General features: G+C 36.2%; 1 protein-coding gene across 1 annotated transcript; it reads left to right on the forward strand.

Moving 5' to 3' along the window:
• The first annotated feature begins 10,315 nt into the window (after positions 1 to 10,315).
• On the forward strand, positions 10,316 to 38,548 carry LOC133528734 (5-hydroxytryptamine receptor 1A-alpha). Its single transcript, XM_061866188.1, has 2 exons — positions 10,316 to 10,708; positions 37,030 to 38,548. Exons 1-2 carry the CDS (start codon positions 10,548 to 10,550, stop codon positions 38,315 to 38,317), a joined length of 1,449 nt encoding a protein of 482 aa, XP_061722172.1. The 5' UTR covers positions 10,316 to 10,547; the 3' UTR covers positions 38,318 to 38,548.
• Positions 38,549 to 72,089: the final 33,541 nt, after the last annotated feature.

Raw genomic sequence — 72,089 nt, forward strand, 5'->3', positions numbered from 1 at the left:
ACTTTGACTTAGATGCCAATTCAAACGTACACTGACATCAGAATAAACTGAATCAGATATTGATCTGAATTAAGTATATCATTAGTTTTCATTTTGATGTCAGAGTACGTTCAAATTGGCCTGTTAGTGATTGGTGAATATTAAGTTAATAAAGTAAAGTTTATGATACTAGCAGTTGATACTAGAAGACTATTACAATAAAGACTACAATAATACAATAAGGAAAAAAAAAAGAGGAGGCCGTGGAAGGCCGAGACTTGCGTTTATGGATCAGGTCGAAGAGAAGGTTAATGTAGTGTCGAATCAAGAACTCGACAATAGCAGAATGAATGAATGAAGCGGGATGAATGGGGCGGGTACTCCACCGACAAGCTGGGATGGAACTCCTGTAGGTATTGTATAAGCCTCATTGAATGTAAATTCATTTATTTTATGCTGGAAAATTAACAAGTAGCAATATTAATGCCTTGTATGCGTCATAGTCAGGCAATAATTTAATATAATATAATAATAAAACCTTGAACAAAGACGTGCACATCAATAATAATGATAATCATGTGTACGACGGATTTATATAAGGGTTAGGATAATTCCAAAGTGATATTGCGACGCCCTCTGTTTTCTAATAATTATTAAATATGTAGGTAAATAATCTAAATTTAAAAACCAATATCAATTGTTTTCACTGAAACTATCTCCTTCCTAGGATTCCGAATTTTACAATGTCTACTTTAGTCAATTATTTCCTGACATAATTCAACTGTTAACATTGAAGTACCTACAGTAAAGCATTTTGCCACACACATTTGCAAATTATCATCTTCATTCACAAGTATTAGTATTTATCATTGCAGTTAGCTGCAATCACACTAAAACGTCTATAAAGTCTCCCGACAAAGTAACTAATAGTCTAATGATCTTAGCTTTATATGACGACTGACGTAGATTACGTAGCACTAACAACATGCAACGTTGCTTGGACCTGCGTGGTAATGGCGTCAGCTTGATGACGGTTGTACAGAATAACCCCTAAAGGTAGATCAAAGATCTACAATGACGCTTAAGCTTAAAGATAATTGAAGTGTGCAAAAGGGAAGGCATCACGCTTATGACATTTCATGGGTGCGAAAGAGGCAGACTACAAATCAAAAAACTTGACCAGTTATAGATTTCATAACGGCCGCTTGCGGCGCTTCAATGTATCGAAACGTAAGGCTAGCAGACTGAAAAATACGAAAAACTGTAGGTACCTAATCAGGGTGCTTAACCAACGTGCCAATCGCTAACGCTCCATAGCGTAGCGTAGTCATCTCTCTATCACTCTTCCATATGCCACCCCACACTAGCGTCTTTTGAGCGTCGGCGTCTAGTCAGCGCTATGAAAAATGGCGTCGCTGTGCAGTCGCGCTAACATTGCGTCGAGCAGCAGCTGTAGAGTTGACTAGATGCCGACGCTCGCTCAGGAGAGCTACTGTGGGATGGCCCTTAGTGCCACAGTGACAGTTGCGTTTCGTTTGCTATGGAGCCTTAACGGTTGGCACGTTGGCTACGCACCCAGGAATCAGGACATGCGGTGCGTGTTTATATCTTGGAAGATACTGTTACAAAATCAAATAATTTACGTCATCACATATTTCTGAATTCAATACTTCTAATGACACTTGATATCATTCCGATTTTCGTCGCACTTTTAATCTTGTTCATTGTAAATCTACCGAAGTAGAATAAAAAAAATTGTGGGGTAGATTCATAAGAGCTGGCGCAAGATTTCTTTTTTAAGTATAGAAAATCCGCGCCTGCTTTCGATCTGTGGGTAACTGTCTCTACATAACACACGCTAGTTTTTTTTTTAACCAATTCTATGTGCGTATCAGTAGGCATACGAATACTAGAACTGCTTAAAAACATATAACTGTTATAATGTCAAAAAATATGTATAAAATATGAACCCACCCACTTTCTTTGACTGAAAGATATGAACTTGTAACAACGTTACCCACGCAGTAGACTCGTGGAACTATTACGAATCTGATTTTACCGTATTGTATACTCTAGGGTGTTAATAATTAAGTTCAATATACTTTTCAGCTTCTCTTCGTCGCAATCATGTTGCATAGGTCTTTATTTATTTACTTACGTTTACGAAGTGTGAACACTATTATTTAATGTTTGCTGAATTTTCAGGGCAGCATGTAATTATTGTAATTTCCACGTTAAGTAAGTGATACCATGGTGATACAGCGTTTGTAGTTTATTTTTGTGTATTTTATTAATAAAGCATTGTTTTAACGTTATTGTTATTTTAGTAAATACAACATGTGCAGTAACTATGACTAGGTACGGTTATGGCTGAAAATATCGGTACGGAAAAAGTGCCGAAAATATGTATACACTACCCTAATATATGGGCTATAACGTCATGTATACATATTTTTGGCACTTCGATCATGTCGATGTTTTCAGACGTGACAGTACTTGGAGTGTGTGACATTTGACCCGTAAATACGTTTTACACCGGTGACGACCGGTTTGGCCTAGTAGGTAATGACCGTGCCTACGAAGCTGATGGGCCCGGGTTCAAATCCTGGTAAGGGCATTTATTCGTGTGATGAGCATGGATATTTGTTCCTGAGTCATGGGTGTTTTCTATGTATTTAAGTATTTATATATTATATATATCGTTGTCTAAGTACCCTCAATACAAGCCAATTATTTATTTATTTTTATTTATACATAGTGGTGCTACTTTACCGCCCTAGTGCGTTAACTAGCACTATTACGTACGTAGGTCGAAAAATTAAAGGTACTGTAAAACGTACAATACACCGGTGACGACCGGTTTGGCCTAGTAGGTAATGACCGTGCCTACGAAGCTGATGGTCCCGGGTTCAAATCCTGGTAAGGGCATTTATTCGTGTGATGAGCATGGATATTTGTTCCTGAGTCATGGGTGTTTTCTATGTATTTAAGTATTTATATATTATATATATCGTTGTCTAAGTACCCTCAATACAAGCCAATTATTTATTTATTTTTATTTATACATAATGGTGCTACTTTACCGCCCTAGTGCGTTAACTAGCACTATTACGTACGTAGGTCGAAAAATTAAAGGTACTGTAAAACGTACAATACACGTGCGAAAAGGTAATTCCCAATGAGTAGCGATAAATTAAAACACGACCGAAGGGAGTAAGCACACTTGTATCATAATCCAGAATTAACATACATACATATAATCACGCCTATTTCCCGGAGGGGTAGGCAGAGACCACGGATTTCCACTTGCTACGATCCTGACATATGTACAGTCAGCATCAAAAGTAGCGGATGAAACAACGCGCCAAAAGTATCTGATACAGATAAATTGTTAAAATTCGCGCTCAAAAGTATATCTTTTACAGTTTTAGTTGTTCTATATTAAATACATCACTTTTTGTTAAGCTGTTACAGAATGGTAGATACTTATGAAACGTTATTTGATCCGCTACTTTTGATGCTGACTGTACCTCTTTCGCTTCCTTCACTTTCATTAGCCAGAATTAACACGGTTGAAGAAATGACTTTATGAACAATAAGTTAAATTACAAATTCAAATGTTATTAAATTCAAGCAATCCCGAACTAGAATATATTTTGGATGTTAAATTATTAAGTACTGCATGATTACTGCAAGGCGTAAGCTAATTTCGGAATATGCGAAATTAGACACTGAAATGCACATTTATCTTCTTTCCACAAAAATAAACAGTTTTTGTTTAATATAATAAGTATAAGTTGTAATTTTTTTTATAACATTTCCAAAGTCTGTTAATATATGCGCCTTGCTCTATCATTAATATCATTATACATAAATACTTAAATAAATAAATATTACAGGACATTATTATTACTGAAATTGAAGTCCCACACTCAATAAGGCTTGTGTTGTGGGTACTTAGACAACGATATATATATTTTTTAATTTAATTAATCTCTCCCCATTTTCAAAAATCAGCTGATACTATACTTTCTTTGTAAGTATAAATATATATATTTATATTTATTTGTATATTAGGTATTGTTTTAATACTTATATGTGACGTTATCTATAAAAGGGACCTTATTGTCGGTGGCGCCTATGCTACCTTATTATAAACAACGCCGCGCTACGCAGTGCGGCGTAAGCGCCATCGACAATAAGGTCCCTTTTCATAGATTATGTCACATATAAGTAGTATGTAGTATGTGTGTTTATGCCTAACAGTTTCCATATTTAGCTCCTTGCACTACCTGTTGACTTTTGTATGCATGAGTTCTACATTTTCTGCTATGCTACCTAAAGGTTGTCTGGAAGAGATCGCTTTTTAGCGATAAGGCCGCCTGTTGTTACCTGGTTCTATTTTTCTTTAAAATGTATTTGTAGTTGTACATGTATGTGAAATGTATAATAAAATTGTTGGTGACATAGAAAACACCCATGACTCAGGAACAAATATCCGTGCTCATCACATAACTAAATGCCTTTACCGAGATTCAAACCCGGAATCATCGGCTTCATAGGCAGAGTCACTATTACCCACTAGGCCAGACTGGTCGTCAAAACAAGCAATTTTGTATTATGTTCTTAATCTCTTCTTGTATTATGTGTTATCCCATTATCTGGAGTCGGCTCTTCTTGTATTATGTGTTATCCCATTATCTGGAGTCGGCTCTTCTTGTATTATGTGTTATCCCATTATCTGGAGTCGGCTCTTCTTGTATTATGTGTTATCCCATTATGTGGAGTCGGCTCTTCTTGTATTATGTGTTATCCCATTATCTGGAGTCGGCTCTTCTTGTATTATGTGTTATCCCATTATCTGGAGTCGGCTCTTCTTGTCTGCATTTTCCACTATTCCCGCTTTTGTTTTGTTTGTATTATGTTCTTAATGCCTCATTAAAAATATTAATAGTCCAATTAGACATACTACAGGAATTTAATCTTAAATATACGAGTAAATGCAATAAAAAAAAAGCTAACTAAATAACTACTCCGTTCGACCACGCCCGGTTCTTTTGACTCTCCTTGTTTGCTTAGTTTGGGGCTAGGTCGTCTGTGCTAAATTGTCCCCCAAAATATTTATTTACTCGTATTTGTACCGTTTCCAAATGTAAGCATTTGATCAATACTGCCTATTTAGGCGGCCCATCTGTTATCTAGAACATTTTAAGTAAAAAACAATAATAAATAGAATATTGACGGAGAGCGCAGACAATTAAAAAACAATTTGATTATAGATAAAATTTAAACCTCTAATTATTAGGTAGAGGAAAGAATAAAACTTTGAATAAATTCTTACATTTTCGTGTTTTCATTGCCTATTTAATTTTGTTTTAGAATTCTAACTACTTATTTTAAGATATTCAATACGTTAATCAACAATTCTAAAATATTTTTCAAGGAATTATTCTATAGGTAAGTATATAGCCTACTAAGACAGTGGCAAACAAGGGCTGGAAGAGGCAACATCTGTCTGATGTATTTTTTTTAGGGTTCCGTACTCAAAGGATAAAACGGGACCCTATTACTAAGACTCCGCTGTCCGTCCGTCCGTCCGTCTGTCACCAGGCTGTATCTCATGAACCGTGATAGCTAGACAGTTGAAATTTTCACAGATGATGTATTTCTGTTGCCGCTATAACAACAAATACTAAAAAGTACGGAACCCTCGGTAGGCGAGTCCGACTGCACTTGTCCGGTTTTTTTCTATATACCTACCAAGTCGTGCGTGCAAATACATAAAGAGCTTGGCTCTGTTCCTGTTCCCTTTATTTAGTTACATAGGTAAACAAACAGGTTACCAGGCATATACGGTGCCAGTCCCGTATATACGGGACGTATGGCAACCCTACCTATGGACACTTGTGCAACTCGAGGGGTGTTACATGCGCGCTGCTGACCATATAAAAACCTGTACACCCCTTTTTAGGGTTCCGTAGCCAAATGGCAAAAAACGGAACCCTTATAGATTCGTCATGTCCGTCTGTCTGTCCGATTATGTCACAGCCACTTTTTTCCGAAACTATAAGAGCTATACTGTTCAAACTTAGTAAGTGGACGTATTCTATGAACCGCATTAAGATGTTCACACAAAAATAGAAAAAAAACAATAAATTTTGGGGGTTCTCCATACTTAGAACTGAAACTCAAAAAATCTTTTTTTATCAAACCCATACGTGTGGGGTATCTATGGATAGGTCTTCAAAAATGATATTGAGGTTTCTAATATCATTTTTTCTAAAATGAATAGTTTGCGCGAGAGACACTTCCAAAGTGGTAAAATGTGTCCCCCCCCCCCCCCCCCGTAACTTCTAAAATAACAGAATGAAAAAACTAAAAAAAAATATATGATATACATTGTCATGCAAACTTCCACCGAAAATTGGTTTGAACGAGATCTAGTAAGTAGTTTTTTTTAATACGTCATAAAATTAAAAAAAAAAAAAAAAAAATCATCAAGCCCATACGTGTGGGGTATCTATGGATAGGTCATCAAAAATGATATGTAGGTTTCTAATATCATTTTTTTCTAAACTGAATAGTTTGCGCGAGAGACACTTCCAAAGTGAAAAAATGTGTGTCCCCCCCCGTAACTTCTAAAATAACAAAATGAAAAATCTAAAAAAAATATATGATATACATTACCATGCAAACTTCCACCGAAAATTGGTTTGAACGAGATCTAGTGAGTAGTTTTTTTTTTAATACGTCATAAAATTAAAAAAAAATTTTTTTCATCAAACCTATACGTGTGGGGTGTCTATGGATAGGTCTTCAAAAATGATATTTAGGTTCCTAATATCATTTTTTTCTAAACTGAATAGTTTGCGCGAGAGACACTTCCAAAGTGGTAAAATGTGTGTCCAAAGTGGTAAAATGTTGAACAAGATCTAGCAAGTAGATTTTTTTTAATACGTCTTAAATGGTACGGAACCCTTCATGCGCGAGTCCGACTCGCACTTGGCCGCTTTTTTTTAAAAACCCAATAGCCCCAAGAAAAACCCAGACACCTGATATTATACTCGTAAAGGAGTCACAGTATAGGCGTTATCGACCTATGCCTAAGTATTACTTAATTTTATTAGTACGAAAGTTACTCTGTCTTTTTCCCTGTTGGAATGTCATTCCAGATTTAGAGTACAGCCGAACCTTATAGAAAACTGCAGCCAAATAACACTAGACCCTAAGGTTGCCAGAGCTCATCGAGGGTGCGGAGTGTTAGGGACGGCAACGTGCATGTAACACCTGGAGTTGCAGGCGTCCATAGGCTACGGAGACTGCTTACTATCAATCGGGCCGTATTCTTGTTTGCCATCGACGTAGTTTAAAAAAAAACTAACTTGGAACTTTATAGTCAATTCGATTAAAATTGTTTATAGATATTTATCAACCCTTCACAATCAAGCAACGTCGCTAAACCAAGATGCGACTATTGACATATAACTATCTAAGGACGGGCCTTACAGGCAATAAAAATGGGGCCAGTACAGTGGTGTCACGCACAATCGTGCAGTCTAACGCCACAACGCGATTGGTTGATGAGTTCGCATCCCGCGCGTGATTGGTCCTCCCAACCTCAACTAGTTGCGTTAGACTGCACGATTGGCTCGAATTTGTGAGTGACACCGCTGAACTAGGACCATTCTTAGTGCCCGTAAGGCTCGTCCTTAGATATGTGTCAGTGGATGCAACACAGAATGATAGGCGACTAACACTTGAAACGCTCACTCAAACCACTCAAACTCATGGATGCTAGCAATGGAATTTTGATTACCTACCTTATAGTATATTGATTATCACCTACTGTTACTGTTACTGTGGGCTTGCACAGTTTCACTTTGATTATTACTTTGTTTAACTAATTATATTTGTATATTATTTTGCACCCAACGGATAACTGTTATTGGCCTAATACTATGTAAAAATACCTATGTAAATTGTATATCTACGGCTGTTGTTGTCCTGAATACCAATAAAAAAAAAAAAAAAAAAAATAGATAATGAACATATAATATAACATTTCGTCGCCTGTGATACGTTTGTGCCTTATCTATTTTCGAGCAAAATCGATTTTTAATGATTCCAAAAATAACAAAAAAATATGCTATATGTATCAATAACACTAATCAGTTTTTAAAAATCTTTATTTTTCAAAAATGTTGTTCTTTATCCGCATTTTATAGGATAATTTACTAACAGAAATATATCACAAAAATTGTGACAATCCCAAAACTTTGTGTCATACATTGTACGTTAACATTTATTCATCAAAAACGGATATGGAAGTAATATAAATGCTTTTATTTCATGATTACCACTATATTCAAAATATTTGTATGGTACCTACTATAAATAGTAAACATGTGTGGCTAAATAATAAATAAGTTGAATATTTCCTAAATGTAAAACTTTTCGACAAAAAAAAATTAAACTTTTTTACGCTCTCCTGTAATCCAATGTAAGTGGCGTATGGTGAAAACGTATTTTCACCCGGCGATTTGAAATTTTCGCTTTTGTATCGAATCAATACCGAATTTATTTTATTTTGAGTACGTTTATTTCCGACGTTTCGAAACAGGGCTATAGCCGCGAAAATCGAAGTTCGTCAATTGCGGGCATTTGTCTCCGGCATTCTAATTACGTCTCAGTGAGAGTAAAAGAGAATGATCCCCGCAATTTGCGAATTTCGTTTTTCGCGGTAGGCTCCCAGGTTACACTGGAGCTCGATTCTAATTTGACAACTCGTTACGGATTTGATCTTGTTTTGATACGACCTTCATAATCGTTCACGCTGATTGGTGTATGCGAAATAGGATGAAAGTCGTGCGTGAGATACACGCCAATCATCAGACGATCGTCAAGATCGTATCATAACCAAAGACAAATTACATTAGAATCGACCAAGTTCGCGGATAACTAATGTCACAGAAAAATGTCCAAACAGAAGTTAGGTAACGACCCGACTGACGAACAGTTTATGAAAAACAGGCCCAGAGCGTATCGGGCCAGGCATAATAGAGGGTTCAGTAACTTCACACGAAAGGATACACAAGTACTGGGCAGTTACGTCCTTTTAATAAAAGGGTAAGTTTTTTGGGGAAAAAACTCATAAAATGGCTCAGCCGATCATGTTCTAAACAATTTTCGGAAAATTAATCTAGTAGACTGTGGACATACGGACGGACAGACGAACATGACGAAAGTATAGGGTTCCTGGAGGCAATTTTTCATATGACTTTATTGAAGAAATCATGCAATGCGTTATAAAATATGTATATAAAATATACAGAAAATGCGACAACAACAATTTAGGATTTGAAAAATGTTGTAATTTTGCCCTCTGCAAATGTGATAGGCCGTTTAATTTTTTGTGTCAATAAATGAATATCTGGTATAATTAAATTAAAATTACCATAAAATCGTATTTTTTTACATATACTTCCAGACTAAGAACATTATACCTATACTCTGCATTTACAAGAAACGTAAGGTTTTCAGACAGAGGCAGTATTACTCTACTTTAGGCGGCCGGCTAGACTCTTTTGTGGATTACAATTACCTACTCGTACTGTTATTTTCACCACAGATCAGTACCCCTAGTGTAACTTTGATCGACATCATAACGTGACGAACGCGTTTGCGTTAAGTCTCATTTTGTATAGGATTTTGAGGTTCCAAAACGTCCCGCTTGGCGCGCTCTTTCGAAATCCAATACAAAATGAGACTAAACGCAAACGCGTACGTCACGTTTGGAAATCGAATTTAGTTACACTAGGGGTACTGATATATATTTACTTTATGTTTTCACTATCTCAGGCAATTGTAGTTAAAAGGCAGCTCTATGATACAAAGCCAGACAACCTGTCCCAAAGTCCATTTCAATTTTTTCCAGTAACCTAAATAAAGCGGAAGCCTGATAAGTTATTCTTTGGCCGAAATTCAGAGGCCAGTTTACTGACCTTTTCCCGTTTTCGTCAACATTAAGGTAACGTACGTATACTTTTTTACGTCTTAATTCTGCCTGTAATATGGTAAGTGGTATCCTAAATCGTTTATGTGGTTAATCAGAAGGTAAATTTAAATACTAGCCACTTTACACCTTAAATACTTTGAGACATGATACATGTAAAGTGTCTTCTGGCTACCAGGCATACTGGTAATAAATTTACGCCTTAGTAACTGTCTTTCGATAAATCTTGCTAAGAATCAACTTATACTATTAGCTTAACTTACTTAAAACGAGTCTCCCAGCCGTGGAAGCAGTCTGAAAAGTAGATATAGTAGATATAGACGGAGGTGGGGATAGCTTGCCACGCGCGACCGGCTGAGCGGCGCACAGTTCACACAGTTGTCAACCGACAGCGCTGAGAGAAAGACGCGGTCGGCCCGACCGTTGTGTTCTCAAAACTTTACGCGACTACCACTGCAGCGACTTGCTTCAACTCTGGATTGTATTTCGTACTGAAAGTGTCTAGTTACGTGCAGTGTTTTGTTATAGTGATGACTATTGACTGGAAACTGCTTTCATGTCTCCTGGACAAACGTTAATGTCAGAGGAGATGGAAGCTAAGGACCGGCTGGTTGAGGAGATCGTGCTCCTGGTCCTGTACCTGGTGTCGGCGGCTGCCAACTCGCTTGCGCTACTGGTGTTCTGCCGACGACCTGGGCTCAGAACAGTATCTAACCGGTAAGTTTTAGCCAAACTTTGCAACTCTTATGTACTTCTAGTACCTACTTTTAAGTATCAGCGGTTTTATGTGCCTTCCAAAACTGACCAACTTGAGAATGCTCCACGATTCTCGTAAAGATCGTTACAATGAATTATAATGATGCAAAAAGAGAGAGCCGTTTGGCGATAAATCTACCTTATCCTTGAAACCAGTACTAAAGCAAATTAATGAGCGACATGATGACCGACTCGTGTGAAAGCAATAAATAGCGAATTTCCTCCAAACCACTTAAACGTGAAAGAAACACAGCGTGACGAGAAATTTAGGGTTGTTGCTAACGGGCAACGGACCGAGCAACGCCAAAACATTGACGCAAGCACAAAGACATCGACATCCTAAACTCAATAAGTAGGTACATATTCAGTTTGGCATTATAATACGGAATATTTTCAAACAAAACTGACCTCCAATGCAGAATGTTTTATGTTAGAAAATGACACGGCTTTTAAAATTCCCTTTTTTTGTTAGGAGCATCCCTAGCGCGGGCTGGGAGCCAAAACCCACAGTATTATTAGACTATTAGTGTCGGTCCGTACGTCTACCTGAGCTCCCTTGTTTATTTTATTTTCTAGCGGTTGCAGTTCTTGATTTATGAGCGTTAAAGAGAACAAGTAAATCTTTCGCCGGTGACTTGATAATGAAGACTAGATTCCCACAGTTGCTGGACGGGTTTCGTCAGTCACAAGGTCACGCTCGCGCCCCATCAGCTCCCAGAGATAAAGAACCGATGGATGTAACGGTTAACTTAATGCCGTGCAAGAGCTGCACGATTAATTTTGCAAACCTCTATGCGGACTCCGACTCCACTCATGTCTTTTATTTGTTAAGCTCGCTGTCAATGACGTAAATCATTATTTGATTTCGAACGACATACGTATTTAAATATCAACATAATTTATCATCGATTAAAACACTTGAATATAATTATTATGAAAAATACCTCCAGATATTCCTGCAAACAATTAGGCATAATGTAATTTGAGTTGTTCCTCGGAAGAATGCAATAAGATTTTCAAGTGTTCCGCGTAAATTATTAACCTCGTTAGCATTTCCGGATATTCGAACTAGATGAGTAGTCAAACGGCTTGTTTATCAATATTAGTACTCATTAAAAACCGCTTCCACATAAATATTGAGTGGAAGAAATACCACCGTATCTGTATCTTTAGACTCATTAAGACGCCCTTCGTTGTATGTGGTCCACAGATCATGTCGGTATCTCGTGTCAGACACTAATCACTGTAATCCAAGTAGTCCCAGCTTTTCAAACACGCTCTGCTCGGATTGGCTGACGGGTGCGTGTCAGATTCATTTGAATACTTAATACCGGTGCAAATCTTCTCTTGATCCTAAAATTCCCTTACAATGTTTCCAATCCACGTGTATCAAGTAAATACTATTTGTTATTATCATTATCAACAGTTTCATGTAATCCGTTCGTTTATGAGGTCTCTGAACCACTTCAGTATTGTCTCTGTACACTTTAGATACAAGCTGAGACCCAGTATCGCTCACATAGTCTATGACTCATTCCTGACCCAAAATAATCGCAGGCGACCAATTGAAAATGCCGTAATAGCCGTAAGCTGTTCTCACGAGAGCTCAATTTTGCAACCGGCTGGTTTATTAGCTTTAAATATTGGGATAGTCCCTGAATGCCCTTTGACATGGACATTATGACATGTCGTTGAACCGTGTTGCAAGGTGACGTTTTTGCATACAGTGGGGAGGCAAGCGAAGGTGAACTTGGTAAAGTTAAAGACGTGCAGACGAACTAAATGTTTAAGAGAGGTGGGAAATATGTTAACGCCTCCAAATGGATATGAAGACGCCCAGTAACAATATAATTTTATTGAAACATTAGATGGTTTCAATATTGCTGGTAGATTAATGAGATGGGTAATTATTATGTTTTAAAACGTGGTATTTCACTTATTATGAGGTTTATTGAATACTGCCTTACATCTGGTGATCTTCTAAAACTTGACCATTTAACGTGTTTTGGTAGAGATCCTGTTAAGTGAGGAATGTCGCCATATGCTTATTGCAAGATCACGACCACTCAATGAAACTCCGAAGGTCCCTTTTTCTAAATTGACATAAACTGTTAGTACACTGTTAGGTTACTATCTTCATATCATAAAATGTTGTGTAATATGCGGCATTGAGGTTTCTAACCTTCAAGATTGAGAGAATGTTATGAATTAAAAATTTGCAAACTTTTTACAAGTCAATCTGGTGTTTGAAACCCAGCCAAATGATAGCGTTGACAAGTTAGTGGTAATAGAACTTGTGGACTAGTGAAGTATATCAATATTTCCTAATGTCTGGCTACACACTTCACGTAGAGTTCACGTGAGTATGTAATTCTTGCTAACTGTTGCGCCAATGGTTGCAAAACATGTTATCTTCTGTTATTCGACTGGTTGGGTATTATATTTCAAACTAAAACCTAAGAGTAGGAATCACTATTGCTTAAATAAAAATGTGTCATTTATAATTTATCGAAAAATATTTTGTTTAAAGCGCCATTAGAAATCATTAAAATGTCTAATTGCATTTTAATAGACTAATAGTTAATGTAGACAAATATTTAGTATAACCGTACCTGGAGTAATTAATTTAAGTCAATTACGTTATCTCTTTGTCTGTCGCAGTGCGTAAGGATGATTTGACAAGAACCTATTTGGACTTCGTTCTATTGATAGTCGCGTAGAACAAACTGAAGGCACGGATGTCCTGGTTAACTAAATACATACACACAATTCGGACATTGGACATTACATAGTTAAGTAAAATGATGTAGTAACTAAACATTTGAACAACTAACCCATCATACTGAAATTATAGCTAAAATATATTTTTTAATTTGCTTAGCAATTCTTTAAAAATGACTGCATCAACCGAAAAATGCTCTAACTCAATTGCTTTATTTAATGTTCACACTAACATAATATTTTTATTGATTTCCGATGGGAAATTGTTACGTAAATTGCCATTGACTCTGGCTTTATGAGTACTAACCACTATAGAATTCTTATTTTCATTAAAAACGTTTGTTATATTCAAATATTAGTTTAGCATTTTAACGGTTGGCCTTTGCGGATCAAAATTTGAATACTTTTTCTTTTTTTCAAGGGAAGTTTGAACATGGAACTAATTTTGTAAAAGACAGTTGACAGCACCATAAACAAAATTAGTGATGAACCTGTAATAACGATTCCTGAACTATTGTTTTAACCTCTGTGCGTTAAAACAATAGTTCAGGTATCGTTATTACAGATTTTAATGTTACGATTTATTGTATTTGTCCTAAGTAAAGTTACAACTTAACGAAAACTTAATTCTTCTTAATAATTTGCTTGCCAATTGCTTTTCTTAACAATCGAGTTTAGGAAACGAACAACTTCAAATATTGTTTCGGAAACTCAAGTCAAAGTAAACGATGATGCCGGTAGTAAAAAGGTCAAACCGAATTGGGTTGAAAGATAACAAAGCAAGATAAGTTTGTATACTCGTAAATTCCTTGACAAAGACATTGTGCAGGCCTCGGCAATCAATTGGTATTGGCAGGAAACTATGTCAAGTGGCGCGCTGAGGGTTGCACTTGACGGGTGAATTAAAAAAAATCATAGACTACGTGCTTGTAGTTTCATATAGATAAATGGTGTGCATTTCTATAGTTAATAGGAAGTGAATAAAACTAAGTGGTACTGTTATATTGCTATTTGTTTTTTAAGGCTAAATACTCATGTGGTATTATTTGGTTGAAATTAGAAAACTTCTGCGTCGCGCCATATTTTTTACTATTCCAAGTACTTTCTGTAAAGGTTTCAACACTATTATACTATTATTTTTTATCTATTGATGTTAAATGCAAATGGCAGTCCAAAAACCGTGAAATGTCTAATGTAAGCTATTTACAAAGTCGTTAGTTGAGCAACCATCGGCCATATCTTGGAGACAGAGTGCTTGAAAGCATTTCACCTTTTACTGTATCTAAATGAGTTGTCAAATATTTATGAACACATTTCGTGATAACAAACCTAGAAACTTCTTAGCTATTTTCAACGGAACACATTCGAAATTCAAAAGAGAATCGACACTTTTCAGTACACAAAGGATTCGATATTCAAAATCCAGCTTCGTTCTTAAAGCACTTTCGTTTCTGAATATTCTAAATTTAAACGCGAAGACTCGTATGGGCATGATTATAAATAGAGTCACTCGTTTCGTGACGGCCTGGCCGAATAAGTAGATCATACAAATCAGGCGTGGGTCGCTACAAGCAAAAACCTCGATTAGGATTAAACGATTTTTTTTTAATAGCAGCATACTGAACCATAACTTTGTAGCTACTATTATTAGACAAACCAGCCATAGATCCGGTATAGCCGGTTGTCAGTTTTGACAAATGAGTGATGTCATAGCTTTCTTCAGAACAAAAACAACTGTCACTTTCAAACGCGCCCGTTTAAGATAAAAATAAACTCAGAATCACGATTTACAAAACAGATATTATAGTATAACTGACAAATCGTCACGTAAATGAATTCCAATCTATTAGTATTACGAAATAAAACGGATATTGAGTAAAATTTATATAATAATGTCTTAACACACATAGTTCGTATATCTCTGTTAGTGTCAGTAAAATTTAAAAATACAAACACGAAAATAAACGTTCGAAATTTCAAATTAGGGCTCCGTAGGGTTTTCTAAAGCAATTTCGAAATCATGCATGTAGATCGATTCAAATCAATCAGGATGCGAAGTCACGTCTCACACGAGTCACACGTCCCTACTGGCCGTACAGTGAATTCCTGACTCCATCAAATCATTACAACTTAAACTATATCACTCTAGAGATTAGGTTTATTTTGAATTGGTATCTTTACCATCTGATTCCTCAGTCATTTAATTATTAACCGTTTATAGTTACAATAAAGCAGTTTTTCAATTGTTTTGAAAAACAGGTCACCTATAATAAGGTTTCCTCGTGCATCGGTTCAACCACCGCAATTACATACATTTAAAATTGTAATTTCTCTGACATTTGACACATTGCGTACGCGTTCCCGCTGGTAATACATGACCGTTGCTATATTGAACGATCAGGGACATTACTGAATGAAAGTTTGACGCTTTGGTAGTAGATTTGAGCTTCTGCTAAAGCAAAATTGAACGCGTGCGAATGAAACGCAGTTACAATCAGATTGAATTGGAATTAGATTCACATTGATAAATATAATGCAGGCCCAGTTTGGTGGATACTTTCGTAACTTAACTATTGACGTAACTGGGCCATAAGGAACAAACGATTGAATTGTATACGAACGAAATGTAAATCATGGTAGGTAAATCAGTAAGTGCTTGGTACTTCGAGCATTTTGTTTATTGTGAAAGGTGTTATGAAACCCAACAAACGTCTTATTCACTTTATTAAATCAAGTTATTATTTTGATTTCTAATCAAATTAACGAGGGAATGCTCCTGGTAGTTCTGGTACTGACTTTGTATGGCGAGAATCTGGAATTCCCGATACCAGTACTCTATTTGTATTAAAAAATCAGTACCGGAACTCCATAAAATTAATACATTATAGTAACTAAACTGGTTAACTTATTTAATATAAATATCGTTTATAAAAATAGAAATTCCATATAAGCAGTTTTAGCTTTTTTTTAAGTTATAGTTATTTCGTGAGGTATATTTTTAAACAGGATGCCTTACATGAGCATGCGAACGGATGTTAGATAATTTATGTTTAGAGTTGTTCTAATATAGGATTGACTGTCTGTAGGATGTTTATGCTACTACATCGCAAAATCAATCGTGTGAACAATAACATAAGAGCGGATATTGTACGTACTTAGGATTCCGTTGTGCGCTCTAGAATTTTGTCGAAATTTACCGTTTTATTGCCTAAATAATTTATACGATTTGCGCGTAGTGCATAAACCTATGATTACATAGCGTATACAGTAGTAACTTATGCAAGTTTATTGATTGGATCAACTGTATAAACTTATATCTCGTCGGAATGATATGCATTTTTCTAATAAAAAGGTACTACTCACTAGGGCTGGGAACCGGTTTATTTTTAAATCCCGAAATAACAAAATATTTTTAAATATTTTATACTCTTTACGTAGGACTGGATCATGTATTTAGGTAACAACTTCGCATTATTAGATAGTCCCATTAAAAATGAAATAATAAACCAAAGAACGAAAAATAACGTAATAATACCGGTATTTTTTGTATGAAGAAAAAACCGGTTCCGAGCCAAGGCTCGGCAAGCTACTCACACAGTTAATATGTACAACACAAATATTTTCCATTGTCAAAGAAAATTTGTGTAAAGCCGATAAGTTAGAAGTCTTATAAATAAAAATTAAAAAACCAAACACTTACTTTTTCATACTATTCGGTAACGATGTGGGCAAGAAACTTGGTAAGACAAGCCACAAGATTAGACATCAAGCAGTTAGTGACCTTTTATCCGAATTATGACTCACTAAAACTCATAAAAAAGCGTTAACTCATGGTAATGGGCAGGCAAATCTTTATTCAGTTTTCATTTGCTTATCAAACGTATTTAATGATTCAAGTGTGCAACGGTAAGTTGTCCCTGTTTTTAGGAAATCATTTTATATCTTCATATATTATAATTATAGGTACTAATCACAAAGAAGAATCACGCTGTCGTGATAGTTAATACTAACTTTATGACCTCAAAAGTATATGATATTATCTATTAGTTTGCTTTAGACAAGCTGAAAATATTGTATACTATTATGCACGTTCATAGTTAAATATCTATGAATTTATTCTCATAGATGAGCATTAGTAACGCGTACTTGACGCCCCTAAAGTTGCAAGCATCCGTTGTCACGCCTACAACGCCTGACGTATTTGGGCCGCATTTGCTATTTGACAGTTGACATGTGTTAAATAATATGAGAATGTTGTCTCTGGAGTTTCAGGCGTCCAAAGGCTAAGGAGACTGCTAACCATCAGGCGAACCGCCTGATGCCTGTTTACCACCGACGACTCGTACAAAAAAAAATGTTCCATTATTTCCACGCCGTGCAAAATCGTCGCCTTTTTGTTCCACGACACTTTTCGATTATATGAATTTATAACTCCTTTATATAATACAGCAAATCTTATGCTTGTTTCCCATCTACATGTTACAAACATTGACATATATCTACAAAAAAATCTTTGTAGCTTGTTAAGGGTAAAAGGAACTTGTTATTAAAAATGACCTAAGTTTAATTCAATTCAATATCTAATGGCCGTGCTATTGTAAGTATAAGACATTGAAGGAGAATAATGATAAAATTACAGCAACAGTTCGGTTTAATTGCATAGCTGTTTTCACGGCCAAGGCGCGGTCGGAACCATAGGCACGCCATATATGTCATCGACATATTCGACATTTATAGTTATGTAACAAGAATCCGCCGCATATGGGGGGTTTCATTTTATGATCTAGTGTATAATCCACACAGTTTTAAAGAATTCTACTGATAAATAAATATTCCATTACGATATTGTTAAAAAAACATTATCTTTATGAATTTTAATTGGCCGTAATTAAGAAGAAGAAAATTAGACAGCGCATACGACCTCTATGGCCAGTGGCCTTATATACGCGTTTTAATATCGTTCAATGTAGAAAAGATTAAAGGGTCCGTAATTATAGGCTAAACCATTCTAACCCTGAACAAAGGTTTTATTCATAAATCTTAACCTTAAAATAAATTGCTCGGCAACAATTAGTCATAGACAATTTCTTACAATGTCAGTTTCTAAGCGGAATTAAATGTTTTTCTCCTAATCGTTGATCCAGTTTTTACTTGAAATTGTGAGAAGAGAAATACAAAGGGACTATTTATGTGGACTGAAATTCATTTAAGTCATTATTTGCAATTAGGAAGATTGTCACTAATCGCTAAATGTCTCGTGTCGATTTTTTGTAGCATTCATTCCGCATGATCGTCATAAAGAAATAAAGCAGTTATTGTGTGTTAAGTGGGTACTAAATTTAACTCAATTCATCTTTATTATCGAAGTTTAAAGGACGAAATAATGTCATAAGAATCTCCTCCATTTTTTCCCGACTTACAGCAATTACTTGGTTATTTTGTGGCAAAATTCTATTTGTTGAAGATTATTTATTCCCTTCAGATTGTGAAAGGTATCTACTGATTCCTCAGCGCCTCAAGTTTTTGGGATTCCTTTCAATTTTACTTGAAGTCGCTTAATAGAAACGCTTGTATTGATAATAAAATATCGGTCATAAACTGTCTAGACAACCTTTTGTTGATTGCAGGATAAGAACTGAAGCTTATTTTACTTTTTAAGTCATATTTGAATCGGCCTGCTTAAAAGAAATCCCCTTAGTTAAAATCCTACTTAGTCTTAAGTAGGATTGGGACTGCCCGGCCACTTAGAGCTGCGTTAGAATATCTCCAAAGTGACTCACTCAGTCACTCAATGCGAGAGTCGTGGCTCAGTGCCAGTGATTGCCCTAGCTTTCGGAAGGTCCTCGGTTCAGTCTCGGCCAAAGTGTTCATTAATTGACATTAACACCAATGACTAGTACTTGTACTCATATTTCTGCTTGCAGTTCAGCAAGATTACACTATTCTATAATACATCACTATCTTCTTTTGTAAGAAAATAATACTAAAATAAATATGAAGGTATTATAAACACTCAAAACAAAGTTTCTTGACATTTTCCCAATATTTGTTCCTAATAATAAAAGTGAAAATTTGTTAAGTTTGCTAAAAAACCAAAAGAGATCTTCGGGGCTCTGATTATTTAGATTTCTTTTAACTACATCATGAATAATAAACACTACATCCATCCAATAGAAAAATCCTACATGATTACAAAATTTTCTATGAAACATTACGCAGTCTCGATGGAAACAGTCTGGTTTCTTCAGACTGCATTAATCATAAGTAATATGTTTCATGTGTGACTCACGGCCCCGGGGAATGCAGACTTCAATCAGTGTCTGTATACTGATTATAAATTTAGAACTCAATCATTTATTTGAAATCGCGAGGTAATTAATATCTACAGGTGCGCCGATGAAATATGGGCGAGGCAGTGGACCTTTGTCATCATTTTTTTTAGAATATTTCGTCATTTCTATTTCTCTATAGAAAGAGACGAGTATATGTTTTCAAGTATTCTACTTTATTATAAAAAATGGGTGGATATACCACGACGCTAACGACCATACTCATACTCATAAGAGACTATCATCTCAATTTACGTCACGTAAAATTAAAAACTGAAATACATCTGCTTATACATATACATATTTACAGGTAAAAATAAATTTAAATCCTGACCTTTTCCATTGTTGCTTAAGATCGTTATGCGTGGTGGCAGTATAGTTTATAAAGCTTTTTTAAAGGGTGCTGTTTATTTATTTTTATAACCGTTTTATTGCTAGTTAGGTAAGGCTGAATGAGCGAGGTTGTTCTATCACGCTAGGTAAATGCACTCGCCTTGATGCAACTGCATTTAGTGCTTCCATTGACCTATTTAGCTAAAAACTAGTGCACTTAGCCCGTCTACAAGCAGACAAATAATTAGGTATATTATTTTTGTCCTTGCGAAATTTTATGATTATCAGTTGTGCTCTTTCATTTCCGAAAATTTAGATTAACGCAGTCTAACGTTCGACGAAGTTTTAGGCTCCCTAGCATGAATACTTCGTTTACTTTTTAAACTAATTGAGTCGATAGTTAATCTATAAAATAATCTATATGATTTTTTGTCCTGAAGCCATTATTATAAAAAGATATTATATTCGGTTATCGCTATAGTTATTCATGAAATAAAACTACGAGTATTAGCTTTGCTTTATTTGGGGCTACGTCTATCTGTGTAAGATTGTCCCCAATTTTTTTTATATAAATGGATCGTTCAGTCGTTATCTGATTTTCAGTATTAGTATGCAGTAATTTTCCTTCCCGACAGTCATTGATCAATATTTCAGATATGTCATAAAATTGGCACAATCTTTATCTTGTAATCGCTCTTAATCGACGTTCCTGATTGCACTGTAATTAAACAACACTGTCATCGATAACTACATAATTTTAATTTACCTAAAACCATACAATACGGACCCAAGTGTGACAACTGATGAAAACGCCATCTGTCGAGCAAAAATAGAAAAACTGTAAAATGTTGTGACTAAGTGCAATCTCAACAGGATACGAGTCGTTTTTTGTTGCATGGACAACCATTGTTCTAGTAATTAGTCGGCAGTGGTCGTGGCAATGATGGGACTGGAATTACTGTGTCACCATTTTATGGAAATGGCGAAGACAACAATGGGCTGACAATTGGCAAAGTCCGTTGATTGTCAACTGTCAGATTAAACAAAAGCGTCAAATATAATATTTACTGAAATTCCTAACGGATATTTAAAAAAAAAGTTGAAAAAGTGTGAACTTGCGTTAAAAAGATCTGACGATGAGAAAACTTGTCTGTCGTTGTCTGTTTCAATTTTATCTTTTTGTATTTAATATACGTCTCCAAATAAATCTTTTATTTCATTAAAGCCTAGAGGGGATAGAGAGGTTTTTTAAATAAAATATCTTTAGGAAAAAGGTCACCGGTAGAAAAAGAACAATACCGTCAATTTAATAATGACAAAGACAGTATACTTTTACGTAGTATTTATGTTAATGAATCTTAAAATTAATTAACAAAGTCTAAGAATCCTTTATTTTTAACGGTAAAAATTAAGCTTAAGAGTTTATCTTTAGACATTAATTTAATCCAAGGATACACTGAATCAGTTTATTTTCCTTTTGGATGGAAATGCTTTTTTCTTGCGAAAGTAGGTTGATACAAATAGCCAGATAATTACTTACTTAATGCTATTATTAGATGGATTATGTCTGCCCAAAGCATCTGAAAAATATTGTAGGCGTGTGTGTAATATTAGTAATATATCTTTTTATCAGTCTAGGACATAAATAGAATATTATTTTTATTGCAACAAGTCGAGTCATAGTTGACTTATGATCCATAAATACATTGTAATATATACTAATGATTTTTGACTTTGCATTTGAGTTGTCAAGACATGCAAGCAATCAATGCGTTTATGGACTATGCGTGGATGTCAAACTATACTCATTGTATAATGTATTGTTTATTTAGAACAATTATTCATCATAGTTTAAGGGTCTCCAGCAAGCTCGGTTTTCCATGCAAACGTAGTTACGCCCTCATTTTAAAACGACTAGGTAGCTAGAAACTTTGTACTTACAATAAGATAAGGTACATCTAGGCCTGTAATTAGTTTATGTAGCTTCAGATACCATAGTTTAAAATATACAGCGAATTTAATTATTTCATACAAAATTAGTTTTTGCTCTGTTTCGTTTGTTTTATAAACTGGAAGCTAGGTTTATGAACTATTATAGGACTAGATATACCTCATTGTATGTGCTAAGTTTCATTACAATCAAATACATAGTTTTAGAATGAGACCGAAACTCCATTTGTATGGGAAGGTGAAATTCGGCCGAGCTCGCTGCGGACTCTTAATGTTTACGATAACTCATGAAACACCGCACGCATCAATTACTTAGACTGTAAAAAAGGATGAAAAGTCGGCATGGCAACTAGATAATACCTTGGAATTTTCTTCCAATAAATTATATTATACAATGAAAGTAAACAACTTGAATCATTCCATTTGGTCTTTCTCACTGCGTCATCCATCAATACATTACTCGTGTTGAAATATTCATTGATTCATATTTTCTTACTTAAGTATTATCAATTATCATTCTTAGTTCTACCGGTTAATTTAAGAATAACATCAATTTAAATTGGTAAGTTTCATATTTCATTCAAATTTACCAATTTAAAAAAAAGTATTGTTACAGTTTCGGTAGCTAAAATGTCTTTAAAGCCAGAGTTCTCCTTTTTTCGTGAATTGCTTCAAAACTTACTTAATAATTACAAAAAATAAGTTTCTACACTATTACGTATATAGTTACATGATCTACCTACGAAACAAAAAGCAACAGGCCGCCTGTAATTCTAGCAAGGACCGATTCACTCACACCCACGACTCTAAAAATTAAAAAAAAAGTTACCTACACGTTCTACCTTGACCCATGTCTATATCAAGACTGCAGGTATAAGAGAAGAATCTTACTGAACACTGTTTAAAAATATAATAAAATTAGGTCAGTTCTCAGCAATAATAAGGTGAGAGTGAGTTCAGGAATCCATTCCGATGTCGGCTATCTAACGAATAAAGTGAATCATGGACAAATAGTGTATTATCGGCACTTGAAAATAATATTCTATAACAAATAGTTTAATAGTAAGTATGCCATTCTATGTGTTTTTTACTTTGAGTAACACGTCTTTCGGTTACAATATTGTGATTGCATACGGCGTAAAGAACAGCGCATGTCTTTCTCATTGTCGCTAATGCTTTTAAATTCTAGCACACATCAAACGTGTGAATTTATTGATGTTGCTAATTATTTTAGCGGTTACTTTCCGCTACCAAGGCTTAAGATAGTATTACCTTATCGGGCAAGTCTAATCCCCGTCTTATGTGATGTCACAAATTCCCAAGCATCTTTTGGAACACCTTTTATAGCGGCGCCGAAAAGGAAAGTTTCATGGAAACTAGGTTAATTAACGAAAACAAAAGTGTAGGTATCGACCTTCTGTAAAATTCCATGATTTCTATTAATGCCCCATTTGTGATCCATTGTTTTTGAATACATATATGGCCTTAATGCTTCTTCTTTAGTAGTTTTTCAAAGTTTAAGAATATTATTTGCTTGTAAAACCACATCATACCGTAGCATCGAATTTACTAAAAAAAGCAATTAGGATGTGTTTTATCGACTCCGCGGTTCAACCTTGTAAAGGTTACCTTAGATTCAGCTTAAACAGCATGCGGTTGTTTCGTTCCAATTCCCAGGTTTTCCTTCGTCGATAATCCGCAAATTTTCCGTGTAAGTAATCAGATCTATTTCACGGTTACCAGTTAATTGCAATCAAGTTTAAATACCGAGTGTTGACCGAGCGACCTTGGTTTGTACACAGGATAACGCTGGCAACACAGCCTCTTTCGAAAAATTTGCACAGACAACCTACTGACCTTTCTTTTTTGAAACGAGTAACAATAACAAGCGATCTGTCAAATTTGATAATGGAACACCGTCTAAACGCTTAAAAACATTTGGGAATTTAAATAGTAACAACGTTTGTGTCCACACTGTTGGCAATGGATTATAAATAGGATTATATTCAACAGTATTTTAGCCGTCAGGTTGGTTGCGATGTTTTTTTTTTAAATTGAAATTGAAACGATTTTCCCGCTCAGGTTCATCCGAGTTTGAGTAGACTTAACAATGGGCTTACTCGAACAATAGACACCACCTGAACCGCTTCCGCTGGAACAATGCGCCCGTATTGTACAGGCACAACATACCTAACATTGTCTGTGTCTTAACCGATTTAAAATCAACTTTAAAGGTTCAATGCCTGCCAGTTTTCCTTTCTCCAACTTATCTTAATGCACCATAATTTAGCTTGAGAAAAACATTTAAATACTCATTTTACTTGTTTGTTTTATAAACCGATAAATGTATATAAATTGGTATGCGTTAATTGGTATTATTCAAACAAAATTAGCTCCTTTCACCTTCGAGCCTTGTTCCATGTCCGTGTCTATGCTGAGACACCTTCACTTCCTTGATATTTTATTTAATAATTTTGTTCGGACCTTATTAGGATTACTGGCAACACCGACTTAAAATTAATAGTCATTAACAAGAAAATGTAAGTTGAATAACGGCCTATGATTTCGTTCCCGTGGAAATCTTAAATTTTCAGGGATAAATGGTATTCTATATTTAAACCTGGAGTTTAAACTGTGTGCCAAATTTCAAATAGGAAAATCCGCTCTGCCACTTTTTGCATACTCAAGTAACGAGAATATTTAAAAACTAAGGATGAATTGACCTATAAGTAGTAAGATTAATTTAAATTCAGAACAAGAAAAACCCTAGCCATTTATAACATTTCCCTTCATTGATTACTTCGCATTAATTAATATACTCGTGCGAATGGTGAGATGTATAAATAACAGTTTTGAATGATTTACGGTTAGTTTCACTAGATTTAAGTCGACCGGGATATATGTAAACCGTGATTACCTTTAAATTGTTTTTGAGCTCCCGATATTTCGACGCAGTTACATGCATCTTGTTCACGGGTAACTTACCCGTCGATTCCGGTCGATTTAAGTCTAGAGATGTATCAAGTTGAGGAGACAAACAGATGACGCGAATGTGTAAACGCATATTAAAACCTGCGTTAGCAACTTGCCTGAACTGGCCTCGCCACACGCACAAAAATATAAACGCGGTGTAAACTAAAACAAACTTACTATTCCTACGCGTATAGTATTTCGTAAGTCATCCTTTACCTTGTGATCAACAATAAAACTATCAGATAAGGAATTTGAACTTAATTAGTTATGTACGAAACATCCTCGGTAATGTAAACAATGTAAAAAGTCCATTGGTTCTTTATATAAATAAAAGGCTGTGCCGTCACTCCTAAATGGTTAGGTAATCAATTACATTATTCAACATTGAGCATTGCCGAAGGCCGCGTGCAACGGAACGTAGACAAAGATGGGTGCTGCTTTGAATGTCAGTCACTTTTTAATAGTGCCTTGTGTCTATGGCTGCACACAAAAGAGTTATGGTCTTTTGTTAAACTGAGTACCTATGCAATTCAATTTGAATGAAAGTGAAAACGTGAGCTTTTCGTGGCGAACTTGAAAGGGATAGAGTATTTCTCATTGTGAGCATGATTTAAAAAAATACCCATCTAAAAAGATTATAAAGTGTGTAGATCATATTGTTTTCTCCAACCTGGCGCACTAATGCTCATAACCCTCAAATTAATAACAGAACTTTCCCAAGTCGTTGACTCCTTGAGAGCCTAACTTGAATAAAATTATTCACGTAAGTGAATAACGATCAAACTTTGCTCTGAAGTTACTGTTATTTGCTCACCAACTTCTATGGTTGTCAGGGAATTTAAAAAGAGGAAGATAATCAAAAATAATGAGACTATTCAACTCAGATGAACTTTATGAAAACATGCACACCTTTTAAAGCATATAGTCTACGTACGCGCGTTTAAGTATACGCGTGTTTCCTTTCCTACGTATTATTTAACACTTCCTGTATTAATTTCGATCTGCGTCAGACATTAACATAAATACGTAGATTAAGACGATAAAGGTCAAATTGGAAAGCAGTTAATTACTTACCAAAATCACATAGGTTTTTAAAAGATCCTTTCCACCACTGACGCACGCTTAAATTTTAATACGTAATATGAACTATAGAAAATAGAAATAGCTTTCAAATCAATGTCAATGTCAAGCAAAGCTATTAGTTCAAAGCTATTTGTTCAATAGATCCGATAGAAATTCCATTTGTCAAAGCACTACCAACGGCTATAATAATGGACATCAATAAACAATCGTGACCAATCACGTGCCCGTGATCGAATTTCAAATTCAAATATAGAACACAATTTCTTTTCTTAATTAAAGGAATTATTTATTCCGTATACCTGTACTTTTCAACGACATTTTTACGCTTATGAATTGTTTTTGTTTCATTTCAATTTGTATTCAAATTGAGTTTTGTTAAGAAATATTTGAAATTCGTTAGTACATTTTGTTTATAGTGCGAATGCAGCTTTAATGGAAACAGTAATACGAGAGAGAGTGCGGTTTAATATCTGTACACTAGAAACCGGTTTACTGGTATGCGAGTACTTGCATAAACTAGCTTAAATATTTTTTCCCGCTCAACAAAGAAACTTACTTTAATACCGACACAAAATTATTCTGCACACAATTTTAAAAGATAAATCGAGTTATTTCTCAAAAAGATTAATGGTGGAAGGCTGCCAAGTTTCAGCCATTAATTGATCAATAGACAAGACAATTGCATTACATACTATATATTGTGGAAGGCAGGTAATTTTCCACTCCCATCGGAATCGTCGGCAAACATTAACAATACAAATTACAATGATGACCGCTACTAATCACATCGTAATGGCTTATTAGCACCAAATCGGAACGACGCCATTTTGGAACGTTTTTTGGCATGGCAACATTTCCGCCGTTATAGGACGGGGTTGCTATAACGAGACAACTTTTTTATTGAAAACAACTTTTCTTTCTATCCAACGAGTTATGTATTGATTGCCGCCTTTGGGAACGGCAAATATAAGTTTGCAAAACCGATTTCGCCGAAATGTCAACGACAACGAACGCCGTGCGCAAACGCCGGGTGACGACAATGCTTTTTTTACGGTATTGAAAAATACACCTATGACGTAACCGTGTTCTTAATGAAGCTGAATATCTTTATTTACGAAAAAACATTCATTGTTTTAATTATTATTATTTAGAAAAAATACCTTTTGAAAATAAGTAGATAACGAGTTATATGTAATGTAGTCTGGCAAATACAACTTTTTAATCAGTAAGAACAAAAAAAACTACACTCAACCCTTTCTTTTGGGTGCTAGTTTTAGCGTAGGTAAAACAAAGACAGTATCATTATCTCTGTCTATGTTTGAAATGACACAGTCCTGGGCAAAACTACAGATACCTATTCAATATTGGATGATGGACTTTGAAACGTCAATCAATAATAATTTCTTTTTTTATTTGTAAAACAGAAAACATACTTGTTTTATTTTAATTTTTTATCTTAAAAGCTTCTATTCGAGCCATTAAGAGCGCACTTATAAAACAAAGAGTGCATTCAAATGCTCAGTGTCATTAAGAAAATTACTTGCTTATCTGCTGGCAACACTGCAGGTCAATAGAACACCACAGATAAGAAATACTTGTAAGTAGGGCTACCAACATAAAATACACAACACAAGTTCTGTAGTAACACGTTTATTTCACCATTTATCAATTAAATTAAATAAATTCTATTTCTCTTTATATTTTACAGATGATTACATCACACATTAAGGTTTTTAAAAGTCAATTTAATTTAATTGTCATACCACTTGGAAAATCACCATTATTCACACGATGCCAAAGTGTGAATTAATTAAACATTAATATTAATGTCTAATTTATAACGATCATTAAAAATCAATGTAAGATAAACATTAAACAGTTCATCTATACGATCATTCCGGCTAACCAAATCCTTGAGAATTATAGTTAGAAGCAATATAATCCCAATCTAATGTTCGTCTTCAATACGTTTGAGAAGCACTGGACCAATATAATCTTAATACAATCGTTCTTTATTGTTTCTGAATAGTTTTCACTGGGGTGTTGTATAGTTAAATCAAACTGATTCAGTATTCAATTGTAAATAATATTTCATCCACGAATATAAGGTAGCATACGAGTAGAGCTTTGTTCTTTTGGGTTATAGGCAAACCACACCGCTTTAAAAAAAAAATCGTTTTATTTAATCTATTTTTCTGAAGCATACCTATAATTTTTTAAGAGTTTCACTGTTGATGATTTCGAATTTAAAAAATCCGCCTGTTTGGACAACTTTAAAATTTTCATATTAGTGACCTCGATTTCAAACTCATTTTTAAATAATTCATCAAATAAAAAGAAAGTTACATGTATCTAAAATTTATTCCTACTTTTATTTCCATATCACTTAGAGAGTAATAAAATCCTTTACTGTAGGGAAAATTATTGTTTTCGACCGTACAGACACGGTTCATAAATATTCTATTAACTCGTATTAGATAACTTGGGCAATTTTGCGGATTCTCTCTATTATTTAAAACTAGATCCTTCCTCGCTTATCTACTAATGTTATTATTTACCTACTGTTTTCAGTATTGTATTTAGTGACAAGTAAGCGACGCTATGCGATACGTAGCTTTACTAAGACTAAAAATACCTGTCACTGTTGCTTATCATTATTATACCTATATGATCGCGTAGATAAATTTTCTCGTAGATTTCCGCTGGATAAGTAAGGTAATTCGGATCTTAACCGTTTAAAATCACTTAAATTATTTGTACAGATAACTAATGTATTTGAATCTATTCGGGGAATAAAACTACCAAACAAAAATTCGATACAAATAGCATACCTATTGATAGCATCATCACAGAAAAATCCCTCAAAAGCGGATGCGTATGACGGCACCAGACCTTAGTCATTAGCAAACCCTATGTTAAAGTGTAGCTCATATAATTTGTAGGATTAGTCCATGACGCAATATCTGTTTACTAGCCTTAGGTGGAAATAAGCGGTTTTCTATAATTGTGCCTGTTGTGCAATAAATTGGATTTGATTAAGGAAATTCTCCTGTCCTTACAATAAATGACGTCTTTCTTAATGAAAAGGGATCATGAGGTATACTAATTACATGCTTTTTACCTACTTTCTCTAAAAACTACAGTAAAAAATTGTAATGCGGTCATAGATAGCTCGTATATTAGTAAAGTTCGTAATAGGTAAGCTATATAGTAAAGTTGGTGTATCAAAAACATTTTTCTTCTTTGTTTCAGTACATAATGTAAATGAGAAAGACGACAGCCACGATTACTAGACGATGTGAGCTTGACTGAATCATAGCACAATACAAACACGAGTGACCAAAGTATAATATTAGGTAGGTTTGCGAGCATTCTTATCTAAGCCCACTGTGAAAAATACTTATCTTCGAATATTAAAATTTGAACGTCTGACGTCCAAACGCCGGACAAAACTTCTTTATTTGGGGTAATCCAAGGTATAAACCTTTACACACCATACCAATAAACACTGGTTTCTTGGTAAAATAAATTCATACGTAACCCATTTTAGTTGATCTTAAGTCTACTATTTTTATTTAAAAATGGTATATAAAAATCTTATCTGCGTAGGTAAACCCCGCGGACTCCGCAAAAACAAAGCGTCATGCTATTAATGATATTGCTAAATCATTACCATCAATCGCATGCCTCGTAACGACCCGTCTCAAGTGGAAAGACCCTGAGGAACACGGATAGGAAAACCCTTTAGACACCCACAAAACGGCTTTAAATTAACTGAGGCTTTTAATACAATCATATGGAGCCATTGTCTCTTAATTGATTCATTAGGAATAGCTTATATGGATATGGACACCGATATACTTCCTGGTTCTGCCGAGTCATGCGCGAGAACATTAGTCCATTTATTGTTTTTGTAACAAACGGAGAGAGAACAGAGTTTTTTACAACTTGTATAAATAGCGATGATATCATAATATTGTATCATTAAATTTAAGTACATTTTCTGGAAAAAATCTTGAAACTCCGAACTAAGGGATTCATGTGACGTGAGCAGGAACAAATATCTCACCTGATGTCTGACTGCAAAACGGGTTATTCATTCTTGTTCTAAATTGTGTTTCATGTCATTAGATATAGGTATTTAGTACATGTTAATGGATCGTATTTATGAAAAACAACAAGGCCAATACCTTAATTTATTTAATGTAGGTTTGATCCTGATCACGTCTCCTGAATCATCCTCTATAATAGCTCGTTTCTCTAATGATCATTGAAGGAAATTTTTGCTATAAAGCAATTAGCTTTATTACTGAACATACACGCGCTAAAGTCCACGAGTACATGCTAAAGATTGGCATTAACCTACTTCGCCTGTCAGTCGGCTAGCGACCAAGACTCCCAATTATTGCGAACGATTTTGAACTTAGTGCATTTAGTGTACAGCACTTAATGACAGAACATAAATAAATCTTAATAAACAGAAGCTTATTACTATCGTCATGGGAATGTAAACATGCACATTAGTATGCACAATGGAAAGATACAGTATTACGAGTATTGTAATATTAACGTGGAAAAAAGAAATTTCTCTTAACAAAAGATATTAGATGGTGTTGCATGAACAGAAACTCGTTGTTGACTTGATTCATTTCACTTCGCAGTCAGTTTGACGTAAAATATTCCATAGTAACATTAATTATTGTTGATATACAAACAAGTTTGCATCTCACTGAATGAAGGAATACATTAATGGTTGGATCGATGTAATTGATATGAATTGGAGTTCGTATAGGTCCGAAATTATTTTCTTAATGTGAGACTTAGAACTCATACTCACGCTGTCAAAAACAAACTAATATACAAGTTTGTAGGTATTCTTTGTTTATTTATTTGCAATTTTCGGAACGAAAATTTAATTATAGTTAATTTAGTAGTTCAATGTTCAGTAAGTCAGTAACATTTTTCCATGCTAAATCGTAATTAGGAATGCCTGCTGGCCGATTCCACGAAGAGCTTTAATCAACAAAGATTTAAAATTGTTACACGAAACCAGGCCTTGTTTATTATGCCTAAATATAGAATAAACGGTAATCTTGAATGGAATTCTAATTAAAATAAAGGATCCCAAAATTAAGATTTGATATCCAAATTGTCCAATTACATTAATCATCTTGTAGAATCTTAATAAGCATACTTTAGCATATGCCTTTTTGCCGCATTACGGTAAAGTCAAATGAAAGGATTAGAATTTTAACAATCTATTTATGTAAAGGTAGGTATCTAGTTATGTGTATATTTATGTTACTGGGCCGATGAATAATGTGTCAGTCGTAAATTATCGCGGGTGACATGGGCAGGTCTTTATGACTACCAAAAAGCAGGCGGTTCTAAGTATAAAAGAAAACCTGAAAAAAAAATTTCAAACACAAAATATATGATAAAAATGTATGACGACAAAATATTCTCACATGATACGCGGTTTAAACTTCCATTCATAAAAACTTTTTCAAATGTTTTCTGATAAAATATGAATTATGTAGACATGATAACACGACAGAATCCATGTACGTCAAACGACTCAAACGTTGTCTTCTTTTTTTTTAAACTAGCCATTCATGCCTAACTTTTTTTAATCTCATATATATTGTATGAAGCCCCATGGCCGACATTTGGATGTATATATGCGGGCGAGGCGCAGAGCGATTTGTCCGCTCTTTTGGCATCTGGTCATGGTCAGGGCCAATAGGAAGTGTATGGAATCATTCAAAATTTAATCCTGTCTGGATGATTTAATATATTTTTTATTGAAACACGCTTGTCCTTCAGAATATAGACGAATTATTATATGTACTCGTATATGGAAAAAAACAGACTATTGCGTATGGCAACCGATCTCCCAGATAATCTAATGTATTTTTGAAAGCACAAATAGCTCAGCAGAAATTCCATATAGCTAATAATTGTTTGTTTTTCTCTAACGAGATTAAGTATTTTTCAACTATTTTTAGTATCGACAAAACATATAAACTCGATACTATACCAATAAAGTATTAATAATATTGACGTAATTGATAATCAGCAAGTCATCTTACGTTCTTATTTGCAAAACTGACTGTTGACCCCTGCCTCACCTGCTGTCTGACTGCGAAGCCGTTTGTTGCTGCGAAACGGGTTATTCATTCTTGTTCTAAAATTGTGTTTCATTCAATATAGATATTCCAAAAAAAAACTAGCACATGCACAAGAATAAACTCTAATGAATTTTATTGACGTATGTACAATATACAATAACAATTGTGTTAAGATAATTTTGAACACCTGGCCCGCTTAGTTATTTCTGCTGTTTTCATGTACAAATAGTCACAGGAAAAAATTACGTTAAATTTCATTAGATATGAGCAAAGCATTTATGTTAAAAATAACTTCGCATGTAATTTCATAATATTTCGTGATTCCATCCATTTCGTGTCCATGTCAAGTCAACAAACGATTCATTTTTATGTATTTAGAAAACCCTTGTCACGCAGAGGGTTGTTTTGAACAATAGTAGAATGAAAAAATCGAAGGGTGAATACCGAGGGTTTTTTTGGTGTATTCGTAAATAAATAAAAAATCAGAATGCCCTGTAATTCCGAAAATAGACTCAAATATGATGGAGCTTTTGGGTAATTTTGAAATAACCCGTCGTTCTACATTTATGCGTAACAATCTATGTATGTTACATTAGTATTTTATTTAATTTTATGTTTTTTTTTTTTAATAATTAATTTAAAGTTCCGTAAGTGCCAAAGCCTTATTAAACAACACAATCTACCTAATATTTAAATTAACACTTATATGTAGGTAGTTACATAGAACGGCATGCGATGGGGATATCCTAACCTTGCTCTCTTTTTCACTATACGACCGTAAATTACAATGTTTACAATAAAACTTTTCAAAACAAGCCAGATCAGAACAATAAACGTCTTCACTAATAACATAAACTTTACGATAAATTTATCAAAGTGTTTGTTTGTTAAAATATTTACAGTTATTTGCATTTTTTTAACATAAATGCAATGAAAAACTAGGTCAAAATATTTCTGGAAAAATATACTTTTGTCATTGACACATTAAAAATTATGAGTCATAAATAAGCGATAAGAGGCATTTTTAAAATGATATTGCCGTCATTTGTGCTTTCTTCTTTTACAATCTGTCATTGACTGTTTAATTTATGCGTATTTCATATCAAGGTTGAAAAAAGTGGGTTAATGATTTAATCATTAGAGAATATTCTAATATTATCTGAGAAAGCTAATGAGGTGTATTAATAAATAAAATAAAATAGGCTAGCGACATTACAAACCTACGCAAAATAATCTTCAATGAAAAAATAAATAAATCTCCACTCTAGAACTTTTGGCGCCAATCTGTGATCCTCAAGGCCGTAATAATAATTTAAGATGACGAGTAAGATAAAAAAAATGGCGATGAACCGACAGTTCTTAATATTGGACTTTACTTAGTAAGTTACGACACATAAATATGTTAAAATTATGTTCTCGAGTATTTTTTTAATCATGTATCAAATATTTCATAAAAAACCAGTTGCTAAAATTTCACGAGTTTTCTTAAAACGCTGGAGAATTACACCTTACATGTATCAAAGTCCACTTTATCTAGTTCACACGTTTAAGAGATTGTAAATTGATTATTAGCCAACATCTTCTTAAACGATATGTTAAATAAACAATATCCAAGACTTGCCGAGGTGTCACGGTCAGTCATGACCTCGACATAGATTTTTTTGACGAAATCGCAAATTAAAAATAACTTATGACTAATTTTATAAACTTTTGTAGGTAATTTTTTTTATTATTCGACGTGAAAGTCTTGAAGAATTATATTGGTGTATACGAAAACAGTGGTAAATATTGAATGTTTTCTGAAATATATGTGAAGTATATTTTATTTCCAAAACTTTTCTAGACGTACGTGTATTGTACATTGCACGTCCACTAATTTCGTTTAAATTTTAATAAAAAAATTACAGATTTCAAAATCAATGTTCATAGTAAATCTATTCCTATTACCCTACAAATATTGAAATTTGATAGCAATTACAATTTGTAATCAGATCAATCAATGTAAGACCATGAAACATTTCTGCACCACAAGGCTCATGTTAACATACAGCGTTGCCCACCAATGGGCTTGTATTTTCCAATGCATGTATACAATTGTATACATTGAATTAGATCGATTCCGCATACGGGAGAAATACAAATGCAATTATATATAATTCATTCATGATTTGATTTTCAAATAATGCTTGAGGGCCATAGCGATCCAAGGGCAATATACATATGTATGTGATGGGGGAATATTCTAGATTATAGTGGGGTTGACCATGGTTGTTGTGAAGGGGAACTCGACTAATAGAAATCAGTCATCATAAGTCATTGTAAAAATTCTATTTGATTTGATAGATTCAAAGGTAAAAAAATATAGGTTCATAAAACATAAAGAAAGTAGGTATATTTTAAGATTTTAATAAAACTACAGACACATAAGTAAAGTTACCTATACGAAGTTTCATTTCTCTTCGTAAATATTCATAAGAATGCGAGCTTATGCTCTAGACTCGTTTGAAACGTAAAAGAACTAGATTTAGAAATCTTTCCAAAATCAAGATCGCTCAATATTAAAAATAATTAAATCGTGTCCTAATTTTATCAACATTACAGATACATAGGTATCTGTAATGTTGAGTATTGGTTAAAAATAAGTGTTCTACATTATTAACGAATCAACTATCAATAACATTCGGTACAAACAAACATATCAGATAGCTACTTATTTCAATCATCCTCTGACGAGGTTTTGTCCGATTTTGTTTATGTAGCGCGTTTTAAATGGAATAGCCTTCCCTTGAAATAAAAAGGGAAATTCGTGTTCCTGGATTATTTTGTTCCGCAACCTTGGCGATGACAGCAGGGTGATTTGTAGATATCGCTGGAAATTATTAAAGGGCATCAATCTGCCAATCTTTGTTCATTTTACATTTCTTTAAGGAAACCAAATGCGGGTATGAAAGGAACAATAAAGTCATGTAATGACACGAACAAGGACAGTATCCGCTCGTGTACCCCTTACATGTTATTAATATGCCAAAAGGGCCTCTTATTGTTGGCTTCGGCTCCGCGCACGCCTCCCAAATATTCGGAACACCAATTTTCCGTGATGGGAAAGACGTACAAAACAATGTAAACATCCATAGCTCAAAGTATATAAAAAATGCGATCAATGACGTTAGAAGAAGCTAATATCTGATATTATGTGATTTAATGTGACCATGTCATGCTGAGTCGGAATGTCCCTCAAACATGTTTGATTTGAAAGTCATACTTCTAAATCATGACAAACCTAAACGATTAATTTGTTAATCATAATAAAACGTATTATTACGTAAACAAACAAGCATTCGGAAGTGATTTTGTTCACATGATCGTGTGTCATTGACCTTTGAAGAGTTTTGGCAGCGGGCGAGGTAACCATTAAGAAAAATAAACTAGGTATTTCCTGTGATATAAATGATTTTCAATGGGACGGAAAATTTACTACGACAACACTGTTACTACGATTATGTTATCATTAAAATGTAATAGTCTATGATGTAATATAATTAAAGTGAAAATGATAATGTTCATTATGATGAACCTACAATTTATTTAACGGTCATTTGTGTACTTAATTGCGCTGTTAAACTTAAGCCAAATTTGGCAGCCTTTGACATGGAAATCAGTCAATATTTTGTGCGATGAGCAATTCTTTTTCTGTTTGACCAAAGATAGGTATAATTAGTTCACATTTTTGCCTTGACACGTTTGTCTTATTACAACTGAGTTGCAAACAATACGACTAACTTTGATTAATCAAACAGCAACATTATAAATCGCTGTACATAAAACAATTATTCACTACCTAATGACTATATGTAATTAATGTGGCAGTGTTGTATACAGAGTACAGAGTTGCGTACGCGTTGATGGAAACAGTGCAATAGTGTTTTCATAACTTTTGGTATTAAAGGTCACACTGAACTATAATAGCTTTACCTTACAATAATCATAGCCCTTGGTGGGTAATATATGTCCTCGTAAATGGTTTGGTTATCGGCGGAAGAGTAAGAACATAGTTTAAAGTTGATCTTTAGAACATATTTCGGTAACTTGTTCAAAATGTTTTACTGCGTTACTCAGTACCGTAAAACCACCCAACTATAGTCCAATACTGCAACTATGGTCCACAAGTTCAAAAGGAAATTAAGTATCTATACCAATGTTCCTTGTGGTTTACTCCTAGTTACCTTCCATTTATAAACATACTATTCCTTAGAACTACAAAAATATGGTAAAATACACACCTGAACGAGAAAAATTTAGTTTATTTGTGGACCATAGTTGGGAGCTTTGGATTATAGTTGGGTGGTTTTACAGTACCACGTTAATGTTTGATCAACTAACGATTATTACGTGTATTAGTTCATTAAGGGATTATCGTCTACCAGATATTGCTGTACAAGGCCGGCGAATCAGACGGAAACTTCCGAAATTCGCAAAAACAATACGTGAGCAATTTATACCCAACCAATGTATAACCAACTTCCAGCTCGATCAATAATTCCTGAATGTTCTATACCTACCTTGAGAAAGAAATATTTACAAAACAAGGCTTGATTGATTCTGATTGTTCTCTGATTAATTACTCCACAAAATCAGGACAAAGCCATAAAACCGCTGATTAATACGTAGAAAATTGACACAACCTTGCGTTCTTGTTTGAGAGCGCACCCAAATCAACATCGAGTGTGGTAAACATTCCTAATTCGCGTTTCTCTTGTTACAGGTTCGTCATAAACTTGCTGGCGACGAATTTGCTGACGACGTCGATGTTGGCGCCTGCGCTATTTGGTGAACATTCTACGCTGATCAGATCAGAACAAATGGCCTGGTTGGAGGCGGGCGACGCCGCTGCTGCAGCTTGCAGCCTCGCCGCACTCCTCTCCGTCACGCTGATTGCGCTGGACCAACACCACGCAGTGACAGATCCGCTGCGTTGCCACACCCGCCTCCTTCAACGCCGGCCCGTCGTCCTCTGTGCAACTACTTGGCTCATCGCCGCTTCGGCAGCAGCGATTCGCGCCACCATCGCTGTAGTTCGCCACTTCTACCCGGATGAGCCAATCGTGCAGGGCGTCGAGCTAGTCTATTCCATCGTGTACTTAATTCTTGGCATCCTCGCTCCCGTTACTGTTGTCTGCGTTATGTATGCGAGAATCTACCGAGCGGCGCGCTCCTCCGGTCTCCGAGCGCGAGCCCACGGGGCCAGCGCGCTGCAGCTCCACGAACCTCAAGCCAATTTACCAGATCTCATAGAAGAAGGCGAAGGCCTAACTCTTAAGATTGATGTGCCCGAAAACGGTCCTACGGCAGAGACTGACCGCAAATTCGGCCCGTTCCTGCTTCCTCCAGATCAGCCGCGTCGGTGCCCCTCTGTCGCAAGTTTGAGAAATGCGCGAAAAGATGGGAAATCGAATGAAGATTTGAGGAAAGGCTTGCCGGCGGTGAGCTCTGCTCCGTCGCTAGCGGCGCCCCTGCTGGCCGTACAGCCGCGGACGCCGGTCCCTTCCACAAACGGCTCGAGGATTACGTCGATCCGATGCAGAATTTCAAATGCATCTCTTTTCCGCTACCGCGAGGAGTCCCGCGCGGCCCGCGTCGGGATCCTCACTGGCGCGCTAGTGATGCTGCATATCCCACACGCCGTCACCGCTGCGGTGTCAGCGGCCGCGCCTGGGTTAGGCGAGTATGCCCGCACGCCCGCCCTGGCGCTGCTGCTGCTGGCGTCTGCGGCGTCCCCGTTCCTGTTTGCGCTGCGGTCGCGGCGCGTGCAGCGCGAGGCACGTCGCTTGCTGTTGCCTGAGAAAAGCGCGTGGGAGCGCGCCTCGGGCGCGGCGTCGGCAGCAGTGGCCGACGGGCAGCGCGCTCGCGCGGCCTTAGAGCTGCTGAGAACCCTGTCGCCCGGGAACGCTAGAGAAGCACCGCCGGCGGGAAACGCTGGAGAGGCGGGTGCGTGCCGAGGCTCCTTCAGCTCGGGCGGCAGCACCCAGCTGTCGTCCGCGTCGGACGAGTGACCGCCGCCCCCGCCGCCCCGGCCTGCGCGGCCCGCCCGGGTGCACTTCGCGCGACCCACCGCTCTACTCATCTGTGATACTAAGCTAAGCCACGCGCTCGGCGCGACTGCCAGACTGATATAGTTTAAGTTAATTTATTAATGTGTCAATGTACCTTGCCGCTAAGCGGACAACTTTTATTACCTGATATAAGTTAGTGTATGGAAATATTAAAATTCGTATCGAAATTTATTTACACAGTTTTCTTTGCAAACCAACATCACTTTTCAACTCGTTTTTGCACGTATTCCACATCAATAACACATTATGTGTGACAATGGCCAAATATTGGGCAAACCTATTATCACATCACATATTTTACGTGCAAAAAAGCTTTGAATTTTACCTAATATAAAAACTAGATCACGGATTCAAGGTGGTTACGGAATATAATACAGTTAACCCATGATTCTGGTTTACAATAATTCGATATCACGACCACACTGTTTTTTCCAACCACCTAGAATCCTTAACGCCTATCCGCTGAAGGCCCCAAATATTTAGCAACGAAACCTCAACTTTACGAAAAGTGGTCAACGCTAACGTTGTATATCATTGAATTGCTTTAATCTAAGTTACAAAACGCGGCACGCTGCTGTAATTTCATATTATATCGCAATATGTTGACCAATTGAGATCTCTATATTATGAGCAAGGCCGCGAAAACTTTCTGCCAGACGTTAGCGTGGACTTAGTATTCGAATGAATGACAATGAATTGACCGGAAATGCACGTGGCGATTACAATAATATGGCAAGCAATGTGTAAGTATCAGAGGTCGTCAGAGGTGAGGTTGTCCGACGTATGTACGAGTAGATGTAGTGCCAAGAAAGCAGTGACTATTACTTAGGCTGCTTGCTTTGCCTTCTGTAGTCCACTCTAAAATATTTCTGCGGTCTTAAAAGTCCGCAGCAAGCTCGGTTCGCCATACAAACGTACTTACGCTCTCATTTTATAACGACTTGCTAGATTGCTCTGAAACTTTGTACTTAGAATAGGATAATGTATATCTGGTCGTATAATTGGTTTATGTAGCTTCAGATACCATAATTAAAAAATAAAGCAATTTTATGTTTTATACAAAACTTGTTTTTGCTCTATTTACTTTATTTTATAAGCTGGACTTATATAAACTAATTACAGGCATATACTTCTTTTCATCGTAATACAATTAGTTCATCCAGGGGTCTGGTTTTTAAAATAGTATATTTTAAAAATACCATTACCATCGCGGTCCGTTTTTACTTAAGTTTCGTATGTGCAAAGTTTCATTACAATCCAACGCGTAGTTGTGAAATGAGAACGAAACTCCGATTGTATGAGAAGGTGAAATTCGGCCGAGCTTGGCAAAGAGAAGTGGGAACCGCAGAAATATTTTAAGAGAATATAGTTTTTTGGAAGACTAAAGAGGAGGAATTCGGTGTTTAGACGACACATACCGTAAAATCACCCAATTATGGTCTAAAACTATCTCGAATATCTTCATTCCAGTGTAACTAAAAATTAAAATATATACAAAAATATTGTAGGACCTTATTACACAAATTGACTACGTCCCACAGTAAGCTTAATAACACTAATATTTAATTCTCGCAGTTCTAAAGCAAAAAAGTTTCATAGGTAAATGGGACGTATTTGGACACAATCTTACACAGATTGCGTGACGCCACTGCGACTCAACCAGCCCTCATAGGAGATTTATTACTAAACAGTATGTGGGAACCTGCGAGGAAAGCGTTCTTCGACGTTCACGTAGTAAATGCTGACGCTTCCTCTTACAGCAACCTCACCTGGCAAAAAACAGCACAGAGACACAGCCGTGAAAAACATCTAAAATACGACAGAGCAACAGAGGACCTACGAGCCCTTTACGCCACTAGTCATCTCATGCGATGGAGCTGTAGAGACTGAATACAATAGTTTCTTAAAAAAAACAGCATCAAAGTTAAATGATAAATAGGGAAAAGCGTATTCACAAATTATTTTCTGGCTGAAAGTTAAAGTTCAAATTTCCGTAATTAGAGCTGTCTCCATAAGAGTCAGAGGCACAAGACGACACATTAAAGCTCTTGAGTGCGAAGATGGCGCAGGAATCATATACTGAAAGTCCCCCAAGACCCTTCTCTTCTACTACCTCTTCATATCACTACACTGAAGGCAGCAGCTTTTTTTATATGCTCTTTACCGTCTCCATGTTCATGTATATTGTATCTTACGTTATTTAGTAATAAATACATATGTAGGCACAAGATCGCAGTAATTAAGTAGGTATAATATAACTTATTCGTGTTTATATATCTTACACAGATTGACCTAGCCCCAAACTAAGCAAAGCTTGTACTATGGGTACTAGGCGACGATAAACATATAGATAAATTCATACTTTGTATACATAGAAAACACCCATGACTCAGGAACAAATAGATATTTGTTCCTGAGATATAGATATTTGTGTAATGTGTTCATCACACAATAAATGTCCTTATCGGGATTTGAACCCGGTACGATCGGCTTCATAGGCAGGGTCACTACCCACTAGGCCAGATCGGTCGTACTACTCCGGTAGTACTGGACGAATATTATATCCCACTAAAAACATTTTATGTAAGCTGTTGCCAAGACTAACATGCGCCGCTCTTAATAACTAACTAACTTCGGCCTAACTTCGCCAAGGCTGTTCTGCCTATATATGGATCACCTGATTCAGGAGCTCAGCGGCACTCGAGCGGGCTGTTCAGTCGGAGGACAGTGCTTCAATAACATCAGCTACGCTGATGATATGGTGCTGCTTAGCCCTTCGGTTTGCGCACTTAATAATTTACTGGCCATATGTGAAAGATACGCGGAGGTACATGGCCTCAGGTACAATTCTAGTAAGACTGAGTTACTAATTTTCAAAGCCGGCACTAAAACATACAGCATAGTTCCACCAGTCATGTTAGGAGGCGTTCAGTTGAAATTAGTAACACAGTTTAAGTACCTGGGGCATTGGGTCACTGCGTCTCAAAATGATGACATGGACGTTGAGAGGGAGCGCAGGGCTCTATCAGTGAGAGGCAACATGTTGATCCGCAGGTTTGCAAAATGCACAACAAGTGTTAAAATAACCTTGTTCAGATCGTATTGCCAAACTTTTTACACTTGCAGCCTGTGGATCAACTGCACGAAAAAAGCCTATAGTGCGCTGCGCGTCCTCTACAATAACGCGTTCAGGATGCTGATGGGGCTGCCACGGTACTGCAGTGCGTCGGGGATGTTCGCGGAGGCATACACGGACGATTTTCATGCCATTATGCGCAAACGCGTCGCGTCCCTGATGCGTCGTGTTCGTGGTAGCCCCAACAGGCTCTTGAGCGCGGTCGCAGGGGCCCATGACAGCCCGATATTTGGCCACTGGGCGAAATCTCACGCGCCACATGCCAACTACGACAAGTAATTAGTTTAATATAATGTGATTGATAATTTTAATTTAATTTATTTGATAATTTTAATGTAATTTAATTGATAATTTTGATTTAGTGTAATGAATAATGTTAATTTAATTTATCCGTATTTTTAATTTAATTAAATTCATATTTTTATTTTATTTTTTGTAATTTATATGTAAATATTTTGATTGTTTGTTGTTTTGTGTATTACCTATGGATATTGTCCGAAATAAATGCTGTTTATTTTTATTTTATTTTTTATTTATTTATTTATTTAATACCAAGACTTTTACTCCGTTAATCCTAACTCTTTAACTCTATGAGTCCTAACTTTAAAAGCTCTAACTCTATAAAGCCATAATCTTGGTCAAACAGTACAGCTTGGCCATTTCACTGCTGTCACGAAAGCATGAGCTAAGCGTCTCCGTTTCACATTGGACACAAATGTTTTCCTATTAAATAACTTTTACATTAGGTGTATTTTTTATTATTTTAGGTCGCATCACTCAATCGATTTTCGTGTAATTTTGTGAGTACATTCGAAGCAATTACTATAGAAATTATTCACTTCATCAGAAAGCTTTTTTGGAATCCGTAATCTTATTATTAAAAACTGGGGGCACGGACGTGCCCCCGCCAAGATGAGACAGAGGGCAAAAGACGGTGCCTATCTTTTTTCGGCACGTTTCGTCGTATTTTCGACCCTCGTAGTTTCGGTTTGAATAACGCTAGAGAGCTGGAATATTTAAGATACTATTTAGTCAGTAGACTTATCCAAAACACCAAGTTTTATTAGACTACCTATTATACTTTAAATTTTATAGATACCTTAATTTTCACTGTCCGTGCCATATGAAATCCATGTCATAGAAAAGATAGACGTCTTAGAAGGCTGAAATTTGGCATGTAGAAACGGGTCTGTATGCAAACACATGTAATCACCAGAAATCTGTAACTTTCACCCTGCAACTCCTTAAAATGGGGGTATCTAAAAATACCCACAAACCTGAAAACCTAGAAGAAAGAAATCTGTAATCCTGAAGTCCTAGAATCCCATTTATTGAACACTCATCTAATCAGCATATTAAATTAGAGTTACCGCAATGAAGAATTGAATTTCTCTTAACAAGGAAACTGAAAAAATGTCTTTCAATTTCAAAGTTAATTTTCTCTAGCCGTGGCCATACTTACAAATTGAATACAAATTACAAATACTTCACTTTGTCACTTAGGTAATAGGATTTCCTTGAATAAGGTACTTAGTAGGAAAATTTAATTGTTTTCTTGGAATTCGTGGAACTAAATAGCTAGCGGGATGGCAACAAAGAGGATCAGAATATAATATCCGATGAAGTAAGTTATTACTTTAATAGGTCTAAGTAATTTACCGATGGTAAATATTTCAGGTACCTATTTTCAAAATCTTGAAGGAAAAACTTAGTCCCATGTTTAATGATTTATATTTATAAAGTACAAAGAGTGTAGCTTAGGGTGGTCCATATTTCGTCGAAGCTTTATTATTTCTACGGGTCACCCGCTTAATGTAATATCTACCACAAAAAAACTCATGACATGAGTTTTTTTGTGGTAGATATTTGTAAGTATTTTTTTTTTAATTTGTTACTTAAATAGGCCCTTCATGTAGCAAAACCCGTGAAAAAATTTGATTGTAGTCCAAAAAATATATAATAGATGGTCAAAGGTAATCAAATGTGCCTCATGTCCCGTTGCCAATTTAAGGGTTAAATACACTTTAGTGGTCGGTACTATATAATAATATTTGGACCTTCCATACAAGTGTTTTTTTTTTTTCATTTCCAAAAAAATACATTGTTTTTTTTTGTGGTAAATATTACATTAAGCGGGTGCTCCGTAGAAACACATACCTTCGACAAAATAAGGACCACCCTAGTATAATAGTTAAAGTAGAGTTAAAATATAATACACATTTTAATCTTTAAATCGACAGAAAACACTGAAGGTCGTGAAGTTAAGTGTGTGAGTGAGTGACAGGATCAGAAAAAAAAAAGAGGGTCTAAGGTTTTGTCCATTGTTTTGGACGTTGCCCAATTAAGGATAGGCCGGTTTATATCGACAGAAATTGAGCGCGCCGGACACGAGCCGTGCATTTTTTTTCTGTATTAATACATTTGTCTTATTGTCTGTCAGCGTCTGCGCGGCCGTATAACGATAGACATGAATATGTTAATAGATACTGTATAGAAGAATATTATTTTGTCCGTCACGGCACGTGTCTGGCACGCTCGATGTCTGTAGATATAAACCGACTTTTAAACTATAAAACTCCTGTGACCTCACGTATGCAAAAATAGAACGTCGTATAAACTCTTTTTAAATGCCTTCGTAAGATCTTAGGAATATCATGGCAAGATAGGGTGACAAACGAAAGGGTTCTAGAAATTGCACAGCCGCCTAGCTTAACCGCGTTTCTCAAACAGAGAAGTCTGCGTTGGCTAGGGCGTAGGCTCAGGATGGAACCCTCGTCGTGTTCTTCCTGGTGCGGTTGCCAATGCAAAACGTAGCGTTGGGAGGCCATTGCTTCGTTTTAAAGATTGCGCAAAGAGGGACATGATTGCCTTCCATGTCGACCACCGAGACTAGGAGAGGCTCGCAGAACAACGGACGGAGTGGCGCAAACGCGTTTTGGAGGATCGCAAGTTTTGTGATGAGACCTGGTTCGCAGCACTCGCTGATAATAGCCGACAGGCCTTAATGTCGAATATCGAAGTACGAACTATAGAGGAATTTATACGTACAAGGTGAAACAAAAATAGTAGGGACCCATTTAAGGGCATATTCGGTATCGTGTTCTGATAGGAAAAGTAAAAGAAAAACATTTTTTGCGCAAAAAAATTTTTGCGTTTGATAGGTATACGATAACTAAATTCAACCATTACAGTCGACGAGTAGACAAACAATATTTTCGGAATGAGTGGTGACTCGGATACCTACATTGTTTGGTACGTAATAGGTGGTCAAAGAGTGAAGCTTGGACCCAGTAAATCCTCTTTCAAATATTAGAAAGGGTCGAAAACGTGTACAGTCAGCATCAATAAATAGTCGCAAATGAAACAACGAGCCACTCCAGAATAGGTACCTTTTTCCAACTAGGGATATATCTCTACTTAACTGTTCGCATTTTAAAGCGCATATCTATGATTTTTAAACTACGTCGGTGGCAACGTTTTATGTTCTGTGTTGTTTTGTGTTGTTTTACGTGTCAATGGGTACTCTGAAAATCAGCGTCGTAACACTACTGATGTGCTGCGACACATGCTGAGTGTTATCCTTTTCTGGAACCACCCGCAGCACTGTAACTTCTAATTTACCTAGATTTAAGTCTATTTTAATGTTGTTGTGTATGTGTGTTTCGAATAAAAGCATCATTCATTCATTCAAACAATCATATGGCCCACCTGGTGGTAAGCGGTCACCTTAACCTATGCACGCCTGCAACTGCAGAGGTTCACCCCGCATCCTGGTTGAGCTCTGGCAACCTTACTCACCGGCAGGAACACAATACTATGAGAAGGGTCTATTGTTATTTGGTTGCGGTTTTCTGTGAGATGGAGACACTTTCCTAGTTGGACTCTGCTCTAGGTCTGGAATGATTTCCACTGTGCTGTGTCATACCACACTAAGCGCCACTTGCACCATCCCACTATCCCGGGAGTAACCGGTTAAACCGTTAACCCAGTGTTAAATTATACTAGTAACCATGGTAACTACAGGTTTAACAGGTTAACCCCGGGTTAGTGGAATAGTCCACGTGGCGCTAAGCGATTCACATTCACAGTACCTATAGGTACTCGTACCTGTCTTTTGGACGTAGTTTAAGGATGATCCACCTATTGATCTGGAGTTGCAAATACTCATAGCCTACGATGACCTTTTACTATCAGGTGGGTTGTACGTTTGTTTGACGAAACCGTAATATTATAGAAAAACAAACAACCACATGTTATTCTCATTAAGCTATGGCTGTGCCCTTGCGTTGCGAACTTAGTGAAAACATGTTTACTGACCACCTCGCCCGTCGGCCCTAATGAGCGTACGGTCAACTGAAATATGGTTGGACATTATAATAGTTATAGAGTCCGTATAAGCTAAGAGAATTTGAAATAGAGGTGTATTGTCAAAGAAAACTTATTATTTATTGATGTGTGTTCAATTTGTTAAACATCAAAAACTGGCGCCATCTATAACATCAAAGGCCAAAGGTATGTCAGCATCGTTTCGAGCGATGGTGGCATAACTTTTAGGTAGTGCCCGGTAAGATGGCGCCACTTCTTTTATATTTAACAAATTAAACAAATATCAGTAAAATAATAAGGATCAAAGTCAAATGGCGTACCCCCTTCCCCTTGCACCCCGCTGCCGGCGCCCATGTTGGTAGCAAATGTATAACCTCGTACTAAACACTAATCATTATGTAAACAGGCCCTAAGACAAGTGTATATGCTCGTAAGAGCCTTATAAGATAAAAAATAATTATTGATTATCCCCGAAATGGAGTTAATTAGAATACCGGTGTCTTTGAGAAAGTTACTTAATTTAAGCTCAGGAACGCTCCCTTGAAATTAACGGAAATCAAAAAACACGTTATATATCACGTTCTACAACTATTCGCATATATCATAGCACGTATTGGCCTCGCCTTTGTGAAGAATATGCAGATACTTATGAGTATTGACACTTTTGACCGTATGATGCCCTATGTTTGATTATGTAAGACATAGTGAAGTAATCTGTGAGGTAGCTAGTATATATATAATTGTAAAACCTACAATTTGAGCCTATTTAATAATATATAGGTAGTCGTAATTTTAAAACTTCTAAGAATTACAACCACGGTCATAACAAGGAAAATTTATAGTTTAATGATGTAACCATTGAAATGACAATCGCAGTATGATGTTACCTAGAGGTTGATATGCGAAACAAGTTTGCAAAACTTCCCCGATTCTTAAAAATATCATTATTTATATGAGAAATGCGCATTTAACGATAACCTTAGCTTTCCAACATTCAGATATAAAATAATATATGCATGACAATTTACTAATTTATTTGAAACAGTTTACTTTTGGAAGTGTTATTTTAATACATACAGTTTTAATAAAATTAAAATTAATACAGACATGAAAAAAATTGGCTCACTAAATTTTTCCAAGTGCGAACTTTTTATTACCGATTCTTGTCCGGATAAGGAAAATACAATCAACCTTTTTAGACAACTTGCCCCTGATATCAAAATTATAAACAATGATTCACTTCACAACCTTGGATGACCCGTCCTAGATGACTCCTTTGAAAATTTCGTCGATGCGAAAATTATAAATTTCAAAGCAACATCACATCGTTTGGCAAAAATCTACATTCAGCATATTCGATCATTAAGCATTGCCTTTTTGACCCAAAATTTACTTATATACTTCGCCCACCCAATTTTTTTATCTTTGGAAATATCCCAATTTGGTCTCAAAATTAGATAAAGAAGGAAAGCTCACATCCATCTTCAACATTCCTTTTGACGAAAGATCTTGGACCCAGGCTAGCCTACCCATTTGGTTTGGCGGCCTGGGTATCCGCAAAATTTCCTGTGTTGCTCTACCTGCTTTCTTGTCCTCGGTGCATGGTGCTCAGAGCCCTATAGGGTAAAATATTAGATTCTTCCATTGGATCTATGGAGGCCGCACACTGCTCCGAGGCCAAGAACGTATGGTCTATAACCTGCCCCAACACGGATCCGCCTGCCAATCCTTGCTCACGATGGCAAGCGACCCGACGGAATGACACTGGTGCCTTGGAGCATGGGTCGGCTGCTAGTTTGGGACGCTACATGCGTTGATACCCTGGCACCGTCCCATGTCCCGAGCACCAAAGTTACCGCTGGCGCTGCGGCATCCTCGGCCGAAAGCCTCAACCACCGCAAATATGCAGCACTATGAAATAGCTACATGTTTGCGTCGTTTGGCGTTGAAACCTTGGGGCCATGGGGTCAAGTGCGCGTCATTTTTATAAAGATTTGTCGGAGCGCCTAATAGAGGCCTCGGGTGACCAGAGGGCTGGCCATTATTTTGCACAGCATATAAGTATCGCCATACAGCGGGGAAATACGGCCAGCCTTCTAGGCACCTTGCCCATTGACGGCAATTTGGGGCAATTTTTTTATTTTTTGTTTGAGTACTTAGTAAGTTTTATTGTTTGTTTATTTCTTTGTTTTTGGATATTTAAATTATTATGTTTTAATATATACTCGAAAGTTACCCACTACCAGTAAAATATAAAATACTATATTATTTCAATACTACACACAAATTGACTAAGTCCCACAGTAAGCTCAATAAGGCTTGTATTGAGGGTAGTTAGACAACGATATATAATATAATGTATAAATACTTAAATACATAGAAAACACCCATGACTCAGGAACAAATATCCGTGTTCATCACACGAATAAATGCCCTTACCAGGATTGGAACCCGGGACCATCGGCTTCATAGGCAGGGTCGCACTATCGACTAGGCCAAATAGACCGCGGGCCAGGAGCATAATTTCGTCAGTCATCGCCTCCCGGCTGATACTTTGTCAGATGATAGTTTAGATGCTGTTTTAAACTAAAAAAAATCGTCAGCCGGTTCTATCGCGGTGGAATGACTGTCAGATGTAAAATGAACGTGTAAAAAATATGCGCCTTACCACTTCATGTGCGGCCAAGTATATATGCGTAATGTGTAAATTGCGTAATCCTTTGATGGCTTTACAGGCGTTTACGCCTGATGAAATGCTACATACAAAGTTTCATGATTTGTTATTGCTATCATAAAAGGTATAGCGCTTATTTTTTACATGTTCATGCGACCAGCTGATGTTCTTACCACCGCGATATAACCAGCTGACGATTTTTTAAAGTAACAACAGCATCTGAACTATCATTTGACAAAGTATCAAACGGAAGGCGATGACAATTTTTTTTTGTTTTACGTGTTTCGGTGGCTGCCATTCCTCAACCCACCAACGGAGCAGCAGCTGACGTCTACGAGGGTTCATCATATCTAGCCGTTAACCACTACACGAGTTTTCAGCCGGGAGGCGATTGGTCTTGTAAATTGTTCGCGGCTCGCGGTCTAAAACCGGTCGTCAAATATATAGATTGTGTCAAATATGATGTGAGTATGTATGTTTAATTTCAGACTATTATGCTGTCTTTATATATAATATCATTATAATTAAATTGACATTTGCAATTACAAATGCTTGGGAAGTAGGATTATGTACCCTAAATCATTTTCTTGCGTTACCGCGGCAATTCCCGGGTCCCGGTAAAGGCGAAATGTGGGGCGTGTAGTGAAAAGGTTACAGCAAAAACAAAGGGAAATCCTTATCATCTTCTCTCCATATCATTCTGGCCTGATGTTGCTAGAAAGTCTAGGAATCATCATTTTCTTATCGGTCACCCAATCTCGCCCGTCTATTACAAAATCGTTTCCATCTAGCCCCTAGAAAACATTAGGTACCTACATTATTTTGGTAACTACATGGTATAGCCTGATTTTTATATTCACGGAATAAAATGTACCTTAAAAAACTTTATCACCTCACCAGCTAGTAAAAGCTTGATTTTTATTTAAAAAACGAATCAGAAAGTTGCATTTTATCCATATCTTTGGCAAAGTAATTTATGCAAATTTTTGACTTGTCTCCTTATGTTGGCTGGGAAAATTATGAATTTGAATTGAATTGACTTAAGCCCTCGTAATGCTCAATATCCACTTTTCGAACCACTCGCGTTCGTGTTGCAATTTAGGGATCTTTCGCTTGCTCGGGTATTAATATTAGCACAAGTGGTTGAACAACAACTTGCCTCCTTGTAAAACAAATAATTATTGCAGCAGTCGCTATATTTACACTTTTTAGTTTCTATACCTATTTAGAAGAAATATACTTTTATTCTACTTAAATAATACAAACATATGCTTAGAGATTGCGCTTTAGCGATAAGGCCGCCTAATATATACCTATGATTAATTTGTTTGTCATGTTTTTTTAAGGGTTCCGTACCAAATAGGAACTCTTATGGTGCGACTCTGTCCGTCCGTCCGTTCGTCTGTCTGTCACAACGCTAAATATCTCAAGAATCACTTAATACGAGTAAGCTATCGATTAGAAATTTGGAATAGTTCTCTATCTGTGTGTGTGTGTTATTTGCTCCTATCTGTGCCATCTTCCTCTTCCAAATTTTATAATTGGTCATTTACTTTTCAAGCTATTCGAATATGGAACTCTCTCCCTGTTGAGTTAAGCCGTTCTCAATCTATTACCTCCTTCAAATCAAACCTTAAGGAATACTATCTTTCCCTTTCTTATTTTTTTTATTTTATTAATGACACTGTTATTTATTTATTTAATAAATATTTCAGTGTATGTCAGTGAAATAAATAAACTAATTATAATTTTATATTCAGTCAATAATTATTACACATTGCTTAAGTTTAAGTATCTGAAATATCTTATTGTAGTTTGTATTTTTACTAAAGGTAAGGTGCTAACTAAAATTTTGAATGTCAAGCTTGATGTTTAGATATTCTGACAATGAGTAAAAAGCATGATTCCTGAAATAACTTTATAGTATATTTTTAGTATATTTTCCTTAAAAACGTCAAATGGGAGACTTGTTAATTGTAAAGGCAGTTTATTGAATATTTTTATTTTTAGGAAAGATGCCTGCTTTTGTGTTTTTCTGAGCCGTGATTTTGGTAAAAACAGCCTGTGTTTATATCGCAGGCTGTGTTTGTATTGTATAATTATGAAAAACGCTAACCCAGACACATTGAAAGTATTTTTTTTTATTAACTATTGAAAATGTCCAATATGAAGAGGAGGCAAAATTTCAAGGTCTAGTGACTAGGTCAAATGGGGTATCATTTGAAAGAGCTCAAATTGTACATTCAAAAACTTTTTTTCGTAGTGAAAAGAAACGGAATTATGAAGGATAATTTAAAAAAAGCCATTTCCCCCTTATCTCCGTAGTTTACCCAAGAAAAATTATATATTTTTTTACATAATATTAACATTACTATAAATATTACACGAAATATTTAATAAGACCTCTATCTTGATAACTTTTTTTTAATTAATAAAAAACCATTCCGAATTCAGTTTGCAACTTAACCAACTTTACGTGTGTTTATTCCACTTGAAATTATTAGTTAGACAATTTGCCGATAGTTGGCGCTGTACACAAATAAGATAATAATAAAGTTTTTTATTTACATAACAAGGATTCACTTATTATTAATTACATATTTTCTGATACTTAGTACCTATAGGTCTGTTTAAAGTCTTTCGCCTTTAGATATTTCTAAGTTTGTACGGAATCCACGGTGCGCAAGTAAAACGAACTCGCACTTGGCCGGTTTTTTTATATTGGTGAGCAATAAAAATATTTGTATTGTTTTGTTAGCATTGTGTAACTGTGTTGATATAAATAGAAAACTTAATTTTATCATAAACGCTTGGTATGTTAAGCGAAATTATCAAAAGTATCTTTGCATCATAATTTATTTATAGCACTGGTATCACTGTCTGGACTGGACACACCCGGGCGACCAAGTTACGGCCGCTTTGAATTGCTCGTTTCACAAACGTTTGAGATTAAGAGCTTCTATATTGTATAGGTAATTTTATTTTTGACAACCATTCCGGCCTAGTGGGTAGTGGCCCTGCCTTTGAAGCCGATGGTCCTGGGTTCGAATCCCGATAAGAGCATTTATTCGTGTGATGAACACAGGTATGTTCCTCTATGTATTTGTAATAAATATGTGTTTATCGTCACCTAGTACCCAAAGTACAAGTTTTGCTTAGTTTGGGGCTAGGTTGATTTGTGTAAGATATCCCCTGATATTTATTTAATTCATTTTATTTAATAGCTGTTGGTTACTTTTTACGTAGGTATATTAGTAGTATTTATTCACATAAATCACGCCTAAATATCTGATGAAACTGAAGTATAAAATTACTAATGGTTATAAGAAAAAAGTAAAAGATAACGTTATAATTATCTGATACCGAGAACCAACAAAAATCGGCCAAATACGAGTCGTAGGTACTTGTTCAAGGGTTCCGTATTTTCGTATGTACTATGTATAAACTATATATTTTTACAATGCTTTAATTTATTTTAAAGACTGACTTAAGCCGAACCTGTGTTTTTGTTTAATGCGATTGTCAGCAAATAAGCAGTACCCCTAGTGTAAATTTTATCGACATCATAACGTGACGAACGCGTTTGCGTTAAGTCTCATTTTGTATAGGATTTTGAGTTTCCAAAACGTCCCGCTTGGCGCGCTCTTTCTAAATCCAATACAAAATGAGACTAAACGCAAACGCGTACGTCACGTTTCAAAATCGAATTTATTTACACTAGGGGGTACAGATCACCCGCCTGATTGGAAGCTGTCACCGTCGCCCATGTACATAAGCACGGATCGGAGGAGCCACTCATGCGATGCCAACTCTTGAGAACACTGAATACCCGCTTCATTAATAACCCCATGTCGTAGTGCAAAGGAAATATACCTCAGGAGGTAATTCATTCCACATTATTCACGCTTATTTTTGGAGTGCCATGTATCCATTACATTGGAATTTTAATTCAAGCAACAAGACCCATATTACAAACACCTCATCGACTACCATACATTATTTATTTATTTAAACCTTTGGGAAACAAACAGGCAAAAACAACACACATAGTAAATCAGATTACACATTAACAAGCCAAGCAGTTTCCACTAATGGATAATAACAATTATGCTGCTCAGAAATTAACATTAATATTTATTTATATGTGTCCCCCTGCTGGGCAAAGGCCTTCTTCTTGAGCCATCTGAGCCATCTCCCACCAATTCCTATCAAAGGCGTCAAGGTCATCTCACCAACATGGTCGTAGTTTGCCGCGACCCCGGGTTTGATTTTTAGGCAGCAAAAATATATGACATAGGTACACATTTTATAAAATAAATCTAAATATTATAGGTGAAAAATTGCCGTCTTAATAATAGCCCGTTTGTCTTATTTTTGGGTATGGATCCCTAAGATGTTTCATGAATGAAACATTAGTTATCGACACTCCGGCATCGCTTCATGGTAGGTATTCCACAAATACGCACGAAGCGTTTTGCTTCAACATTTCTTATGCGAACTGCCAAGGAGTGGAATGCCCTGCCCGAGTCTGTGTTTCCGCATGAGTACAATCTGGGTCTCTTCAAGGCTAGGGTAAATAGGTATCTCATAGGTAAGCGTGCTCCACCGTAGACCGCATCATCACTTACCATCAGGTGAGATCGTGGTCAAACGCTTGCCTATCGTTATAAAAAAAAAAAAAAAAAAATCTTCCAGTTATGTTAGTAAATAGATAAGCTGGGCGATGCTTAAAGTATGCGGCCTTGCTGAAGGTTCAAAAAGCAAAAGGCAACAACCGAGCTAATCAGATAATTATGTTTATTAATGTGGATCATGGCCGTGAAATACAATAGCGTATGCGCAGACTAGAATAACGAAGACAGTTGTAAACAAAAACGACGTGTTGAATATTTTTTTATGATATAGGAGGTAAACGACTCGGTACATATTTAATTAACACCTACTCTTGTTTCTTTTTGTATATTTAAAAACGTTACATCTTTTACATAAGCTGTTGACAATGACATCCTGAAACCTTTTGCTTGTGTTAGGGGTTAACATATTACAGTTCTTTAAGTATGAATTAAAACAAAGAAAAATATTTATTTTTCATTCATTTACACGACGCCCTTAATAAAACAAAACAAGGTTGCAATCATTTAATAGTTACATATTAAAATATGTTTTAAACTAAGGGTCTAAATTTGGAATACAATAACATATGACTTATTTTATAAAATAATTCCATGACATTGAAAAATGCAGGTGTTTAAGTTCAATAGGCATGTTCTCAGTTCAATTCGTTTTATTTATATTAAACAATATATTGTGAGTACAATGTATAATAATACAGATAAACATATAATTGAGAAATATGTCTTAAGGCTTTTTCTATAAATACAAATATATATATATATATATATATATATATATATATATATATAGGATCTTTAATTGACATTTATCATTACTGCAATACAAAAGAAAACATGTGATTCTATTAAATAGGTTATTTGAAATGAAAAAAATAATAAATAATCTTTTTTTAAGCAACTATCGGACCATAAAAAAACTAAACTAAAAACACACATGGCTGCGATGCACTTCGCAACCCCGCAGTGTTAGGGAGCCGGCTGCGGGAACGCCGAAACTTGACATCCTTCGGCCAAAACTCGTCCTTGTTGAAGGTCGCTAGACGTTCAGTCGGAACGCTCACCACAAAAGAATTAAAATTCGCATTGTGTCGAGATTCCAACTTCGCGATCTTCAGGATGAATCCGGACTTATTATTTGTAATATGTAGGTATACCATAGATACCATTATTCGAAGCGAGAGCTATAGCACATCTTCACACATTTGCAGCAGTGGCTATAAACGATTAAATGTTATTTTTAATAAGTGCCTGCTCTGTTCTATTCTTCGCATTGAGGCAATTGTCATTGAAAGAGAGATTATTTTTGGAGTCCTATTATATAAGTTAATAAACATAGCAGAACAATGCACATTATTGACATGTGCTTCAGTGATGTCAGATGATTCGATACATACTTACCTATGTGTCAATACGGATAAAATATATACACCTATATGTTTTGTTATTGTTATTTGAGTACAGAAAGCACCATAATATAATACACCTACACATATATCATAAACCCTCTATGATGCGTTCAAAAACCGCAATTTACTTGGAGGATTTAACAACTGGAGACGCCTTGTCTGTAATTTTCTGTACAAAACAGTCTGTCGATTTTTGCGGGGGAGAGCACGTCAAATTTATATGTCAGATCAACGCAAGTCCATACAATACATATGACCAAGGCGCTCATAAAGGCGATTCGGGTGGGTTCAATCCTCCAAAGCAAATTACGGCCAACTTAAAGATTAACCGCTATGTTAGAATAAATTTCTTATCGATTTAATAATATTATATTTAAGTTTCGAATATCTCTGAAAAAAAACATATTTGACCGCATTTCCAATATCAGTGGAAAGACGTTTTAATCGAAATAAAATGCCAATATCAAACCGTGTGATCAAATGCCTTAATGGCGGTTGTATCATACGGTTCCTTAACATATCATAGCGAGCTTATAATACACTTTGTGTCTGTGCAGTTTAACTGTACTCTCTTTCGGCTCGTTTCAAAAACCCACACTCGTATTTTAATGCCTTTTATTAACAGTCTATTAAAGTTGACAAGCCGCTAATAATCGTTTGTCCCTTTCCATCATACCGATACGTCGGAAAGGGACAAACGAATATTAGCGGCAATATTATAAGGGGGTAGAAGTTAGTAATACCAGATTAAATTCAGCCTTCTTTTAGGCCACGGACTGGACGTAAACGGCGCGCGTCGCGGCGAGCGGCAAATCAAGACCTTTCATAAATTTGGACGAGCGCAATGTATAAACGGCCTTTGCCGTTTAATTTGCTGCTTGCCGCGACGCGCGCCGCTTACGTCCAGTCCACGGTCTTACCTACATAGTAGTTTACAGCAGTACACCGTGCCATGGCGAGTTCCCGTAACCTACCAAAGAGGCTTTGTAATAACCATCTCTGTCACAATAGACAAGAGCGACAAAGAGACAAATAGCCGAATGTGGATATTTGCGGTAGCCCCCATTGTTCTGACCTCGATATCTGTTATGACTGCGATACCGGAGGTCACCTTATCCTTATCAAATCTTAAAACCTTATCAAACTATGTATGTTTATAGCTAGTATTTCCATATATCTAAAATCGCATATATCTAACTTTACTATTTGTAAATGTTGTAGGCAGGATAGGACGGGGCTAAAAGGCCTTTGTGTAAATTTGGCGGAGGTAGAGATTATATTATTTATATCCTTGAAATATAGGTATTTTTTATTTATTTTAACTCTACAAACTAAGACAGCGGCTCACAAAATACACCTATTTATGTTATAGTTTTCGAGTAAAATGGCTGTGACATACGGACAGACGAACAGACGGACATGACGAAAGTATTAAGGCTGAAACCTTTGTTTTTGATATTTTGGATATGGAACTCTAGAATGGTATTCGGATCATACACATTTTTGACCGAGCGTAAGTCAAGATCTCCTTTTGATATTGGGCAAAAAAGCTTTCGTATGGTCGCATGTTCACCTCTACAGGTCGCAATTCGCAAGAGATTTTAGTGAAATTTTGGAACAGGTTCGATGATAATATAAAAAAAATATTATCTCCATTCAATTTTTGTTTTTTATTTAAATGGCGGAGCCATAAATTTATTCAGAGCCACTAGTATAGTATGTGTAGTTCATCTCGTCCGCAACGTTCCTGTAACCATCGCTAAGAGAAGGGAATCAAAAGCTATTTTTTACGAGTACGCTGCACCCTTAGGCGGGATACATTTTTAGTACTTTAGACTCAAAGAAAAATGCTATACTGTATTATACTCGTAGTTACCCGTGTCGTTAATGTTTTTGCCGTTAATTATTTTAGTGTCCTCAGATCTGAAACTTTTCTAAAATGTGTTTGAAACATTCTTCAGAAAATACTTATTTGTTTTACAAGGGAGCAAAGTTGTTGTTTAACCGCTCGTGTTAATATTAATTTCCGAGTACGATTCCAAAATTGAGCCACGAGCGTAGCGAGTGATTCGATGAATGGAATCTTGCGCGTTGCGAGGGTTTCAAGGCACGAGGGTAAAACAAACTTTGCCTCCGAGTGACACACAAAAAAAAATTCACCATACCAACGCGAGGAAACTACTGACTGAAATACTAAAAAAATCAAATCAAATCCAAATAAATGTAATAAAAAAAACATTTAAAAGTGAATTCTGCTAACATAAGAAAACAACTCAAAATTTGCATCTGATTACTTTTCCCGGCTTGTGCATAAAATGCAACTTTCTCATTAGTTTTTGAACAATCAAGAGGGTCTTTACCAGTTGGTGCGGTGAAAAAAATATTTTAATGGCTTCCATACAGCTTACCTAAATACGAGTGCCGCCACTGTGTCAAGAACATATAGTTATCTACGTTCGTGTCATCCACGATGACGCGCAGATTTGTCAAATCTAACCTTTAATAACATGATAATACGAGTCAAGGCCCGCGTCATCGTGAATGACACAATCTATGATTTAGTCCACAGATAGGAAATAATAGCTTCAAACAAACATTACGACAATTATTGCGTAACTAGCCCTATGGAAATAACTGCGACACATTTTACTCCTATAGGCGGTCACATTTCAGAAAAAACGTCTCTTCTGTGGACAAAACAGTAAAAGTTAACGAGCGGTACATATGCCTACATCGCGTTTTTCTTATTTTAGTCTCAAGTACTGACAAAAATATCCAGCCTGTAACGATACAGCGTAAAAATTAGCTTTTCATGCACTTAACTAAAGATGCGAACGAGTTAAACTTATAATAAAATGTGTTTGACCCAGTTACTTAAAAATACACATCTTTAAAATTGGCCAGGTTTTTTAAAATATCGTTGTGCTTCGTCGTATAGACCTTTGTCACATTTTTAGGCTAACAATTTTACGGCGTGGCCAAATTAGGGGTCAGTCGATCCCCTATCCCTAAAATATATTATAGGCTTAAACTTATATATATATATATATATATGTAAGTACCTAAATACTTATGACTTATAATGACTTCTGTTACTGCCAACTGGTAGGGTAACACTGTACACATCTATGCATGTGACGTCCGCGCGCCTCAGCCCGCGTGTCCGCTGTATCCAGTACCCCTAGTGTAAATAAATTCGATTTCGAAACGTCACGTACGCGTTTGCGTTTAGTCTCATTTTGTATTGGATTTAGAAAGAGCGCGCCAAGCGGGACGTTTTGGAAACTCAAAATCCTATACAAAATGAGACTTAACGCAAACGCGTTCGTCACGTTATGATGTCGATCAAATTTACACTAGGGGTACTGAGCTTCTATCATTTATTATTGCTAAATTGCTAAGTACATACATATCAGTGGCTAACGGGGCGGGTGCATACCCGCGCCTAGATATTATAGTGTAATAAAATGTCCGGTTATTTAGACAGTATTTCTAGCTTTGATGCTAATACGCAGGACTAGCAAATATTAGTTAGTCGACTGAAGCAGTTTTTAGGGTTAAATGCTATTACGGACGCCCATAGGGCCTCGCTATAGGTGCGCTATTTACGACAATAGTGCGAGCGAGATGCATTGAAAGTAACTAAGTTATAGTTAGGCGCACTAGCCAATATGTCAGTGTCAAATTTTTAGCAAGGCTACTGGGTGCGTAGGCAACATGCCAATCGTTTACGCTCCGTAGCAGAAATGCGACTGTCACTGTCGCATTAATATGGAAGAGTGAGAGGGAGAGATGATTACGTTACGATACGGAGCGTGAAAAAATGCCATCTTGTCTCCGCACCTTGTGTCTGGTCACCAGTGGGGTGGATAAGCATAAATGTCAATTTTATTTATTTATTGTGACGACCGGCCTCGCCTAGACGATAGTGACTCTGCCTATGAAACCGATGGTCCTGGGTTCGAATATCGATAAGGGCATGTATTTGTGTGATGAGCACAGGTATTTATTCCTGAGTCATGGGTGTTTTTTATGTATTAAGTATTTGTATATTATATATATCGTTGTCTGAGTACCCACAACACAAGCCTTCTTGAGCTTACCGTGGGACTTAGTCAATTTGTGTAAGAATGTCCCTATAATAACATAATATATATACATATTTTTTTTTTTGTATTAATGGTTTGAGAAGCTATTGTTAGGTTTTATTGTTATTTTTTGAAACCGATATGATATGACGATACTATGTTACTAATACTGTACATTCATAAGTTTGATTCATTCATGTTAGCGTGTAAGATAGTTTACATTAGATAAACTAAAATAAAAAGAATTTATTTGAAAGCGTACTGTGTAATGAAATTAGGTACTGTTACTAAATGATGGTTATTTATAATATACAGGATGTTTATTTAGTCACCTGCAATAATTTACGGGGTGAATGTATGTCATACTGAGCAACCTTTACTATGGGACCAACCCCGAAATTGCGAAAAAAAAATTGGTTGTTTCATATATTTTGGCTGTCTGACCTTGACATTTTCTATGGGAGAGTTTTTTTTTTTCGCGATTTCGGGGTTGTTACCATAGTAAAAGTTGCTCAGTATGACCTATATATTCACACCAAAAATTATCGCAGGTGACTAAATAAATAACCTGTATTATTATATTTTTACGAGTGTTGCCTTTATTTTCACCACCACTTTAGAAACAACCGAAAGAACATCCTCTTTCGGCAGTCGATCAGCAAGTACCGCTTCTATCGTACCGATATAGTACGTTCGTAGTATTTGCGATAGTCGTTATCACTGTGAATGGATGACGCGGACCGCGCCCCTATCACGTAAACATGTTTATGTTCCGTCATTATAGTCTCCAGCTGTCACAGGTTATGTCAATGACATGGCTAAAGCACCGAGGTCTGAGTATTATTTATTATGAGTTTTTTTACTGCGACGTTGGCAACGAGCGTATGATGTTTCATCATTGAGTTTGGGGGCCGCGGCGCGGCGTGGCTGATGGTCAGTGGACACCGTAGACTGAAGGTGATATTCGGATGTTGCGACATTAATGCGGCGATGTCGGTGCTAGTGTTGGCTAAGACTCGAGTCCTTTGAGTCCTCTGTTTTGAAACTCGACTCAGTTTTTCAGACTCACATATTTAAGTCTGAACTCGACTTCTACTTCAACTTCTTAGAGACCCGTTTTTTGGAGAGACTCGAGTCCTTTTCAGAGAACTCAAAATTTTTCTTTGAGAAATTTCGAAATGGATTGTTTTTAAGTAATATTCGTGGATTAGGTACACAATTTTTTTTACTCTTATTTAGGTAAAACCTATAAAATTGTTGATGGAGTCTTTATTCGGAGGCTCAAATCCTTTTGAGTTGCTCTTAAAAAATACCCAATAAAGGACTTGGAATCGGGACTTAAAAAAGACTCGGGTTTTTTAAGCGCCGAGTCTTGTAAAACGAGTTGAGTTCTTTAAATTCAGAGTTAAAAGACTCGAGTTCCTACCAACACTAGTTGGTGCCGTCGCTGTATCTATCGATTGTGTGTGACAGATTAAACGTCATAATCGCGGCAGTAATGCGGCGGCGAACGTCACTTGTTTCATCAACAAATTGACAGATACAGCGCCCGATTCGATTCAAATATACTTTATTCATGTAGGCCTAGCAACAAGCACTTATGAATAGTAAGACAGTATTACATATAATTATCTTAATCTAATTATCAGAGCAATTTATTGATGTTGTAAATATTATTCCATATATAATACTAATGAATATAATTCATAGATCAAATTTAATACTAAAACTTTCACAAAATACAGTCATACAAAAAAAAAATGTATAAAAAATACTTGTCTAGATAGTTTCTAGAATAAATTCTAAATGTCAAACAAATATAATAAAAACAACAAAGGAAATACATGCATTGGAATATCCATTTCATCATCATTATTCAAATATAATAAATAATTAATCATTTCGAATCAAAATTAATCCCACGTTGTTTTATCATTCATGTAGTCTTGTGTGGTATAATAAGCTTTAGAAATAAGTTTACGCTTTACATGATTCTTAAATTTATTAATTGGTAACTCAGTAATATGGTTTGGAAGTTTATTATAAAATCTCACACAATTACCCATGAATGATTTTTTAATTTTATGGAGCCGAGTGAAGGGCAATGCGAGCTTATGTTTATTTCTAGTATTAATATTATGAATGTCACAATTTTTCTTAAAATCGGCAATATTTTTATGCACATACAGAATATTCTCATAAATGTATTGACAGTGCACTGTCATGATGTCAATTTCCTTAAATTTATCTCTCAGTGAGTCTCTATGGTTCATTTTATATATTGCTCGAATAGCCCTCTTCTGCAGAACAAAAATGGTATTTATCTCTGAAGCACCACCCCACAGTAAAATACCATATGACATAATGCTATGGAAGTAACTAAAATATACTAATCGAGCTGTTTTGACATCAGTTAACTGACGGATTTTGCTTACTGCAAAAGCTGCAGAACTCAGTCTATTCGAAAGAGTAGCAATATGGGGACCCCACTGGAGTTTAGAATCTAAAGTTATACCAAGAAAAACTGTACTATCAACTAGTTCCAATTCCTCATCCTTCACAATGACACTTGTTTGTACATGCCTTACATTACTAGTGACAAACTTAATACATTTAGTCTTATTCTCATTTAACAATAAATTATTAACATTGAACCAATTTACTACTTTAGAAATAGCATCGTTTACATCATTGTAAGCTTGTTGCTGTCGTTTGACTTTGAAAATAAGTGAAGTGTCGTCTGCAAACAATACTATATCATGGTGGGTCTTTACAAGGAATGGCAAGTCATTTATGTAGATAAGGAACAGGAAAGGTCCCAATATTGACCCCTGTGGTACACCCATAGAGACCAATGACCCCGGTGATCGCTGTCCACTCACATCGACCCTTTGTATTCTACCATTTAAGTAGGACTTAAGTAAATCCAGTGCCGCTCCTCTAACTCCATAATAGTGTAGTTTCCTGATTAATGTTTCATGACAAACGCAGTCGAAGGCCTTAGACAAATCACAGAAGATACCTATAGCATCTCGTGACTCCTCCCAGGCATCGAAGATATGCTTAATTAGCTCAACACCAGCATCGGTTGTCGAGCGACCCCGTGTAAAACCAAACTGCTTATTATGCATTAAATTATTGACGTTAAAATGTCGTACTAATTGAGAAAGAATTAATTTTTCAAAAATCTTACTGAACGTTGGTAGCACAGATATCGGTCTAAAGTTAGTGGGGTCAGAGTTGCTACCCGATTTAAATAAAGGAGTTATTTTACTATGTTTCATTAAATCAGGAAACTCGCATACCGCATCGCAACAGTTCAGTTGTCATTCGAACATGAAAATGAACGTGAAATTAAGTTTGTTGCCAGAGCTCAACGAGGGTGTGGAATGTTAAGGTCGGCAATGCGCATGTAGGCGACTATAGGCTACGGAGACTGCTTACCACCGACGTAGTATATAAAAAAAAGATAACGAAATTCGTGAATCGATCGATATTGGGCGGCGCCCTAATTTCAATCGGGATAGCGGCCGGGCTGTGCCGCCAGCATGGAAGTCCTCAGCAGAATGCCAGTGAGTGTTGTGACAGACATAGTGAATTCGTGCTGTTTGTCACTACTAGTGTTGAGTGACCCAAACCCACCACTATGCCCGCCTACGACAGCGCAAGACTTCCCCCAACCAGTCATGTCAGCGCGACGCTGCGTGCAGCAATACGCGAAGCGCGGTCATTTTGAACGCTACTCGCACTGTTAGTGCTTAAAAAAGGAATCGGAATTATATACATGTACATTTACACGTCACGTGTTTTGTTGTGCATAGTAGGTTCTGCCATCTTGTGGGCTACATCGGAACTATAAACATCAAATTTACGCCTCGCGCCAACAATCTGACGGCTCCTGTGCTGCCTCCTACAGTTCATGCTCGCTTCCTATATTATTGGGTACGGTGACAGATGTCATCTCAATTAAATTTTGCAAGATTTTGCGTTTTAAGGTTATAAATTGTATGGAAATGACAGCTGGCATCGTACCTAAGCTTTTTGAAAAATAATATAGGTAAAATAAAATAGGTCCAATATACGTCCCATTGTCAACACATTGTCTCGCTACATGCCTTCACTAATGACAAGAGGACTCAGGCCACAATTCTACGTGGACACAATGGAATGGGGACGAACGTGATGTCAATGGGTGTTTACACCAGGTTCCTACATAAATCTACACACTAAATATAACTGTAGCTTAGTAAATAAACACTACGCACAAAGGGAGGCTTGTGCGCAATTATTCCGGTTTCTTACGCATTAGGGTCATGCACATTAGCCTAGCATAGGCTTCAGAGTCCTTGGCAAGCTTTCAAGGAAAGGTTCCCAACTGTCCGGTTCCGATTTGATTTATATTTATATATGTTATAGAGTAGTCTAAAATAACGGACACGTATTTTTTAAATAGCTGCCCAAACTCAAGCTATTGGGAGAAATTTTCCTCCAAAGTACTAAAAAGTTACTAAATCTTCTAACTCCTATAGAAAGTGATGCTGGAGCAACTTGCTAGTTAATGGCTTGTTTCAGTATATGTTTGAGAGCAGGAAAAAATAATGTACACGTGTTTTGTTATATCTGCTTAAACTCAAGTTTTCCTAAAAAAACACCCATCTTTATGTGTAACTTTAGCGATAAGATATTATAAAACTTCGAATGTCGATTTTTTTAGGAAAAAATGAATTTTAGCCGATATGACAACACGTGCTCATTATTTTTTGCTGCTTTCAAACATATACTCAAACCAGCCATTAACTAGCAAGTTGCTTGAGCATTACTTTCTATAGGAGTTAGAAGATTTAGTAACTTTTTAGTACTTTGGAGGACAATTTCTCCCAATAGGTTGAGTTTGGGCAGCTAAAAAAATATATGTATGTACCTTTCCTTGTTAGCCATATTTCACCTTCCCATATAAACGGAGTGTAGTTTTCATTTTCAAGTCACTTTTCTGAAATATGTTCAACCCATTAGCGTATGCTGAGGAAAGTCTGTCAAAACTTGGGAAATTTCTTTGAAATTTCATGAAAATTTCACAACAAATTAACAAAATAAACTTATTTATTTGAATTAATAGGTTATTTATTTGAAGTAGTAAGGTTGTCTGGAAGAGATCGCTTTTAGCGATAAGACCGCCTGTTGTTTACCTCTTCTTTATGTGTTGTATTATTTGTACTTTCTGTATTGAGGTGTGCAATAAAGAGTATTTGTATTGTATTGTATAGTAATTACATGTTCCATACAAAATTGTGAGAAATTTCCGAAATTATTTCATGTGGTACAATTTCGTAAACATATATGTAAATGGTGTTGCAGATGTCCGTGGGCGGCGGTAATCGCTTACCATCAGGTGATCCGTCTGCTCATTTGCCTCCTCTACAATAAAAAAGTAGGTATTTAGTCACTATTAGAACATTTTTTTTTACAAAATATTTTTCATTTCAAGAAGATATTATAACTGAAATAAATGTCATATACTAAGAAAAAGTGACCAAGGCCTCCAGTGCCCCAGGCTCGAATCGAACCAGTGTCCTCTGCTATCGCGGCAGGTGCCTGAGCCATTCGGCCACCGGGGTCACGGCGGCATAGGTAGAATGTTTCCAAGTAGTTTTTTTCTTAGTATATGACAATCATTTCAGTTGAAGTATATCATCGCCTAGTACCCATATAGTATAAGCTTTGCTTAGTTTGGGGCTTGGTCCCCACATATATTTAAACCTAAGTTGCGTAGCCACAAGGACAGTAGCTGAAGAATATGCACCGTATAAGCAATCTGCCAGCAAATAGCTGCGGTGAACCACTGCCCCGTATCGTGTTGCAACGTGGATGTAGTTATATAATGAGTGACTGCTTATCTTACTAGAGCTAGACCAAGATAACTCTGCAACGATTTTGGCAGCAAAGACTGTGCAAGTGATATTTATACATCATAATTTCATAGAAGTTTGACGTTTAACACGTTCGCGGACGGTAGGCCAAAGGAAACAAAAAACTACGCGAATGCTAGCAATAGCATTCATGTCCGAGAATGTGATAAAATCACACTTGCACAGTCTGGGCTATTACAATCGTTGCAGACTTATATGTATTGGTCTAATTCTATATGTACATTCAATTTCAATTTATTTTTATTTCGGACCATGTCCATAATAGGACTCACGACGCGAATAATGAAGAACGGTACCTTTCATCGCTAAGATCATTTATGACTATATAAATCTACTCAGCTCGTATCCACCCACTGCTGAGTATAGGTCTCTTCTTTATTACGCCACTCCCCTCAATCCTGTGTGAACCTCATCAAGTGAAACATATGTCATTCGGCGGAAATCGCCAGATGGACCCACGCCGATGTTTTTGCCCACTGAAAGGTCTGTAGTTCTTAGTGGCGGTTATCGGTTTTTAGTGGTTTTCGAGCCGTGTCGAATTTGAATTTTAAATGCCATCATCATTATTTAAGAGCATGGCTCTTGTCGGTGCCTGTTTTCGCGGTCCTCGGCCAAGTTCTTTAGGTCTCTGTAAGACACGACATTTACTTTTCCTTTTAGTTTCTGCGTGTAGCTTGCTAGTAGTTCCTCTTCCTCTTTTAGCTTCGATCTTGCCTTCTAAAATAGTTTTAAAGAAACTGTCGTGTCTTATCAAGTGACCTATCATTTTGCCTCGTCTATTCTCTATGGTCCTCAGTCGGTTTCTTCTCTCTCCAACAATTCTTAACACTTCTTCGTTCGTTTTTTTCTCCGTCCAAATTATTCTCCCCGTTTTTCTAGACAACCACATCTCAAAAGTCTCTAATCGTATTTAAAATGTTGTTCGTTTCAAATATGTATGTCAATCAGCCAGCCAATCAGTCGGTGTCAGGTCAACTCGGAGGTTAGAGGCCACGACACCCACCTTAACCACCTCAGTAACCTAACGTGTTTATCTCGCCAAGTATCCTGCCCACCTCCACTTCACCTGTGCTATTCGTTTACCGACGTCCGATACTTTTGTATACCATCAGATTTTGCTATTTGGTATACGACCAACAAGGGAGATACCTTAAACAATATTATTATGTAGGGAAAAACAATTATAATCAACCCAAACAACATTAAAAAATATCGCGATGACCTATATTTTTCATATTTTCTGTGTAGGGAGACTTTGGGGGCGCACCCACAGATCAGATTAAAATCCTAGTTTAGAATTCGTTGAATTTAATAAGTTTATTCTTAATTCTTCAAATTATTTATCCTATTACTCTCTAATCCAAAAAAAAACATATTTAAGCTTCCTACACCCTCTTCAACATTTTCTTAGAAAAACCGATAATGATCAATAATAATACTGTTTACTTCCATTGACCTCTACCGCGTCCACGCCTACACCTGGTTTGCTATTTCCATCATCAATCCATCGCAAATGAGCGTTGCCTGAAAGCAAATCCATTTTAAGACTGATCCTTGTTTATATAGTTGTTTTGTATTTCGAGGGACCAAGTAATACTGGTCGTTATGGTCAACCTGAAGCAGTTGAGAATACAAGTCATTCATTCAGGGGTGGAAGTCAACATGATGAAACTCTCTCTCTCTCGCACAGTTGCTAGAACGAATGCTTGGAAACGAAATAAATATATGTTGATATGTGCCATTTGCATATTTAGAAACGGGAAATACTCAGGTTCCAAGAAACACCGCGGAAAATAAGGCTGGGTAAACTTACAATAGATTAAGGAAACGTAAGGAAATTCATAAACATTGCAATGCTGTACCAATAAATAACCAATAACCTATGAAAAACTAATCAAAACAAACCTACGTCGTTTATGATAATAATCACTTCACTTTTTTCCTGTTGTTAATTTACCAAAATATTACCTATGGGGAGAGCTACCTATATCCTACAACTTACCCTATCACACTACATAACCTTAACACCCTAATTCCCTAGCCCTAACCATAGAAAATAAATATGTATATATACATATAATAAGTAAGGGATATCTGTCACCACGAGAGCGAAGGTAACAGACGGAAAGTTTGGAAGGCAATGGGTTTAGGGAAGGATTTTCTCACTGCCGGCATCCAGACTCACGCAACCGATCGTTAAAGAATGTCTTGACCACAGGAGAGGAAATGCTCAAGAGAATGAAACACGTGAATATCCACTTCCAAGACTATGATTATTAATCAAACAAAAATATTAAAACGTAATCAACTCGATGAAGATATCCGTTTAAGGTTATTACCACCTACTCCGAAATGGCACTTATACAATTTCTAAAAATACTATGTTAACTTAACGAGAAATTCCACGAACCTACCGCGAGATATTTAAGAAAAATAAGCTTTAATACATAGGGTTCTAAGTTATGTTTCCTTTGCAGATTAAACGAATAACTAAATTTAAATTGTATGTAAACATGTATATTAGTGACACACGCATTATTACTCTTAAGTCAATAATTATATTATTATGTGTAACTAAAACGTAGTATCAACATACATGAATGACTTTGAGTCATGGTGTCGTGTTAGATTTTGTTGAGGAGATATACAGCTATATAAATATATTATTATATACATATTGACAACATAGTGCCACTTAACATAATATATGGTGATTATGGTGTGACATGTGGATGAGTTCATCTTGATCGAATTTTTCCAAACTAGGAAATATACGGCCTATTTCATAAGCTTTGGTAATCGAAAATGAGTTTGGTACTCGGTATTTCTCAATTTTCAAGGCACGTTTTATATAAAAAAAAAAATCTTGCAATATTTAAGCCAAACTTTGCTTGTAGTTTTTCTGTATAATCATTTTTATGATGTACCTACTCCCGGAATCATCTCAACTAGAAGTTATTGGCTGTTAAAAAAAAGCGCAGTCGCCAATAAATCTAAATTCGAAATATTTACAGGGTTTGATTTATTACATTGGTAATAAAATAAAACGTGTTAACTCATTTTTATACAAAAAACTAAACTACAACACTTAAAACCTAGATCTAAAAATAAATATAACTTATTTTTGATATAATAATTTTAGAAGTTAATCACTTAGTGTTAAGGAATATATTTCTTCATCTAGCAATATTATACGTCAAATTTACGTTATGTCATTCACCGGTTATCCACCATTCGAAACTGCATTCATTCATGTTTTAGATTTAAGTTATAGTTGAAATATCAATCCCTTCCGACTTGGGGCCTTATACATTTTATTTGTTGTGAATAGACACTGACTTACATTGATGAGTGAGATAGAAGAAAGATCATAGAAAATATAGCGGGCCGGCTCAACGAAGGAACAGCAAGTAATTTTTATCTCGCTGGCAAGGTACTGTTCAAATCCATTATTATTTCCGTTCTTTCTTTATTATGTTCCTAACACTTAATCTTGCAATCCAATTCAATCAGTACAAAATCGACCAAGAGCATGTTGGGCCATGCTCAGTGTAGGGTTTCGTAGTTTCCATTCTGTCAAACAGGCCAAGAGGGGGCTATTATTAAGAATCATGTACATTACAAGTATATGGGATTAAGTAAAGGGAGTACATACACTGCCAAATTGCAGCTTTCTAGCACTAACGATCATGGCGATGGCCAAACTATAAGGGTTTCTAGGTCTGACTACGAAACCCTAAAAAACGTCAGAAAAATACAAAGGTCAGGGTAAATCTCTTATACAAATTTTGGGTTTCGTGTTTGTTTTTTTTTCTCCCTATTTATAGGTATAATTTACTTTGCCAGACCATAACTGTAAAATTTTGGGATGAAATTGTACAAAGGAATCAATTTAACAATGGGCCTTGTTAGTAAAAGTACTAAATGTTGTAAGAACATTGACGCGTGAAAGCTTCTCGCATTTTATTATCAGTCACATTCAGATTTAAAAAATATTATGATATCGACTCAACCTATCCCTCTCGCGAGTAATATGTATTTAATGCACTAGTGAGAGATGCACCAGAGCTATGGTTAAGACCAAAACACATTCACACACGACGTGACGCGACCCGACGAATCTTTCTATGAACAGTATGAACATGCGATGCGACGTAGCGTCGGATGTTCACAGTGTATTTATTCAAATACAATTTGATTTGACTTAACAAGCGACGCGACACAACCCGGCTCTACGCGTTTGAGTCGCGTTGGGTTGCGTCGCGTCGCGTTGGGTTGCGTCGCGTCGCGTTTTAATAATGTGTCGCAGCCTTAAAACTTGGAATCATATTTTTAAATCTAATAAGTTTATGACGTTTATGTACACTGTTGGAAACTTTCACCAAAAAGGCAGACGGAAAAACTTTTCCCCGCTCTAATAAATAATAATGTCTTCTTATGATCACGATTTCACGCTCGATCTGTGTATAACATAGGTAAAGAAAAGGTCTTAAGCGACTCTGAAAACGTAGGTGCTTAAGGCCTTAGGGGCTTGTAAGTAAACCGTCGTATCCACCTGGATACTTACAGAAAGTTCGTTGCCCCGTGAGTCAAGTGATGGATATGGGTGTAGGTACTTAAAATATAATACATGAACAAAAGTGCCGTAAAAATAGATATATTTTTGCTTTTGAAGGACTATACTCCTCTATCTCGGGTTATTAAAATAATCGTAAGTATTTCATTATACCTATACTGTAGTTAGTATCTGGAAGCTTTGCTAAGAGCACCACATCTTCCTTTTCTTTTTATTATGGTATTTTATGTTATTTATTTTTGAACTCACACATTATTTTTCTTATAACAAAGAAAGATTCATGAGAAAAAAATCGGAAGGAATGGGAAAAATGCTTAGAAATTTTTCACCAACTTCTTTTCGCGCAATTACCTTCTAATTGTACTTTTCAACTGGTCGAAAAATCTAGACCCAACCACCAACTGCCGCTGCAAATGTACCTCGATCGGCCTTGACTCATCGCAGTCCCTTCCAATATATATAAGTAGTTATACAAATCGTGGATAATTACGTAAGCGCGAGACTGTTTGTCACGCCTAGATTCCACGCTAAGTGATCGCTCCGATAGGGATCGGATCCTTTAAGTCATCTGCTCGAGGTGAGACTCATACTTAAATAAGTAGTTAAAACTAGAGTTCTTTCCAACTTGTTAGTCTTGTCTCCTTTTCAGAGAAGTCTCGTTTTCTCAAAAATTCTAAACGCATTATCTTCGCACCACACAATAACATTTATTTTCTCTATTACTACTAGTAATTATATAAAACCTACTAAATTGTTAACGGAGTTTTTATTCAGAGCCACGAATTCTTTTGAGTTGGGTTAAACTTTTGAATTTGGGGTATTTTTAGCACAGTCTCATAAAAACGAGTCAATTTCTTCAAATTTGGACTCAAAAGACTCGAGTTCCTACCTACATTTATTTTATTGGAGGGCCTGCTACCCGGGGGGCGATTTTTTAATTTCGAGCGCTCGGTTTCATGTGGCTCCTTTCAATACTATCTCCACTACAAGGCATTTAAATTATATTATATGAAAAAGAATGGTCAATACCACTAGATTCACAATTTCTATCGCTCGTATTTCAAAAATAGCAATTCGCCGTTTGCCGCAGATTATCGAGTGACGAAAGTGCTCGAAAGTCAAAACCCGTCCTTGTCATTTTTGACATTAATACTTCATGCCAATAAGGAATTTCCCTTAATTCTGACGTTCGTTAGCTCCCCTGCGCGATGGCGGGCCCGGAAACTTAAACTTGACATTGGAACTTCCCGCTCATAAATAATTTGCTCCAATAAATTGACAACTGATGTCAATGGTTACGCTAATCTGATAGAAAGAACAGTGTTCTTTGAGGGAGATAGAAAATTAAATCTGAATTCATTTAGAATCATACGTACAAAGTAGGTACATTTAATTTAATCTAGGTTTATCAGAGTCGATGATTGTAGTGTTCTTTTTAACCTCGACTAAATATTTATTCGGTATCTAATTTAACATAAGTACCTACATGTATGTAACAACGTTAAATTAAACGATATACTAAAACTACAAATACATTAAAATTAACATTTATAGTAGGTACCGATAAAACCCCCAATTATAAAAAGAACATCCCATCGATATTATTACCCAAAGCTTACGAGTATATCGTTCTTAATTTAAACGGTTTCAGACAGACAGACACCTTATTTCCTTGACTGAACTGCGTGATAATTTCTTGCATGCTTAATGACTCAGTTTCATTGGTCGATAGTCCATATGCGGGATCCCGGAGATTTCCAAAACGCATGCCATTATGAGTTTCACTAGTCGCTATCCCACCTTACCGCCTGCGGGGAGTCACCCACATGCTGTATATCGACTTATGAGTTTCACTAGTCGATATACCGCCTGCGGGGAGTTCCCGCATGCTTTATATCGGCCGAGTGATCGACCAATGAAACTGAGCCAAACAAGCATTTTAATTTTGACCAAATAATTTATTTAGTAGAATTTCTCATTGGTTTATTACGTTTGGTATCTTAAATTGACCCGTTTACTTATGGAGCATTATTAACAGTCTTAGTAAATGACGTTACCTATAAAATATTCTGGCTTCAGATGAGGTCGTACATATTTTTTCCAGGGCCATTACACGCATTCAGTTTTATATCGGGTGTCATTTATGACACAATATTTTTATTGTCACAATTGAGTATCATAAAATAATAGTTACGACCAATCGAGTTTATATTCTTATCGTGACAAATATTTTTGCTTACCCGGATATGACGATATATAGTTACCAAATATAACCCAGCACGAAAAGTTACGATACCTAAAGGGCCATCGGCGCTTTATAACTTCATACGGTTTGCCATCCAGGCGAGGCTCTAACACTAGCACAGAATAAATAATAGTACTACCGTACAGAAAGGAAACTTCCTACAAAGCCGAAGTTTGACAGCGATTCAAGGCCTTATCATGTTGTCCCTTTCTAATGGAACTATCCCTTTCGGCTATTTAGGGTTGTCAAAATTCATGTAATTATCTTATCTGTGGTACTATAAAGGGACACCAAGTTTTGCCAACCCTAATAATTGCCAATTTGTTTTATACTACGTTGGTGACAAACTAGCATACGGCCCGCCTGATGGTAAGAAGTTGTAGCCCATGGACGCCTGCCACTTCAGAGGTGTTACATGCACGTTGCCGACCCTAACACTCTGCACCCTCGTTGAGCTCTGGCAACCTTACTCACAACAAAAACAGAGCACTATGAGTAGGGCGACTGCGTGTCTAGTGATATTTGGCTGCGGTTTTCTTTAAGGTGGAGGTACCTACTTTCCCAGATAGACTCTGCTCTAGATCTGGAGTGACATCTGCTGTGCTGTGCCCTACCACACAAAGCGAGATATGTCATTCACAGTGTCCATACCTCTTTTTTGAACTTTTTTTTCTTGTCTTCTTTTGTTTTGAATATTTTT

This window comes from Cydia pomonella, chromosome 20, assembly GCF_033807575.1.
Source record: "Cydia pomonella isolate Wapato2018A chromosome 20, ilCydPomo1, whole genome shotgun sequence".
Classification (NCBI taxonomy): domain Eukaryota; kingdom Metazoa; phylum Arthropoda; class Insecta; order Lepidoptera; family Tortricidae; genus Cydia; species Cydia pomonella.

Excerpts from the sequence above, each read along its gene's own strand:
- LOC133528734 (XM_061866188.1), top strand. The coding sequence starts at position 10,548 with ATGTCTCCTGGACAAACGTTAATGTCAGAGGAGATGGAAGCTAAGGAC. Across the intron at positions 10,709-37,029 it reads CTCAGAACAGTATCTAACCG|GTTCGTCATAAACTTGCTGG; the intron begins GTAAGTTTTAGC and ends CTCTTGTTACAG.